The sequence below is a fragment of the Talpa occidentalis genome, unplaced genomic scaffold (genome assembly GCF_014898055.3).
Source record: "Talpa occidentalis isolate TD23 unplaced genomic scaffold, MPIMG_talOcc4v2.1 talOcc4.10, whole genome shotgun sequence".
NCBI classification, from domain to species: Eukaryota; Metazoa; Chordata; class Mammalia; order Eulipotyphla; family Talpidae; genus Talpa; species Talpa occidentalis.
Window position 1 is genome coordinate 36208572 of NW_023600993.1, and position 65011 is coordinate 36273582.

Sequence of the window (65011 nt, forward strand, 5' to 3'; positions counted from 1 at the left end):
CTCCCAAACAGGAGGGTAAACTAAGAATGACAAAAGCAGGGCCTCCCTGGTGGCACAACAGGTTAAGATGCAACCATGAAGCTGTCTGCAGCCACTGCAGCACGAGTTCAATCCCCAGCCAGCCAGGGAACAACCCACATGGCGCAGCAGACCTCTCCTGTCTCGCCCGCTACTCGCCTCAGTGGTGTTCTTCGGTTGATCTGCCTGTTCTGTTCCCCACTCTGTCTCTGGTGAATCCTCTCACCTCCCACACCTCTGGCCTGTACCCCAGCTCTTGTATGCATAAATAAATAAATCTTATAAAAAAAAAAAAAGAAAGAAAAAAAGAATGACAAAAGCATGGGAGATGGGGCAGAGCTCCAATATGGAGGCAAAAAAGGTAGATTGCAGGACAACCACCCCAGATATGAGGAAGCAGCAAATGGATCCAATCCAAGGACTGGAGAGGCAGACATATTGGGACTATCATCACCCATCCTTTACCTGAAGGATGGAGATTCTGGGTGCAGCAGGAACTGGCCTTGGCTTGACCTTTGCAGATGACAGTCCAGCTTTCCCCTCTACAGCCCAATCCTTGGACCAGCTGAGAACATTTACTTCACTCAAGACAAGTTCTACTATGACTTGTTCCTAGGAGCTAGAGTAGGTCACAGGATCTCAGAATCCAGCTCATACATTCCTTCTTCTTCTTTAAGATTTATTTTTAGTTATTTATACATAAAAGAACTGGGGTGTAGGCCAGAGGTGGGGGTGGGGGTGAGAGGATTCACCAGAGATAGAGTGGGGAGCAGAACAGGTGGATCTACTGAAATACATTGCCAAGGGGAGCAGTGGGTGAGACAGGAGAGGTCTGCTGCGCCATGTGGGTTAGCTCCCTGGCCGAGGATCGAATTCATGCTGCAGTGGCTGGTGATCACTTGATAGAGCTAGACTTTAACCCCTGTGTCACCAGGGAGGCCCTCATACATTCCTTCTTGTGACATGCCTGCCTCTCAGGTGTCCCAACTCTCTCCCAGGATTCATTCATGACCTTGCCCACAACTTTCCCAGAAGGGACCTTGAAAATTCTCAAGGAAGCCATGGCCAAACCAACCCCCCAGAGACTACTTGGTACTCAACAAGCCTTTAGCCAAGAGAGTGGTGCTCCCCTTCCCTTACATAGCCAAGCTCCCACTTTCTACTCAGTTTATACAAGCTAATCAATTTATTGTTCAGGGATTCACACACAGGAGACAGAACTCTAAAGAAAATCATGGGAAGTGTACACTGTGTGATTCTACTCATATAACATTCTGGAAAAAGCAAAACCTTAGGGAAAGTGGTTATCAGGAACTGGGGAAAGAGAGAGGAACTGACTACAGAGGAGGAGGGAAGAATTTTGGAGAGTGATAAAAACCTTCTATGAGGTGGTAGCTACACAACTGTTTGCACTGATCAGTATTCACAGAACTGTACACTAAAAAAGATGAGTGCTGCTGTATGTAAACTCTACCTAAATGAAAATATGGGGGAGAAAAGGAAGGAAACCAAAGAAATTACTAACTCAAGTCAAAAGCAGCAGTTGGGACTTCTAAATTTCTGCAAATGGTCTAGTTCTTAACAGAAGAGGTGGGTACACAGAGATTCATCACCTCAGTACTCTCTAGAGTTCAAGTACTTGAACTCTATAGTTCAAGTACTCTTAACAAAGAGCCTGGCTACACACACACACCCAGAGCAGCTTAGGATTAAGAAAAATACATTAAGTCTTTCTACAGGCAGGTTCCGGTCAACACATACTCAATTTCGGAAGCAGAATTCCTAAAACTAACTCTTAAGGAAGACACTAGGAGCTCCTAATATGCAAGTTTCCACTCCATAGGGTAAGGCCTGATACCTTGTTCACCCTCTTTGAAGCCCTGCGACATGCCCCACCTCCTCTGTCACCTCAGAATGAAGAAGGTATTCAGGCCCTCCTTCACAATGTGCCATTCCATCTTTTCCATCTTCTATTCTGGCACATTTACACCCCAGATTTTTCTCTGAATGCCTTCCCTATCTCCATGAGGGACTCTTCCTCATCTCACCAGACACTACTTAAATGTTCCCCCTTCTATTGGGAGAACAGAGTTTTAAGATACCCATCCCACTACAATACATTTCTTCCCTCACCTGCCTGCTCATCTCTATACTCTCCACAGGGAAGCCAGTGCCTGGCATATACTGAGTCAGGTAATGGTGAAAATGTGGAAACACAGAATGAAGAATGAGCAGCATTTCTTGTATCTCTCCACCACCTCCTTGCCAGTGAGTTCAGCCTGTGTTCAGCTACCCACCATGAGTCAGGGAGGTCTCATTATCTCCCACGGGGGGTGAGGTTCTGCTCAGAGACCCTGCACGGGAGAAAGTACTTCTTAGGGTCAGAAACTGGAAAAAGGTGTCATGATTGGGAGCCAAGAGTCCTGGATTATTAGCCCAACTCTGCCCCCACTCAGTCTTCCACACCCCAAAGGCTCCGCGTTCCCTTTCACTAGGTAGAAACGAAGAGCTCACCTCTCAGTCTCAGAGTCGCTGGAGATCTCCTCATTCATCTTGCCGCCTCCTTTGGACTTGCCCCTGTCCCCAGCAGAGTCGGCCTGGGAATTACATGATCTTTTCTTTGGTAAGGTGTCTCCACCACGCCGGCACTGACCAAGAGGCCCTTTCGGTCTCTCGAGAACCCCGGGAAGGGGAGAGGAGTTGGCCCCGGCTCAAAAACAAGGCTTCCCAGGCCTCGGCCCGAGGTGAGAGGGACGAAGCTGACCCCGGCTGCGGACCCGGGAGAAGGCCGGCGTGGGGACGGGCGCCGGAGCCCCGAGGAGGGGATAACGGTGGTCCCGGTAACGCAAATGACCCCTGCCCGCAAAACAGCCATTCTCACCTTTCGCCGCCGCTTACTGGCTCCGGCACCACCACTGGCCCCGGCCCCTGAGTTCATCTTGCCCCGCTTCCGAGCCGCAGGTGCCCCCGACATTCTGCCGGCCGTGTGTGTCACAGCAGCGGCCGAGGAACTCACGTGGCGGCTACAACCGGGCGGTCTGGCAAGACTCGGCGCTCTGATAGGCTCTCAGCGTTCGGCGGGCCCCGCCTCCCGCAGCTGCATTGGGCCGCTCAGTAGTCTCGGTCACGCCCTCGAGCAACCATAGGATAAGCGCCTGTGGCCACGCCCCCTAGAAGTCCTATAGGCTCCCGCGCCAGCCTCCAGGAAGAGTCTCTTCCCCGCGCTTCCGGCCACGACTGAGGCGCGTGCGCTCTGCGGCTAGCGTGCGTCTAGGGAGGAGTCGGGCTAGAAGTACCTTCCCTGTGCGTTTGCACCATGGACACTAGAGGGCGTCAGAGATACGGGGTTGTGTGTTCAGAGCATGACTCCTCCCCGTCAGGGGCGGGGTAGGGTGAACCAGCCTGGCGCTTGATAACGGGGGAGGGGGGCGGGGATCCAGGCATCCCAGAGAGAGGGAGGTAGTGCCCGCGCTCACTCCCAGGGTCATTATGCATCCAGTGGACGCGGACTGTATGCCCAGGCCAGACGAGCAGCACTAGGGACACATCAGTCCCCTCGGCTTTGGCTGTGTCCCAATTAAGTGTCCACCCAACCATGGGACAGGCCACTGGCCTCCGCCTGCCCCAGCCTCTGACTCATCGACTAGAATCCTACACACCCCTCCCTGCACACCCCCCTGTCACTCCCCCCTCCCTCCCCCCAACCCCCCCCCCCCCCCCCCGCGATTGTTGGGAAGTCCCTCCCTAAGTCACTCCTAAGGCTTACTGAGGATTGCTAGAGTGCTAGAGGGGACCCTAGAACTTTGACTGCTTGTAGGAGGTCCTGATACTAGGCCCTGTGACAGCCACGTCTCTCAGGTCACTGTTTCTCTTAGGTGAGTGCCCTAAGGAAGGTTTTTGCCGGCAGCCCTGGGCAGGGATGGGCAGGGCTGGACTGGGCAGGGCTGGGCAGGGTAGGGTGGAACCAGCCCTTGCCCTTTGGTGGTTCTATTACAGGGCAGCCCGGATATAAAACGGGTTGCCTGGCTGTGGGTCCTCACCCGAGCGCTTAAAAGGGACTTGGTAATACTCCATTGTAGGCACACACAAAAGGTTAATAAAAGGTTTATTTACAAGGGAAGGGGAAATGAGGGAATGTACAACTCAGGGAGAAAATAGGGAAATAAAGTCTTAAATGCGTCCTACCCGATCCACCGACCTGGAAACCCAATGGCATTCTGAGAACTGGCCAAGAGCCGAGAGCTGGCGGAGAGCCAAAAGGAGCCACCCCAAGGCCCACGTGTCTGGTTTTATACCAAACCTGGCTGCTTAACCCCACCCTCAGGTCCCAGCAACCTTCCCTTTGGTGGTGATGGGATTTGTCTTTCCCAGCGTCCTGATGGCTTTGGTCTGGAGTGGGGGTGGAGTCCACAAAGCCTGTATGGATTAGCTTAGGACATTCTTTTCCCCCTAACAATTCAAGGCCATGATCTGGGGCCCTAGCTGTCACCCTAGAACTCTTGAGCCCCAGCTGGGAGTTGTGCCCTGGGTTCCAAGTTCTAGACGGGCAAATAGATCTGGCCCTAGGAGACTGCCCCAGGGAGCCGCTGCCCGCTGTCCTCCATAGCTGGGGTGACTCAGCCCTGCAACCATGCCAAGCTGGTGTTAGATGAGAGGGAGGAGCAGTACCCAGAGAGAGCTCTGGAGGGAGGAGGAGCCTGGAAGTGGGAGGGGAGAGATGCTTCTTTCACTTTCCTTAACACCTTTGGGTATAGTGGAGAGCTAGTCAGGATAGGGAATCACCCTTCCTAGACAGAGTGGGCAGATTGGCCTTGCGCCTGACTGTGTGGAGGGGTATATCTAAGGTGCAGAGAGCCAGTTTGGGGGTGGGGACAGTGGAGGCATGGGGAGGCTGCCAAAGTACAAATCCAGGGTGTGGCAAATTTGGTGCTGAGCCAGCTAGGAAGGGCAGAAGCCATGGATACCTGAGCCTGCTCTGTGCTCCAGAACAGCCATGGCTCCAAAGCGCAAGCTTCCGGTATCTCATGAGGTCCCTGAGAAAAAGAAGGGGCGGCAGGGGGCAGAGGAGGAGGACAGCTTCCGCTCAGCAGCCAAGGCCCTGAGGGCTGCACCCACAGAGAAGCGCATCATCCGAGTGGACCCTGCATGCCCACTCAGCAGCAATCCTGAGACCCAGGTAAGCTGCAGCCCTCCTCTGAAAGTGCAAATACTTTGAGACCTGCTTCCTAGCCTCTAGGGTTCAACTCTGTAATTCAAGTCTCCTAAGTAAACAACGTTCTCCCCAAATCCCAAAGGTCAGGCAGGGCTATATCCCATCATAGCAGCAGGTCGTGTCTGCTCTTCCCTGAGCTTCTCAGGTGCCCCCACCTATATCCCCTCAAACCAGATCCCCCTGAGATCCCTCATGGGGCAGGATTGTGTCCCTATCGAATGTCCAAGGAAGAACCATGTCTCCCTCAGATTCCCCCACCCAGGACACAGCCATGTTCTAGATCCTCCCCCACCATGCCCAAGATTAGCCGTGTCCCCTCATACTGCATCCCCCAGAGCTGAGCCCTAACCCTCTCATGCTTTCCAAGACGGCTTCCTCTGAAGGCCCAGTCTGTCAGGCCTTGGTGAGTAGGCTGCCTCCTGCCCTGCCCAGCCCCCGCCAGTGTGCTGCAGCAGTTACCCTGTCCCACACTGGGGCAGCCCAAGCCAGCCCACCCTCCCCACACCCTTCCCGGCCACAGGTACATGAAGACTATGACTGCACCCTAAACCAGACCAATATCGGGAACAACAACAATAAGTTCTATGTCATCCAGCTACTAAAAGAAGGTGATGGCTTTGCCTGCTGGAACCGCTGGGGCCGTGTGGTGAGTGCCACCTCCCTCGTGCCCACCTCCTCCCTACCATTCCTTGCTTGGTACCTGCCCCCGCTCCCTCCAGTCCCCAAGCTTACTCAGCCCAAAAGGCCACAGCTGTCCACTGTGCCCCCTCCCACTCGCCACCTGTCCAGGGGGCTAGATACAGGGTCTGGCACCGCAGAGTCCAGCAAATGCTTATGGTGAGCACGCCCCTGAAGGCTGTCTGTTGCAGGGGGAGGTGGGCCGGTCAAAGCTCAGCCACTTTGCATTACTGGAGGATGCAAAGAAGGACTTTGAGAAGAAATTTCGGGACAAAACCAAGAACAGCTGGGCAGAGCGCAACCACTTTGTGGCCCACCCTGGGAAGTACACACTTATCGAAGTGCAGGCGGAGGATGATGCCCAGGAAGCTGTGGTGAAGGTAAAATGGCCTGGGATAGCAGGTGGGTCCTGGGCCAAGGGAAGGGACTGGAGGAGAGACCCACGGGCTCTGCCGCGGCCCGGCTGTGGAAACTCAGGCACAGATGTCCCTGCTCTGGCCTCAGCCTGGCTTTTCTCTGTCTAGTGCCGGGCCCTGCTCCAGGTGCGGGAGCCCAGTTCAGCTGCTCCTGCACCCATGTTCTCTCTCTGCTAGATGGACGGAGGCCCAGTGAAGACCGTGCGTCAGCGGGTGCGGCCCTGTTCTCTGGATGCAGCTACACAGAAGCTTATCACCAACATCTTCAGCAAGGACATGTTCAAGAACTCCATGGCCCAAATGAACCTGGGTGAGGGGAGAGGGGCCAGGCAGGGTGGCAGGGGCCCAGGAGATGGGACCGTGGGTCTGAGTCTCCCTGCTCGCCCTCTCCCCCTAGATGTGAAGAAGATGCCCCTGGGAAAGCTGAGCAAGCAGCAGATTGCACGGGGCTTTGAGGCCTTGGAGGCCCTGGAGGAAGCCCTGAAAGCCCCCACAGATCATGCCCGCAGCCTGGAGGAACTGTCCTCCCACTTCTACACGGTCATCCCCCACAACTTCGGCCGCAACCGGCCCCCACTCATCAACTCCCCTGAGCTCTTGCAGGCCAAGAAAGACATGCTGCTGGTAAGGGCTGGCAGGTGGGCAGGCAGTGGGAGTACTGGACAGGCAGGGCTAGGGACATGGGGACAGGTGGTCAAGAAGGCACAGAGAGAGAGACTGCAGTGGGCAGACTGAAGGACAGGGGAGTGGAAGGACAGACAGAGAAATGGAAGGAGGACGAGCAGGTGGACGGACATGGGGTGGCCATGTTACCTGCAGTGGGAGGGAGGGGGAGCTGGGATCAGGTGGGCAGTCAAGCAGCTGATGCCCTTTGCCGTAGGTGCTGGCGGACATCGAGCTGGCCCAGGCACTGCAGGCAGCTCCCGAGGAGGAGGAGAAAGTGGAGGAGGTGCCACACCCCCTGGACCGAGATTACCAACTCCTCAAATGCCAGCTCCAGCTGCTGGACTCAAAGGCACCAGAGTACCAGGTGGGCCAGGCTCACAGTAGACACCATATCTCTGCCCACCAGCCTGAGGAAGACTTCTGGGACTAGGAGTCTAGTGGGGGTCATTCACATGCCTCTCAATCTTGCCACCCAACTTCTGCTCTCCCCACAGGTGATACTTACCTACTTAAAACAGACCGGCAACAACCACAGTTGCCCTGCTCTTCAGCATGTTTGGAAAGTGAACCGAGAAGGCGAGGTGAGAGAAGTTTCCCCCAATCTCCTCCCCCATCATCACCGTGTCCCTTAGAGAGACGATCTCAGCCTTTCTGCTCTTAGCGAGTCTGTTTAGGAACGCTGGCCAATTTCTGCCAGGCCTAGGCCTTGTGCATGTATGTGTGAGTGACCAGAGGAACCCTCGGCCTTGGTCACCGCCTCTGCAAAGCAGGGAGAACTGCCTGAGCTTGGATGGTATGACTCTCCCATTTCCAACGTCCTCCCCCCTCAGGAAGACAGGTTCCAGGCCCACTCCAAGCTGGGTAATCGGAGGCTGCTTTGGCATGGCACCAACGTGGCTGTGGTGGCCGCCATTCTCACCAGTGGGCTCCGCATCATGCCACATTCTGGTGGCCGTGTTGGCAAGGGCATCTACTTTGCCTCGGAGAACAGCAAGTCAGCTGGCTATGGTGAGGCACCCCTCAGGGCCAAGTTCTGGGCAGGTATGGGGACCCTAGGAGGCTTGGGCCCTACCCTTGTCCACTGGAAACCCAGTGGATCCTCGAAAGGAGCCATTGATTGGTTTCTGATCAGAGTGCTCAGCAGGGCATCCTGGGGCTTGGGGAGACTCCGAGTGTACCCAGTGGTCAGGGACAACTTCTTAGAGGTGATACAGATAAGACAAGCAAGGCAACCAGGCCAGGAGGGCCTGAAAGAGGAAATTTAGCAGAGGCTGGGAGTTTGTGGAAGGTTAGGCCTCCAAGCAGAGCCTGACAATATACCATAGAGCAAAGGTTTAGCATGGGCAGGGACCTTGGGCGTTCCAGAAGATCAAGGGAGCCATGTGGCATCCAGCTGGTCTTATGTATGGCAGGCCCACAGCTGCAGCCATGACTGAGGCAGAGGTTGAGGGGAGGCCTTACAGTCACACAGGTCATATGTGATGGCACCTAAGGCAGTGTAGGTGGGGGAGTATCAGGACCTGTGGGAGGTGGAATGGGCAGCATATGGGAAAAGGTCCAGGGTGTCTCTGATAACCCTCAAGTTTCAGTCCAAAGGTATCCTCACTGACATGACCTCCCCACACTGACTTCTCAGCCCAGGCTGACCCCATCATTAGTGACTCCACTACCCACCCATCCAAGAGAGCAAGGTCCAAGGATTCATCCAAGGACAGGTGGGGCTGAAGTTCTAGGATGTTCTGAGGTTGCCCAAAGCCAAGGGGTCCACCAGGAGGGCAGAGGAGTCTGAGAAGGAAGGGAGGGTGACCTCAGGAGAGCCAGTACAAGCAGGTCCCAGGTAGGGGGTGAAGGATGCCATTGGAAAAGCAGCAGGCCAGGGAGAAAAGCTCCCACCTCAGATTTGGTCACCGGGAAGCCATTTTTTACCTTGGTGGGGCCAAATGGAGGTACAGAGGCCTGGCTGCAGAGGCCCCAAGAGTGAGGGAGGAAGGTATGAGGGAGCACAGCCAGAACAAGGGGTGCTTTAGGATGGAAGAAGAGAGGGCACTTTTCTGGTATGGGGCAGCAAAACCAGAGGCAATAACTAGAGTAGAGGAGCCCAGGGAGTCAAGCAAGAGGGGCCAGACTGTCCACCTGAACCTCCCTGTGTCCCACAGTTACGGGCATGTCCTGCGGGACCCATTGCATTGGCTACATGTTCCTGGGTGAGGTAGCACTGGGCAGAGAGCACCACATCACCATTGATGAGCCCAGCTTGAAGCAGCCACCCCCTGGCTTTGACAGTGTCATTGCACGAGGCCACACAGAGCCCGGTGAGTCCCAAGAAGCTGGGTGGGCCTGACAATAGAGGTAGGACTGAGATAGGGGACCAGGAGGCTTTCAGGGAGGAGGTGAGCAAGGAAGGGGTTGTTAAGAGGGACAAAACCAAGCAGGCTTTCTCTCTGCAGTAGTTCACTTTGTCATTCAACAAACATTTGCTGATTCAACAAATCACTCCTGGGCACCAGGAGGGCTTCAGAGAAGTGATGTGATGACAAGTAGTGATTTAGACGTTGCCAAGGTGGGAATGAGCAGGCATTCCCTGAAACAGAAGTAGACAGCATAGTGGGGCAGGACTTACTGTTGAGATCAGGCACCATGACCCTTGCTGTGCCCTGCAGATCCGACCGAGGACACAGAACTGGAACTGGATGGCCAGCGAGTAGCAGTGCCCCAGGGCCGACCTGTGCCCTGCGCAGCATTCAGCAGCTCCAGCTTCTCCCAGAGCGAGTACCTCATCTACCAAGAGAGCCAGTGCCGCCTGCGCTACCTGCTGGAGGTTCACCTCTGAGCTACCACCCGGGCCCCCAGGGCCCTGCTGGGAACTAGACCATCACCTCCAATCTTCCTGCCCACCTCTGACGTCCCCGTATACCCCTTCTAGCTTCCAAATCTCCCTTCTGTGTCCCAGACAGTGATCCCCCAATCCTTGTTAGCCTTGGTATGGCTGTGCCCCCCAGGGTCTCACCTCCTTAGATGATGGGCATGCTAGGCTGGCATTATTACTGGGAAATGGAGAAGCAGCCTATTAAAGGCTGTGTGGTTAGAGGGGCACAGGCTAAAAGTGGGCCAGATTCTACATCCACCCAGGCTGTACCCTGGCCCAAACTGTCCACCTGAGAGGTATGATCACCAAGGTAAGCTGAACTTTAAGCATCACAAGCAAGTTCATTAAAGATGTAAATTCACTCCCTCACCCACCCATCCCTGCCCCAGCTTCTCCTTGACTGCACTGCAGCTGCACCAGACCTGGACCTCCTTTCTCCATAGCAACTCATCACGACACTCCAGCCCCACACCAGGGAGCATGCACTCACAAGGGTTGATATGGGACAGACACACGCACACACACACACACACACACACACACACTCCTGCCCTGATCAACCTTACATCCATCACTGCAACAACAAACGTCTTTTGATAATTGAGTCTTCAAAGAGGACCCTGACCCCAAATTAGCCACTTGGCGAACCCCCTGGTGAGTCTGTCCTTTAGGCCCGGTACTGCCAGGTAAATCAAAGTTTTCATATCTCAGCATCCTCATGTGACTTATGTCTGAATATTATAAATGAGTTGAACATACATCAGAGGGGCACAGCTCTGCAGTCATTAAAGGAATGCCCGCTGTCACCCCAGATAACCCCTGTCTACAAACGAAAGATGGAGATGCCGGAGAGCAGGTCAGGATCCAGCCCGCGATCAGACTGCTTTGGGCTGTCATGTCTCTGCAGTCGCCTTTAACCCGACACCGTTGCTCAGCCTTTTTTTCCCTTCATGATTGGCATTCCTGGCACTCCTGAAGAATATACGACAATTGTCTTATAGAATCTCTTTCAATTTGGCTTTGTCCAAGTTTTGGCAAGATTAGATTCAAGTATTGCCTTTTATGCAGGAACATTATATAAATGAGGTGTTCTCAGTACATGTAGCAGAAAGGACATGTCTCATACTTGGTCATATTAACTTTGATTGCTTAATTCCGGTGGCGTCTACCAGGTTTCTCCACTGAGGAGGTACCATTTCTCCTGTTTGTAAATTTCCCAGGAATCTTTGGGAAAATATTTTGCAATTTAAATGCCCCTTTCCTCATTAACCTTCACCCACTGACTTATAATATCCATTGATGATTTTTACCTGAAAGGGATGATCTGAATCGATTTTTGCTAAGGTGGTTGCAAATGGTAGTTATTTGATTTCATCATTTCTTTCATATTTATTAAATAATATTCCCCTTTCTTTACTATCACTATGTATTTCTGGATTCTTATTTTATGCAATGCACTATATAGTCCATTCTATATATTATTCTCATTACTTATTTTGACCTCCAGATTATCCCATATTGACCAATAAAGGTCCTTGAAGCTGATTTCTGTGTCTCCATCATTTCTTGAGCTCATTAAATGCCTTACTTTCTGGCCTCACAAAATGTCCCAGGTTCCTCTTGCACAAACTTGGAATTAGACATTTTTCCAAGGAGCCTTGGTTCCCTCGAGCAGGAAATGGTAATTTAGAATTCAAGCTCTGGCTAATGGCTGTGCTTCTTGGCACTGGGGCCTTTACGTCCTTGTAGCAAGAGTGCTAGGAAAGAGTACCCATAAATAAACAAAAACATATCTGTCTGTATTTCTCCAATTCCAATGAAACACTACAGGCTTCTTCCACTCTTCTCAAATTCCACATTTATACCTTCCTGCTCTAATGGTAAGAACCTTGGTTGCTACCAGTCCCCCACACACACAACAATTTTTTTCTCAGTCCCACATAAAAAGGCATTTAGAAACTGCTATACTATTCATGCCATTGTGAAAAATAAACTTTCTAAGCAGAGCTCAAATTTTAGTGACTCTTATTCAAGATTATCTTTCTGTCTTTAGACTAAAGGTCGATGATCAACATGTTAGTTGGATTAGTTATTTATGTCCCTTTAATGTAGTTATGCTATTAACTTGAAATATAGGTAGGTTCATTTGTTTCTATTTATATTCACTTTTAGGGGCTTTTCCCCATCTTCACTGACCTATTTTTCTTTCAATGTGCAGAACATTAACATAGTCCAAAAGGCCTAATCTATACAAAAATGCATGCTCAGAATTGTCCATCTCCTAGCTCGTCACTCCATTCCCACTTACCTGCTGCACGAAGCCAATGCCATTAGTTTCTGGTTAATCCTGCATTTCGTTTTGCCAATTAAACAACAGATAAACTACAGAGTGCTTTAATTTTTAATTTATTTGAGTAATTTTTAAGGGAACATGTACTCTCCAACCCACCACAATCCCCATCTGTCCCTGTTACCTTCTCCAGCCCACCTTTCTCATTTGCTGCTCCCATCTGGCCCTGCTAAGTCACCTCCAGACCCTGATAGCTCAAGGGCTGCCTCAGGCCTACAGATCTAATTGGGCAGGGAAGAGAGAAAGGTGTTGGCCTTTCCCTTCCTGGAACGAATTTCACCTCCCGGAAGCAAATCCATGTTCAAGTTGTGGCCAAGTATAGGAAGTAGTGTCCATGTGCACAGAGCCTAAGAAACAAAGTATAGCTCAGCTTGTGATCTGGGACATATTCCTTCCCTCTCTGGATGCCAGTTTTCTCATCTGAATTATGGAAAATTATATTGAGGCCCTCTGAATTCCAGCAAGAAACAAGTTGAACTTGGAGTTCTAGGTTGTCTCCACCACCTACTCTGTGTTGATGCTAACTATACCTGTGATGGGCCCTAGGGGCACTGGTATGAGCAAGACACAGGCCAAGTCCCTGCTGTGATGGAGCTTACTGCGCAGTGAAACAGGCTCTGAACAAAGACAGGTACATAGATATGGAATAGCACATCAGGCAGGAGAAGAGCCAAAAATAAGAATAAAGCAGAGTGAAAGGATTAGTGATGGGAAGGTAGAACAATTTTACAAAAGATAGTCACTGAAGGCCTCTCTCAAGCGGCATCCTGAACTGGTGAGGGGGCAAGCTGTGGGAAGGGTATTTTGACAGAGGAAACTGCAAGTGCAAAGGTCCTGAGGTGGACAGTTTGACATGTAGAAGGATCAGCAAGATGATTGCTTTGGCTGGAAGCTTGGTAGGCAAGGTGGAAGGTGAGGTCGGTGAGGTGGGAAGAGGGCCAATCAGCAGAGAGGAAGGCCAATCTGAGCAACAGATATTCTATTCTGATGGAATATTCTACTCTGAGAAATTTCTCAGAGAAATTCTGCTCTAAGGGATGAGAATAGTGTCAGGATCTGATCTGTCTTCAGGTGCTATGTAGAAAATGGATTCTAGGATGCGTCAGTCAAGATGCTGTCAGCAAAACTGAAATCACTGTAGGTTTTCTGAGCAAGAGGAATTTGATACAGGGAAGGAATTGAACTACTAAAGGGGATGATGAGACATTCCAAAGATTAGCAACTAAGCTTAGGCTGGGGGACTGGTGGAAGACAATTGTTATTCTAAGGCTCAGCAGGGCAGCCTGCCTGGAGGGAACCAGGGCCATGGAGAGAGAGGCTGTCTTCTATGGAGGTAGACCCAGAGCCCAGAGCTGAGCATGAGAAAGAGAGTATCCCTATTTTCTCCCTTCACCCTCCAGTCCTGCTGGTTACTCCCATTGATTGAATATATCCAAAATTTGATTGGCAAAGGAAGCTAAAGGGCAGAGCAGCACTGTGGAAAATGGGGGAATGGATCTGAAGCAAATGACTAGCATGAGGTGCAGAGGCAGAGGCCAGGAGATCCGTTAGGAGGACACTGAAACAGTCCAGGTGAGAGATGTGGCTGGGACTAGTGCAGTGGTGGTGGGAGAAATGACTGGATTCAGGTATGTTAATGAAGTTTAGAGGCAGCAATGAGAACTTCAGAGATGGAGTTTACTCTAAGGTGGACTGTGAGGAGCAGGTTGGCTGTTTTGAACAGGAAGTTTGAGATGCCCAGCAGTCAGCATTCTGATGGAGATATTGAAGAGGAAGCTGGACACTCAAATCACAGGTTCAGGGAAGAGGAAGGAGCTTCAGATACAAATGCAAGCCATCAATTTATCGATGGGGTCTTGCCGTGGGTGTGGGTGACTTCACTTGGGGGACATATCCCACTGGAGTCACAGGACTTTCCCTGAGCTGACCATCTGGGCAGGGAGGGGGGTGAGGTTAGGGGTGCCTGGCTGGCTAGGACTGGGACTCCTGCCTAATCAAAGGGACGGTATCTTATTTCCGAGATCTGTAATCCAATTGGGAGTTGGGGAGGGGTGATTTCTTAAAATAAAGTCAGGGTGTTCTTAGTAAACAAGCCTTAGGACTTGTTTGAGCAGCAAAAACAAACAAAACCAGCAATTGTTCCCTATGGACGCCTTTCATTTATTCCACATGCTATCATGAAGCACCTGTTCTGTGCCAAGCTAATAAATACTAGCTGAGTGCCTACTATGTGCCAAGTCCTGTGATTTTTCTCTCATTTTACCTAGCCTCCTCTCTTTTTGAAAGAGCTAGCCCTCCTGGGAGCCAGAGGGTATCTAGGGGTCTCCTTGCTCTAGCTCTTGTCTCACTGGCACCTCAGTACAAGGACTGTATGATCTGATCACTCCCCCTGATGGGGATGGGAGGGGAGGACTGATGGGGAGCTACCTCGGGACAGCAGAACAGGGTCTGGTTGACTCCAAAGTCCACACTAACATCCTAAGCCTAGACTCCAGCCTGTGCCTATTCTGCCCCTCGCAGGCACCCCCAGGCACTTTCACAGCAGGGCCTACAGCCTTCAGCTGGCAGCTGCTAGGACCCAGGGGGCTGGTGTGGTGCCAGGCCCTGCCCCTCCCTTACCAGCTCTGTGTGTCTCCAAAGGCACATCAGAGTGACAGCCAGTACCGTCTCCAGCTGGGGCTGAGTAGCTGGGGCAGAGGAGAAAGCCGGCAGGCCCGGTCTTGCACCCCTGATGGGACCAGCCAAGCCCCACAGAGGATGGCAGCCTGGGCAAGGGAGCCAGTACCTGGGCAGCCTATGAGGTGAGATGCCAGAGGAGCATGGGCCTGGTGATGGGGGGAGGGAGGGGAAGGGAACATTCCTTTTTGCTCTCTGCATCCTAGCGCAGGGTGAAGCCTGAGCACTTGAATGGCCAACACCACAGGGCTGAATGCCACAGAGGTAGCAGGCTCGATGGCCTTGGTCCTGGCGGCAGTCGTGGAGGCGGCAGCACTGCTGGGCAACGGTGCACTGCTGGTCGTGGTGCTGCGCACGCCAGGACTGCGCGACGCGCTCTACCTGATGCACCTGTGCATCGTGGACCTGCTGGCAGCGGCCTCCATTATGCCACTAGGCCTGCTGACCGCGCAGCCACCGGGGCTGGGTCGCATGCACCTGGGCCCCGCACCCTGCCGTGTGGCGCGTTTCCTCTCCGCTGTGCTACTGCCCGCCTGCACTCTTGGCGTGGCAGCGCTCGGCCTAGCACGCTACCGCCTCATAGTGCAACCGCTGCGGCCAAGTGCTTGGCCTCCGCCTACTCTGGTGCTCACCACCCTGTGGGCTGTGGCCGGGCTGCTGGGCGCACTCTCCTTGCTCGGGCCGCCTTCCGTACCGCCCCCTGCCCCGGGTCGCTGCTCGGTGCTAGCGGGGGGCCTTGGCCCTTTCCGGCCGCTCTGGGCTCTGGTGGCCTTCGCGCTGCCCACCTTCCTGCTGCTTGGGGCCTATAGCGGCATTTTCCTTGTGGCGCGCCGCGCTGCCCTGCGGCCCCCACTGCCGGCGCGCGGGCCGCGTCCACGCTCCGACTCTCTGGATAGCCGCCTCTCCATTTTGCCACCCCTCCAGCCTCGCCTGCCGGGGGGCAAAGCAGCCCTAGCCCCATCGCTGGCCGTAGGCCAATTTGCAGCCTGCTGGCTTCCTTATGGCTGTGCATGTCTAGCACCTGCTGCGCAGGCCGCAAGAGTGGAGACTGCAGTCACCTGGGTAGCCTACTCGGCCTTCGCAGTTCACCCCTTCCTGTATGGCCTACTGCAGCGCCCGGTTCGCCGGACCCTGGGCCGCCTGGCTCGCCAAGTCCTGCTGAGGCCACCATGGGCCTGCACTCCGAGGACCTGGCATCCACGGGCACTTTTGCGGCACCTCCAGGGACCTTCAGACGGCCCTGCCCTAGGTCATTCTGAGGCACCAGAACAAGACTCGGATTTGACAAGAGGGGAGAGTCTGCACATACCAGAAGCTACATGAGAGCTCTCTCTCCCAAGCTGAGCCCAGGACTGGAGAACCGAGGGTGGTATCAGAGGGACCCATCCAGCCTCCTGCACAGGTTGTAGCAGGGGTCCTGCCTAGATTTCTGGCTCCAAATGGGAGAAAGTGTACCTGGGCCTGGTGAGGCCCAAAGGCTTCTGGCAGCCAGGAATACTAGGTTCTGGACCCCACTCTACATGGCCTTGCGCACAAAACTACCTGTTCATGGGCCTGTTTTCCCTTCCCTACTCTGGACCATGACTAAAGACTCCTCCAGCTAGCTGTTTTGGGTGGTCCCCAGGCCAAAGAAGCAGTAGAGGTGCCAGGGACACAGATAAGAGGGCCCTAGCATTTACAGCCAAAGGGGTGGGCCAAGCAGGGCAGGGTCTGCATTACAGCCACAGCAGGAGGAGCCAATAGGGAGCCTGCCCTGACCTCTGCACTGAGGAGAAACTGGACAAAGCTACTGTACTCCTCCATCACCTTCTAAAATGCCTGGAAAACAGCTGGATCAGATTGGTGCCAGAGGCAGGAGGCTGGATAACATGATCCTCAAAGGGCCATGAAGTCCCAGACTGGCATGTACAAGGGACCAGGGTCCAACTGGGACTGATGGATTCACCAATTGGGGGTCCTCTGGGACCTCAGCTGCACCCATTTTCAGGGGTTTGCCCTCCCAATACCCACAGTGTTTCACAGCTTCCTGGTCTCTGAGAATATTTATTCAAAAACAGGAATTGAAAAAAACTGTACAGAGTGTCTGCTGCTGAGAGCTCGGCCCCTGCCCCATGCCACTCCCCCAGCTACCTGGCAGTGCTCCCTCTCTGGGTCGCATTCTGCCAAGCCCAACCAGTCCATTCCAGTTAAAAGGGTTTCAGTGGAAGCAGCAGGAATCTGCAGGGAGGTGGGGAGAAGCATGGCCCCCAGCTGGCCCCCAGCTCTCCTCCCTGATCCCCACAGGGGGGTAGTAGGCTGGGAAGCCCTAAGGGGCGGGGAGTGCATGAATGACTCCCCAAAGTAGGGGCACTAAGGATGCTCCCTGCATTCAAGAACAGAGCTAAGGGGTGGAACCCTTACCCTGGGGCCAAGGCTCCCAGAACACTAGGCCAGAAACTCCCCCAATTCTGAGAGAAGAAACTCCCACATACTGGGACAGGGGCAGGGAGGTGCATCCATGCGTCTGGGCATTAGCGGCATTTGGGACCCCAGGGTGGAGTTTCCTTGGGCAGATAGAGTGTGGAGACAGCCCCCGGCCGGTGGTCCTGCCCACCCCCCAAGCCTGTGCCTCAGTTGGCCTCAGTAGGGGGAGAATTTCTGCCGCTCAGATTTCTTGCTCCCATTAGCTGCTGCCATCTTGGCAGTGTAGGCAGCCAAGCCCGGTGGCGGCCCTGGAGAGGCAGGTGGTAGAGCCAAGAAGGGCACAGGCTTGAGGCCGATGAAGTTGGAGAGGGAGATGGCATAGGGTGTGCCCAACAGGCCTGGAGGAGCTGTGGGCAGGGCAGTCAGGGGCGGTGAGAAGGGGGCAGGCAGGTCTGCAGGGGCTGAGCCGGGCGTCCCCCCAGAGGTAGACTTGGCCGTTTCTAGACTGGAAAGAGGGATATTGGGGGGAGATGAAAGGGAAGAGGGGGATGAGAGAGGGGAAAGTGAGGGCAAATATAGGGGTGAGATTAGATGAAAAATAGGAGAGAGAAATTGAGGAGACCGCTGACGTGGGGATGGATGGGTTTGGGGAGAAGACGGGAAAGCAGAAAGGTGAGGCTGGGAAGACAGGACAAGCGGATATAGCATGGGGTGTGGGGATCAAAGGGGAGGCTGAAGACCCAGGGAAAATAGAAAGGGATGGGCAAGGACATGAGGGACAGAGGGGGAAGATGGGGCAACATGGAACGAGTTAGGCAGGATTGGGGTAGCAGAAGACAGACCCAGATGGAGAAAGGAGGTCAGCTCTCCCCATCCCACCTGGCAGTTTCTTGGGTGTGTAAACCCCATGATCTGCAACATGCCTGCTCCCCCATACTCACCAGGCAGTGATGAGGTACTGGGCCAGGGCGATGGAGACTGGCGAACCAGTGATGGTCACGTGCCGCTCACCAGCGCCCTCCGCTTGGTTCCCAATCTTGATATGTGCCCCTGACATCTGCCGGATCTCACTGATCTTGCTGCCCTGGCGCCCGATCACACAGCCAATCAGCTGGGGGGAGGGCGGAATTCAAACCGAGGTGAGGCCCAGACCCCAAGTAGCATCTCCCCACCCACAAACACCCATTCCCTGCTTACGTCATTGGGAACCAGGAACTCCTGTGAGCTGGTCTGTGTGCCAGGATCCAGTCCTGAGTGGGGAGAAGAGGGATCAGGCATGGTGCTGGGCCTTTCCTGCCTCCTTACCATTCTAGGGGGGGCAGCCCAGCCCCTTGAGATCCGCCCCTGCCTCCTTCTGCAGGACTCTCACCTGGCACCATGCTGGGTGAGGCAAAGGGTACGGCGTGGCCTGAGAGCTGCTGAAGCTTGGTGACCTGCGCCAGAGAAGGAGGGTCAGAAGTCAGAGGAGGCGTGGTTCAGGAGGGGCCTTGTTGGGCTGTGGGTCACTCACCTCAGCTGGAGTCACAGCCCCATACTGACCCTGGACAGAGAAGCCCTGTGGGTGAAAAGCAGGTTATTGTGACAGATCCAGGCAGTTTGTCTAGACTCACTCCTACCCACTTTCATGGACCCCCAATTCCTTCTTCCACCCACTCCCCCATCTCAATCTCTTCTCCAGTAATGCTTCCCACCCCGCCCTCTGGTCCCCCTCACCTGGTTGGTGGAGAGAAGGACAGTACCTAAGGAGAGGCTTGGATGATATGGAATAGTGGCTCCTTTGGGTGGGGACTGGAAGGTACAAGTGGGGAGATTCTGTCAGAACCCTCTCAGGCCCTACTGACACCCCCTACAAAGGACATATGTCCTTAAGGCCTTCCCTGTTACGCACAGGTAAATACATCCCAACATGCTGGAGCTCTTAATGCATCCCTGTAGCCCCCGCCTGCCCCCACCTGGCATCATGTGTAGGGCTTAGGGTGTGTCCGAGGCAGGCTCAGGGACCATCGCCTGCGCCCTCCCTCCCTTCCCTAGGGTGGTACCTCCAGGATAACAGCACAGATCTGGCGCACACACAGGATGATGGCATCAGGCACACCAGACACAGTGACAGCACGCTCTGTGGAGTTGGGGAGCAGATCCCCTGCCACCTGCACCTGAGCACCAGTAGTCTGCAAGCAGAGAACAGGGGCCACTTCTGGCTACTCCCATATCCCAGAGAAGGGCTACCCAGGCCCAGAGGTCCCAAAAGGAAAAGAGGCCATAGCCCAGAACCCCATTCAGCAGCGGCGGATTGGGCTGCCTGGGAGGGTGTCCCCTTCTTCTCACCTCTCGGATTTCTTTGATCTTGGTGCCGGCCTTCCCAATCAGTGAGCCACACTGGCTGGCAGGGATAACCAGGCGCAGGGTCACTGGAGGCCTGGAGACATTCCCGCCATTTGCAGGCGCGGCACAAAGGTCCTGGGCAAGAAAACTGTGAGTTGGCTATGCGCATCCCTGCTGCTCCCCCTTTCTGATAAGGGATGAAGGGGGAACCCTGCCCCAAGTCCCACTTCAAAAAGAGAACACTGCCTGGGCTTGGCCTCCCCCCAACCCAGAGGCCTGTTCCTCCCAAGAACCTCCCTTGGTCTCCCCCACCCGGGGCCAGCACAGACCTCGTCCAACTTGAAGGCGATCATGGAGACCGCGTGGAAGACGGCTGCCGTTGACCCAGTGATGGTGGTGATGCGCTCGGGGCAGGAGCCCTCAGAGATGGTGATCCGGGCACTGCTCTGTGAGCACAGGACAAGAGCTGGGCAGCGGGGCTAGGGCTCTGCTTCCTCACCAGGAGCCTGTCTGCCCACCCACTCACCAGACCCGAGCCAAGGCAGGAGAGCACCTCCCTCTGGGGCACTCAGACGGGTTCAGAGAGAAGATGGGGCAGGGATCTCCTCCGCTACCCTGCAAATCAGGTGTCCTGGATTCCTCCCCCAAACTCCATCCTCACCTGCTCCCGGATTCGCTTTACAGTCTCTCCTTTCTGTGGGAGACAAAATAGAATCACTTTTAGCTTGAGCAGCCATTGTCTCCTCTCCTGGCCTCAGGTTAAGGGGACACACAGGACAAAACTGGGCACCTACCTTCCCAATTATGCTGCCCACCTCCTGCAAGCAAGATAAGAGTAAAGTCAGGGGGTGCCAATATTCCATGTGCAGGGATCCCCTCAGCCAAGCTGGAGGCTCCACCTGAGATCAAATTCAAGCTGGCCAGGCCTTACCTCACCTTGCCCTCTGCCCCCTCCCAAGCCACAGGGGAACCCCACCCCCCACCCCACCACGCACCTTCCCATGCATCAGCATCCGCAGCGTGAGGGTGATGCTGAGCTCTGGCTCCTCCTCCAGCCCCGCATCTGAGCCGCTCATCCTGTCAGGCGGGGCTGGGGCCACAGCGGCCTGGGAGTGTGTCCACACTGCAGCCTGGCTGGCCCTGGTGGGGTGGCGGGAAAGGGGTTAGGAAGGAACCCAGCTCTCTTTTGTGTTCCCTGCCCTGATGTGGGGCCCCCAGAGCTGGGCTGGCCAAACCCTCAGAAAAGGCAGACAGAGTGGAGCCCAAGCTTCAAATGCCCTGCTAGCCAGCCTGCTTGTGTGCGGCTCTCGAGCTGCGTGACCCCGGGCAGCTCATTTAACCCAGCTGATGCTCAGCTTCTCCATGTGTGAGAAGGGGACACAAGTTCCAAACCCTATAGAGTTACGAGTATTAAAATGAGAGAAGCGCATATGTGAGGGGGAACCCAATCTCCACGAGTATTCTTCCCTTCCCCCCATATTAGTAGAATTAACTAGGGGAGGTCTGCTGCACCATGTGGGTACTCCCTGGCCAGGGATCGAACTCGTGCTGCAGTGGCCTAAGGAAATCCAAAGAGGAGGAGACCCCTCTCTCACCTCTTAAAAATGGGGGCCTTGAAGGTTTAGTTAAGGTTGAAAGGTTACTTCAAACAAGAGTCACTTGTGTCCAGGGGCCAAAGCCCCACTGACTAGAGAGAAAGATACAGCAGCCCGGGGGTGGGGGGGGGCGGGTGTCGAAAGGAGGAAAGAAGTGAGGATGGTGAGGCTCTAGAAGGGGCCCTCTTGCTCCTGCTTCCCTCTGCCTGGCAAAGGCTTTTGGGGGTGGTCTGGGCACCCCACCTCTAGAGGCACTAAAGGTCACTGGAGTCAAAGCTCCCTGCAGACAGCTCCAAGCAGGAATCACTCGGCATTACAGCGTAGGGAACGGGTGTCAGGGGATCACAGTCTGCATAATGGTGTTCCCAGCCGGCTCCTAAGTGCTGAGGAGGTAAGAAGTGTCCAGACTGGCCACATTCCCAGCCTGGGGCACTTTCTACTGTACCAGAAACAAGTCATTTGGGCTCTGAGTCTCAATTTCTTTACCCATAAAATAGAGAAAATACTTCCCTCTGGGACCGGGTGATGGGTAAGAAAGGAATTTGGGGGGCTGGGGAATGTCAAGGCGTTTAACTGATGAAGGAAGGAGGAGCCAGAGATTAGCTGCTAGGATTAGCCCAGCAGCCAGCCCTCCCCACCCCTCCCCACCCGACCCTATTTCATGCCCCTACTTAATCCTGAACCTTAATCCTGCGTGGAAATCCCTCTCCTCCAAAGGCTGTCAGCCACCAAGGCTCAGCCTTGATGAGGAGCTCACTGGGGGACCAGAAAGCTGGTGCCAAGTCTGAGCCAAGATTGAGTCCTAACCCTGCAAATTCCTCCTGCCCGCAGGGTGTGGGAGTGAAGGATGAGTGTTCTGGGCCCAGAGCACTCTAGAAACCTCTGGGCACCTTCCTCCTCAGCCCCCTGCTGTATCCTCACATAAGGATCAAGGGCATGGAGCTCTATCCAGTGCCCTCTTCTGAAGCCCCTGGCGAATTAGACTTGGGCATGGAGTGGGAAGGGGGTGTGTCGCAGTCTGCTTCTTGCTCAGGAAACCTGAGCAAGCCACTGTGGCATGAGGTTCTGTTTCTTCATCTTATATAATGGAGGTGACAACCCTGTCTCCCTTCCAAGCACCTGAAAATTGTTGCCAACCCAGGCACCTGCTCCTCTATTCAAGTTCTGTCCATAGAACCTCCAGAGGTCAGAGGTTGACGGTGGATGCACTGTGCTCTCTCAACATCCTGGCCAGTCTCACGCTGGCTGCCCTTGCAAATAACATTCCCCCAGCTGCCTGCACTTCCCCCATCAAAGCACTTGTGATGACGTGCTTGGTTTCTGTCTCCCTGGACAGCCAAGCCCAGGAGCCCCTTAGAGCAGGAGCCAAGGCAGCCTCCTTCTCCTTGTGTCCCTGGCGCGCCATCCCAAGCCAAGCCAGAGAAGGTGCTTGGAACACACTGGTTAGCGGAACAGTTCAATTTACTAAAGGGGAACCTGATGCCTTGAGAGGGTCTGTAACCTGCCCAAGGTCACAGAGAGGTGGGGCTCGGTGGCACTAGCTGGGTCCTGCCTGCTAGCTTGGGGCTCTCTGTCATAGCCCCAATCTGCCTCCCCTTTCCTGCTGCTCCTGGGCCTGTCAGTCCTTTTCCTAGAGTGGGGGATCTTCAAAGGTGAGGACCAGGCTTTAGTCATTTCTGAGACCTTTGCCTGGCTAGCAGACAGCTTGTCCAGAGCCATGGTCTTAAGCTCCAGAATTTTGGGGGGCTCACGGACCTTTGTGGTGTTAACTATTGGGAGACCTGATATTGTTCCCATACCATTTCCACATCACTTCTTATAAGTATAAAGCTCCAGGAAAAATAGGGCAGAAGGACTGGAATGTGGCCAGAACTAGGGCTCCTGCCCTGACAAAGATACCTAGGTCTGCAGCAAAGCCCCACTCCCCCAAATTCAGTGGGTCACCTTAGGCACTCACATGACTTGGACCTCAGTTTACCCACCTGTTCTATGACTGTGTGCAGGGGAGGGGGGAGAGATGTCCTTTGTGTCCTTCCTGTTCTGAGGGATCCTCAAGGTCTCTGCTATCTTTAGGTGGAATCAAGGGGTGCTGACACATATCCCAAATTATTCACCTAAGTTGTCCTGAGAATAAGCAGCCTTATTAGCCTTCACTAGGGCTCTGGAGAGTCATTTGCTGCCCCAGCCTGGTGGGTCCTGAGTCCCTGCTGGGCTGCCCACACGGCAGTAATGAGACATACCACACTGACCTCCAGCTCACCTCTGGGGGTGCCCAGCCCCGTCTGGTCAGCAGGGCTCCCTGGCAGAACATACCAAGCTCAGACCAGGCCTCTGACCTCGAACGTTCCCTCCTGCTCCCCAGCTCCCCTCCCCAGATGCAGTGCCCACTCCTTCTGTCCCTGGCTTCTTGCCACTCAGGCTGAAGGGGGCGGAGGGGGGGGTGACAGCTGTGTAAGCGATGGTAGCTGCCCCTTCCTGCCCCTCCCCCCCAGCTGTCTCTCTCTCATGACAGCTGCCCAATCAAAGGGCCGGGGGCTTAGCCAGCTACCCCCCCCCCACCGCCCCACACATGCAGGGATCAAGTGTCCACCCTGGCTTTGTTCTGGAGCAAGAACAATCCGGAGAGGGGAGGGCTCTGGGGCCAGGCAATTCAAGTGAACTAACCCGCCCCTTGGGGGATTCCCTCGGCAGGCCAGAGTGTCTGGACCAGCTAAGGCTTATGACCCACCTGGACAAGGAAGTAGAGTAGCTTCAACCTCCAAAGTTCATCCCCCACCTCACTTCTCTCAACATTCCTCTTAGCATCTCCAATCCCCCATTAAGCAGCCTCCTTCCACTCCTGCTCCACAGCAGCCATGCTGGCCACACCCAGTGATGCTGGGGAATAGCTCAGGGCATCAGGCGAGGCAGGGCGTGGCAGGGAGGTGGACAGTGGGTCTGGGGGGTGGCCAGCATTGAGGGATCCTGACTCCCCTGACCCCTTCTCTGGGCATGCTCACCCTCCCTGATTAACCAGGCCTCCACAAGAACTGCACAGCATTTTCAGATACATGCACCCATACCCCCAGCTTCTCAGCCGTACAGTCTCCTAGAATGGTCATTCATACCCAGTTCTTGGGAGAGTTGGCTGGAGGGGGGAAGGACAGAAGGACGTATAGCCTGGGGTCCTCAAGTTCTAGACCTTGACCAGGATTATCTGTGGACTCGGTGCCTGGTGGCAAAAGGAAGCTCTGGGTGCTAGAAATGCTACATACAGCCTACCCAAGGAGGCTTCAGACCAAGGGAAACTGAAACAGGCTCAGGTGCAAGAGAAAGCGCACAGCCCCACCCACTGGTACCCAGCATCTCACTGTCTCACCCAACTGAGAAAGATCTGTCTAGCTTCCATTCTTCATGCTGGCGACTAGGTCACTCCGCTGCTCAACAGCCATCCTTGGCTCCCCAGTGCCCAAGAAATAAATCCTGATCTCCATAGACAGGCACTCAAGGTCCTTCATGATCTGGCTCTTGCCAACTTCTCTTGTCTCATCTCCACCCCCACCCCCACACACATCAAGCTGCAAAACATGCCTAGCACCTCCAGGCCTCTGGGCCTTTGCCCAGGCTGATCCGAGATTGAAATGCCCATCCTCCCCACTCTCTGTCAAAATCCTTCTCAAATACCACCTCCTGGTGAAACCATCTCCAACCTTTCAATTCAGATGTAGTCACTCAGGCCTATGTGCCTGCAACTTAAAGAAGCCCCCATGGGGAATTTCTGAGCTGCTCTTTTTTTTTTTTAAATTTTTGTACGGAAGAACTGGAGTGTAGGCCAGAGGTGCGGGGAGTGAGACGATTCACCAGAGACAGAGTGGGGAGCAGAACAAGCAGATTTACTGAAATACACTGCTGAGGGGAGCAGTGGGCGAGTCGGGAGAGATCTGCTGCACCAAGTGGGTCAGCTCCCTGGCCTGGGATTGAACTCAGGCTGTGGTGATGATAGTGCTGGGACTAACCCCTAGGCCACCAGGGAGACCCTGAGCCTGTCTTTCTACTATACAGAGAGCTTCAGGTGAACAGGAGACAAGACCAAACTCAGTGTGCAGGAAGAAGACAGGACCCACAGAGCCTGGATGCATTAGGGGCCAGAGCTGAGGCTAAGGGTCCCTGAGGTACAGTGGGGGTGGGGTGAGAGAACCCAGAGCATGGATCTACTTACATGGGATGCTTAGTTTTTTTCTCAGCACTCCATCCCCTGCTCCAGTTGTTTCTCTGGGACTAGGGGCTCCCTGAGCCCATCACTAGGATGGGGGATTTACACTACGTCTTGAGATGTCTGGGGAGCCAGAGTGGGTTTCTCCATGGGGCAGGGGTTCTAGAAGAACTGGAGTATGGCATAGGTTTTGCCAAGTTGGGCTCAACCTGTCACCTCTGGAAGGGACTCACCAATCAAGAGAGGAATCGAAGGCCCAGAGAGGAAGGGAATTGTTTGTAAGGTCCTATGAGAGGCAACTGGAAGAGCTAGGAGGACCCAGGAGTCTACCTGTATGACTCAGAGATCCTTCCTCAAGAGGTCAGTACCACTGGGCAAATGTGATGGAGGCTAGAGGGGAGGCAGCGATGGGCGCAGGGAGGGTGGACACAGCCTATCTGGGGACATAGGGCGGGGCAAACCAGCCTCCCTCTGGCCTGGGCCTGCCAGGGTGTGTGGGCCGCCCGCTCCCAGCCCCCCACCCTGAGCATGCAAGAAGAACAATCCCCTTGTGTTTGGGCAGCCTGAGGCTGCATGCTGATGAAGACTGGGGGTTGGGGGCAGGGATGGGGGTGCCTTGGAGGTTGAGGGGGTTCCAGGGCTAGAAGGGACTAGAGACCTTCAGATAGGAAAAGGGTAGAGTTCCAGGTGTTGGCTCTGAGACAATGAGGGTAACCCCAGGAAACAGTGAGGGCCAGAGCTGAGGTTTAAGCTCCTGAGGGTCTAAGATCTCTTTGTGGAGGAAGGAAGCCCCTGGGACACATGCCCTGTTGGTCCCACCAGGTGATCATCCTGGGCTTGGTGGGAACAAGAGCCTATATTCTGGGAGGAGACAATGCAACTGACCCTGGGTGCATCCCCTTGCAGACCACTCCCAGGATGCTGGGGCCGGGTGGGGCACTGGGTGCCACAGGTCTCAAGATGGCGGGCCTGGGATAGGGGAGTGAAGAGGCGGGCACCTCCCTCTCATGGCCAGGCAGTCTGGAGGGCCAGGCTAAAGTGTGTAGCCTGAGCGCCACCCCCCGCCCCCAACCAGGACCCCAGTACCAGCTAGGAAATTAAGTCAGTGCTGAGGGGCTGAAGAGTCACAGGGCAGGAAGGACCACTTTTGAGCCCCCAACTAGCATCTCCACATACTCCTCCCTGGAGGTCTGGTCTGACCCCCCTCCCTACCCCCAAAGACTGCAGAGAATGGGAAGGGGTGTGTACTGGGCCAGGAACTGCATGAGAATGGCAGATGGAGACAGGGATGGGGCAGACCCAGCACCCAGGTCAGGAGATGGAGAGAAGAGCAGGTCCAATGGACAGAAACAGCAGATGGGATGAGGACCTCAAATCTGGGGTCTCAGGTCTCCTGGAAGCCGCTCTCCAGTACTGGGGGCTCCTCTGACGACCAGCGCCCCCCACCTGTGCAGGCCTAGGCCCATGTGGAGCGCTGAACGTGTTCCTCGCAGTCTCCCAGTCCCGAAAACCCGGGATCCTGGCCTGTGGATTCAGGCGCGGGTTCCCCGCCCCCGGCCGAACCCCCAAACTTCGCGGCGGGGTGCCCCGCCCGGCCCGCGCCCTACCTCTCTGGAGCTGTCCTGCGGCGGCGGCGCGGCGCGGCGGTTGGGCCGCTCAGTCCCACATTGTCCCCGGGAGAGGCGGCCGCTCACAACTGCGAGTGACATCAGCTGCGAACAATGAGGGGTTTGACAGGCGCGGAGCCCGGCCGGCCCGGAGCCCGGCTCCGCACCCCCCCACCCCGGCCAGCCCGGCCCGGCCCCTCCCCGCCCCCTCCCCGGATCCGATTACAGCGCGGCGGGCCCGCCCCAGCGCCCCAGTGCCGCAGCCGCCCGCCCCGCCCCGCGCGCCGCGGAGCGCCCCGAGCGGCGGCCGCTTCCGGGAGGGCCGGGCGACCCTCCCCTGGCAGCTCCCCCAGGTCCTGGGAGTCGGGGGCGAGCGGGGGTTCCGGCCTGAGGCGCGGTCCCAGCCGCGATCCTCCCCGCGTCGCCCGCGCCGCGCCCGGCTCCGAGCCCCTCCGCTCCCCGCCGGCCAGTTCCTCCGGCCGGCCGCCAGCCCCGTGCCTCCGCCGAGTCCCCGCACCCCCACTCCGGCCTCCGCCCGGCCGCCAGCCCCCGCGCTGCCCCGCTGCCCCTCGCTCCTGTGTCGGGACCCTCGGAGCTCGGGCTTCGACCCTTTGCGGGGCCGCATTCCCCGCTCTCCTTGCTTCTGCGCCGTCGGTTCCCCGACCCGGACTCTCCCCCGCCAACGCCCCTTGTTTTCACACCCTCAGCCACCCGCAGCTTTCGCAGGGCCCGGCCCGTGTCCACCTGGGACAGGTTGCGGGGCCAACTGGAGGAGGGGCTGGAGAGCGCTGTGACCCTAGTGCTCCCGCCCCGCGATTCCCCTAAGCTACCCCCGGAATTCTTTGGGGGGCTCGGGTCCCCAGGGCCACGAGTTGAGTACTCTGCTAGGGAACAGGTAAAAAGTAGGGGGAGGAGTTATGCACTTCCCAAGTCTCTCTCTCCCAGCGCACCCCATCACCTCCCACCGGGGAGCAAATCTATCTCCCCCTCTCCCTAATCGGCTCAGCCGGGTCCCACTGACCTCCACCGCCCCCCCTCACCACCCCAACCGAGTCTCTTGGCACCTGGGAGTGTGGGGGTGGGGAAGGGAATCCAATTTCCCTTCCCATCCATCTGGCCTGGTGGACAAAGGGCAGGGGGACCATATGGTCCTGCCAGGGTGGGGGAGGGGCACGCAGTGGCGGTCCCTAGGGGTGGGGGAGGGGCGGCGCTCTAGAGACGCTAGAGCCTGCAGGGTCTAATTGCATCACTTTATTTCACCAACCTCTACTCTGGCTCCCCAACCCCCTCAAACCTCAGAGCTGGAGACAAGCTTGGCTGAGAAGACCCTGGAAAGTTGTAGTGCCCAGGAAGGAGCGGGAATCAGGGAGATCTGCGGGGCCAGGGGTGTACCTCTCCTTTCGGGGGGGGCCAATTCTGCTTTGGGACCAGCTGCAAACTAGATGAAAGGTTCGGCGCGGTAAAGACAAGGAGAGCCAGGCTACATTTCTCAAAGGGAGGGAAACTTTATTGCGCCCCGGGAGGACCTCACAGACCCAAGGCGGGGGTCAGTGGAGTCGCGCACGTTGTTAGGGGGAAGCAGGGTTTTATAGGGTGGGGAGAGGTCAGGTGGGTAGTTGGGCTCGTACGGCGGGAAAAGTTTGTAGGGCAGGTAGAGGTTCTTTTTCTGAGATGAGACTCGTAGGGGGAGGGGGGAGGCTCATTGTCTGAGTCCTCCAGGCAGGTATCCGCATTCCTGCCCCCCAGGTGGGCTTCCGGGTAGGCTTTTGCATTCCGGCCTGCTGCATGGACCTTTCACTACATGTCAATTGAATTCAGGGCTGAGCACACCCACGATCTGGAAGAGGGTGCCCTGCAAGGGATAGTGTATGGGGCCCCCATCTTCCCAGAGAGTGGGGTGCCTCATGGTTGGAAAGGCACATATGCCTGTGTATGTGCTTGACTGGAGGCACAAGCACGCATGTGTATGTGTGCATGAAATGCCGTGTAAGACGAGACTGCATGTCAGTCCAGAGCTGCATACACCTGTGTGGCTGCTCCCTTGTGAAAGGTCATGTTTGGGAACACAGATGGCTTTAAATGTGTAAGCATGAATGTGGGCCTGTATGTATCTGTGGTCTAAGAGGCCAGTGTAGAGGGCGTGACTGCCCTGCAAGGCAGCCAAAGGAAGTGGAAGGTAGGGAGAGGATAGTAGCCCGCAGAGGAAGGTATGCCAGGAATAGGAAAGCTGTAAGAGAAATTTATCTAACAGATTACCCTCCACCATTTACGTCCCTTGATTCCTGAAGTTTTTTGGTCTTGATTTCACCTCCTCAGTTTGTCACTGCAAGAGAAAGAGGAAGAGACAATAGCCCCCCCCCCCCCCAGAACACAGACACACCTGCTGTGTGTGCATGATGAGCAGGAGCCCATGAAGGAGAGAAGGGGAAGAGGAGGGAGGGAGGGGAGCCCTCATGCTAGGCCCTGCAGGAAATCCAGCAGCCCTGTATGCCACTCCTCGGGTTTGTCAAGGTAACACGGGTGACTCGCCCCCTCCATGACCAACACCCTGTGGTTGGGCAGCTGCTTTAGGTGCTCAAAGCTGCTGTGACCCATGGAGTCCTGGTCCCCATACACGATAAGAGCAGAGGTCTGAGAAAGGAAAAGAAGGCAGAGTCAGGGACCTGCCACACCATCCCCAGCCTCCCAGAGGTCAACTCCAGCCTTCCCCATAATCTCTAGTTTCTGTCTGGGGTCACACCAAATGAGGAGTGACAAGTCAGACAAGCTGGTTGGGGGGAGCAGGGCCCCAGCTCCTAAGAGACAGAGACATGGATTAGTGTCTGCCCAGCATGCAGTTTAGCACAGGGATTGGCTGCTAAGTAAACCGAAATGGTGGAATGTAGTACTTCAGCTCCTCCCAGAAACCACCCCTTGGTGACCACACCCTTGGATGAGGAGAGGCCCCAGGAGGGGCCCTTCCTTGCTCCCTGCAGGAGCATCTCAGCGCCCCCCACACAGGTACCTTCACATTTGCGTAGTCGGCAGCACTGATTTTGTCAGTGCAGATGGGGGCCACCGGTACATAGCCCCGTAGCTGGGAGCCAGGAGCAGTGAGGAAGGGCAGGGAGTACATGCCACTCAGTGACGGGCTGATCACCACTGGAGGACCCAGTTTCAAGGCATCCACCACAGCTGCCAGGAAGCTGCTGGGGGCCAGCTCGCCTATAGGGGCAGGTGCTGTTGCTTCCTTAGAGTGCCCCAGACCTGCAGGGGTTCAGGTATTAGAGAGACAAAACAGGTACAAGTGAGTAGGAAAACAGGGGAGAGGGGATTCCTTCCTCCAGGAAGCCCTCCTGGAGGTCCATCTCACTATGTCAGTTTCCTGCAACACACCTAGCGTGTCTGACTTTATTCTTACAACAGCCTAGAGCTGTCATATCTGTGGCAAGCGTGAGGCATTTCTGCATGGCCCATCTCTCCCAGCCATGCAGTGTCCTAACCAGAAGCAGGCTCTGAAGTCCAACATGCTGGGGCCAAGTCCCATTCTCCATTTACTCTCTATTTGACCTTGGTCACATAAGTAGATATTTTGTATGTGCCCCCTCAGCCCACACTCAGCAGCTCAATTTCCCCATCTGCTAAAAGAAGATTACAAAGAACCTGCCAACTAAGACTGTTGTGAAAATTCAGTTAACTGTTTAAGAGGCACCAGGGTTAGTGTGAGGCGGGTGTCTTGAGGACAGTGACTGAGAGACAGGCTCTGCACACATACCTCCCCCTCCAATTAGTCAGTCCCCGCCTTCCCCAGCAAGATTAGCTCAAGATCTTTAGTCCAACCCACTCTCAGAACCAATCCTGGCCTGGCCTGGAGGCCCGCCCTTGGGCACTGAAATCATACCCACCATGGCCAATTAGGGGAGCAGGTGAGTGGTGCTACTCCTTCCATAGTTGGCACCTGCTGGTCCAGGTTCTGACTGGCAGTCTGGGGGCTGCCCCACCTCCAGAACCTAGCTGAGGGCTTTAAATGTGGGATCATGACTGGGAGCTTAGCCGGCCACCGGGCCCTACCCTGCATCCAAAGGTGTCAGGAGATTCAGTCTCACTCCAAGGGGCTTCCAACAGAGCCTGTAGTTGTGGCTCTGTCAATGTAGTTTACTTGCAATTGACAGAGCAATTATTAGATATCAGGTGCTGGTCACATACTCACATGGGTAATCTCATTCCATTCTCACTAGCGTCAACCCCCCAAAATGAATGTGGTTATGTCCCATTACCGATGAGACACTGAGACGCTGCCCCAAGGAACAATTAGAAGCAGCTGGGCAGTGTCCAGCTTGATCCACATCAAGACTAGAGACGCTTAAAGGCCCTTGCAGTATCCACTGGGCCCTGTCAAGCTCAGGGCCCAGCCTTGTTAGGTCCTCCCAGTCGCCCAGCCCCTAGCCCTGGTCCCCAGGGAGGCCCCATGACCCCTGACCAAAAGTCTGCCCTGGAATTACCTGGCAGGTCGATGGCCACAGCCCGGTAGCCAGCCTGGGCAAGCTTCTGCAGTGTGCCCAGGTTTTGCCAGGTCTCAGAGGAAAAGCGGATGCCGTGCAACAGCAACACAGAGAAACGGGCAGCCTGTCCACTGCCTGGCCAAGCCTCTCGGAAGAAGATATTCTGGCCCTGGACCTGGATGGTGCCCTCCTGCTGCTCCACGGCCGCCATACCTGCTGCTGTATGGATGAAGTACCTGTGGTTCAAGGCCAGGCTGATGAGGAGCCACAGAACACCCCGCCCAGGTAGAGCAGAAAGATTGCCAAGGGCGGGAGGGCATAGTAAGGAGGCCTCCAGGACACTCCCAGATCTCTAGAACATGCTTTGGAGTGACGTAGACATAGGTGCTGTTTCTACCTCTGCCTTTCACTTAATTGTGTGACCTTGAACTCTAATATGGTACAGTCAAGCCTATTTCAAAAATTATTAAGTTTAGAAGAAAAAGGAGTTGACAAGTGAGGGTGCCTGCTTTTGTTAAGAATGCAATATGGGGTTCCCCAGTGGTGCAGCGGGTTGAGCGCGGCATTGTGAAGATGTCCGCAGCCTCTGCAGCGCGGGTTCAATTCCCAGCCGTCGATTCCTAACCGTCGAGGGAGATACCCACATGGCACGGTAGACCTCTCCTGCCTCCCCGCTGCTCCCCTCAGCAGTGTCTGGTCCATCTGCCTGTTCTGGTCCCGGCTTTATCTCTGGTGAATCCTCTCACCCTCCCCCGCCCCTGACTGTACCCCAGTTCTTGTATAAATTTTTTTTTTTAAAAAAAGAGAACGCAATACGTGGCGCTCCCTTTATGATTATTGTTCTCATTGTTAACATCCTTTTCAGCAACTGGGCATAATAAAATAGCACTGAACGCACAGGTGGCTGATAGGATTAAATGAAGTCACGCGTGTAAAACACTCGCGCCTGACCGCTCAGTAAACAGTAAATGCTCAATCGACAGTAAGTAGCTATTTTGCTTATCAACCTCGTCCTTTTCAAGGCACTACTGCAGGTCCTGGGACGGCACCTCAGCCCGGAAGGAATCGGAATTGGAGTAAAATGCCCATTTTCCGGAGGCTGAAACCCGAACGCAGAGCGGAGAAAGGCTGTGGAGTTCAGGCCCGCAAAGAATGCACGCGGGGTGCTCGGCTCGGGGTCCGCGGGGGCCCAGACGGCGACAGCCCGCGCGCCACGCCTGGCTCCGACCCTTCGCGGACCTGGGCTCCGGGCCTCGCTGGGCTGAGTAGGGCGCAGAGAGGCCGGGGTGCGGGGGCGGTGCATAGAGCGAGGGAGGGGACCTGGGGAACAGAGTTGGAAAGGGGAGAGACTAGGAGCAGTGGGGGCTGGCTCTAGCTGGAGAGAGGAAGAGGGTCGGGGCGCAGGGCGGGTACCTGGGGAGCTGCGTGGGCCCGCTCAGATAGGACGCAGAGTGCTGACTGTGGAGGGAGCCCGGGGCGGGACGGGGCGCCCGGGACTGTGGCTGGGCGGAGGCCGGGGGCGGGCCCGTGCTCCGGGGCGCCGTCTTGTGGCCACCAGTGGTCGCCGGGTCGCTCTGCTCCCCTAGACCCATCTTTCTTGTCACAGCGTTCTCGGGCTCCCCAAACCCCTCGGGCCCTGGTGCCCCATGCCCCGCACTGGGCTGGGTGCGGCCCGGAGGCGTTCAGCAACCTGCTCTACCTGCGCATGATGCATCTCGAGGAAAAGGGTTCCTCTGGAGTTGCATCCCTGCTGCTCCCTGCACCATCCTCTCCCACCCTCTCATGCCAGGCTAAGACTGCCCGGCAGAGTTGAGCGCCTAGCTTGTAGGTGAGACCCCGCAAGCCTGAATGCAAGGCTCAGACAATGACCAGCCAGTTGGCCTTGATCTTCTCGCTAACATCTCCTGTCTATGGAATGGATGACACGGCTCGCCTCGTGCAGGACGGTAAGAAGCAGCGAGTCTGCCGCACTCCAGGCTGCCTCCCTGTGGCAGGCCTGATGGCCTCGCAGATCTCCGAGCTTAGGGGCAGACCAGACGTTGGTCACACATCGCCCACCAGGACAGGAGCCATAAGGAGAAGGGAAGCCTTGCCAGAGGCCATCCCGAGCTCTGGCCTAACGCTCCACGCCGCGCGCTGCCTGCTAGGGGTCAGGGAACTGTTTGGGCGGAGACCTGGGGCTGCTGTTTAACAAGATCTGTGTTGACACTGCCGGGCCCCCGCGCCAGGCTGTTCTGAGGCTTGGCGAGCCGTCAGTCATGAAGACAACCCCGTGTGATGAGTCCCGTCAACCCCCTCGCACATCCAGAGAACTTGAGACAGGAGGAAGACGGGCGGGTGGGAAGCAGCCAAGTCCGCCTCCCTGCCATTGCCAGGCCGCGAGCAATCCGGGAAACCTGGACGGCGGGGGCAGGCCCGCGTGCTTTAGGGCGCCGCCCCCCCGACCCCCCCGCCCGGGCTCCAAGGCGTTGGGCCTGCGCCTGCGGACTGCGCAAGCGCGCCTGGTGGCGGCGCCCTCGCGTCCCGGCCGGGGCCGCCCGCGGAGCGGCCGAGGCAGCGTCATGGTCGCCGCGCTCTTTGGCTGCTGGTTCCGCTGGGGCCGGGCCCGCCCCGCGGGGGCCGGCGCGGTCATCCCGGTGAGTGTCCCCGCCGGGGGAGGCCGGCCGGGCGTGCAGGGGCGGGCCGCCCTCGCCCCGCCCCGCGCCCCAGCGCCCCGGGCACAGTCCTGTGGGAGGCGCGGGCGCGGGCGCGGCGGGGGTGCTGGTGTGTGTGCGGCGCGCGCAAGTGTTTGCTGGTGTTCTTGGTGTGATCGGCCTGTCGGTGTGATGAGTGTCTCTCTGAGTTCTTATGCCAGGGGGTGTGTCAGTCGGCCTGCCGGCTGGCCTGTCTCTGCTCTGTGTTTCCCTGCGAGGTTCTGAGGGTGTGTGTCGACCTGAGTGTCTCTGTGGGGTGTTCTTGAGGGTTTCTCTGTGTGCCCGTTTGCCTGCCTCTGCGTGTTTCTTGTGTGCGTGTGTAGCTTCAAGGTTGTGAGTATGACTGTATGCTTGAAATTTGAGGTACTGCATTTGATTTTAGGGGCGAGTGTGTGTGTCGGTCTGCCTTCCTAATGTCTGGCTGTGTGCTGATATTCAGGGTGTGTGTTGAAGGGATTGATTGGGCATAGGCCAGTGCGTGTACAAGGAGGCTTGCATGCAGGGAATAACTTAATGCAAAAGGAAAGTGTGAGGGCAAGACTTAATGTTTGTGTGTTCGTCTGTCTCGTGGTCGACCCGTATGCCAAGGACCTCATGCGGGTACAGCTCCCCTCACGCATCCTTGTGGTGTAGACAAGACTGCTGGCTGTCTGCCCTCTACCGTTGTCTTGGACCCCAGCTGCCTGAGTTGCCAGGACAACGGCCGAAGCCCCACCCCTCTCCGCCCCCCTCCCCAACCTCCCGGCTTCGCAGGCCCACAGCAAGCAGAGGCACAGCGAAGAGGTCCTCCTGGATAGGGACTTAGGCAAACGCCAAGCGGTCTGAAGCTGTTCCTGGTCAGAAAGACTGGAGGAGCACGTTCTTCCTCCATTCAGCTTCTGGTGCTGCCACTCACCACCTGACCCCAGAGCATGGGGGAGGGATCTAGGGAAATATCCCCAAAGCTAGCTGGAGAGGTAGGTGGGGCTCCAGATCGGTCCCCAGCTCCTAACTTCTTCCAGGGTGCAGTTGGCACTCAACAGAGATGTGTGCAGTAGAATCTGGGAACAAAGCAGTCAGGCTTACCCTAGAAACAATTAAATGATGACAACAGCCCCAGGTCAAATTCAATGTAAGGCTTGGGAGGACAGCCAGAAGGTTATCCTCCCACATATTATTGACAAACTGAAGCTACACTGCCAGGAAGTGGCAGAGACCATTCTCAAAGGCAGGGATAACTGTTTTGTCTAAACCCTGGGTCCTGAAGTCTGTCCTCTGGGCTGGCAGATGACCCTGACTGGAGGAGTCCATGAAGTGGGCCATTTGGCATAAAGTTTGGGCAGGGGGACGGGGAACGGTGGGAGTGTGCTCCTCTCTGACATCCTCTCATGCCTCAGCATTTCCTCCATCACGGATACTGCCCATGAGCCCTCCTGCTGAGTATCAGTTGGAGTAGAGCATTAAGTATTCCCATCAACTGTAAAACACATGCTGACTTCAGCATTGTTTTATGCAGTGTATAAAAAGAACCATTCCATGCCCCCAGTCGGACATCACGTCACACATGGTCTTTCATCTTTGACGCCCTCACTACGCTGTCCATCAGCAAGGCTCCCATTTACCTGCCACTTCCCAACCCCATGTTTTCCTCTTTGGCAAAAATAAGCCTGGCCTGGTAGTTAGGAACCCAGCCGTGGGTTTAAGTCCATTTCCACACTCATTACTCTGCTCTTTGGACAGGAGGATTCACTTCACTGAATCTCAGTTTTCTCTAGCGTAAAAGACCCATAATCATATCTTCCCATTGTCCTGGTGTGTATTCGTGAGCCCTTGGATGTGAAGGGCCGAGTACATGACTGTCATAGCACTCAAGAAAGGGAAGTGGCATCAGCTGGCATGGGATGATAGTGGCCACTGAGCTGGCCTGGGAACATCTCAGATGCTCCTCCAGCTGTGGGGCATCTGAGCCATTTTCCTGGAGTTGTTGGACTCTTATTCAGAGCAGAGAAAGAGCAAGGGCTAGAGATTTTTCTCCATGGGGGCTTCAGGGAGGGCTTGGGATGGGGTCCAGGAGTCCGTGTGGGACTCAGTGCCAGCCTGTCCTCCCTCTCCTCTCCTTCAGACTATGGTACAGACCTCCATGAGTTGGTTTCAGATAGCCCTCCTGGGTTTGGGCCTGCTGCTCATGCTGCTACTGTACGTAGGACTTCCAGGCCCTCCTGAGCAGACCTCCTGGCCCTGGGGAGACCCCAATGTCACAACCCTGGCTGGTCTAACCCCTGGCAACTCACCGATGTTTTACCGCGAGGTGCTCCCCCTCCACCGTACACGCAGGTAGGTGTTGACTTCAGGTGCAGTGGAAGGATGAAACCCAAGGGGAATCCCTATGTGGGATCCTGGGTCAACTCAGGGGTACTCAAGACCTGGGAAGGCAGTGGGAGAAGCCCAGGGAGAAAGAATGGTGGGCTGCCCCCAGGATCCCCAAGACATATGACTCCCCTCTCTGTCCACAGGGTGGAAGTTGTGCTGCTCCACGGAAAGGCCTTTAACTCCTACACATGGGAGCAGCTGGGCACACTGCAGCTGCTGGCGCAGAGGGGCTACCGGGCTGTGGCCCTTGACCTCCCAGGTGAGAGCCCCCATCCCTGGGTCTGGGAGGCAGCCTCCCAGAGGGAGGAGTTGGAGGGGTAGGAAACACTGAAGTGTGGCTGGGGGGCATCTGGACTCCATTGCTGGACAAGCAGCAGCAGGTCACACACCAGATGGCAATACAAAAAGGTCTGTAGGTTTGTTTTTTTTTTCTACCTTGAAAACCACAGTGTGGATTGTTGCCTGCACAAAACAAAGAGAAACATGACTCACGTCACAAACAATTGCATGCATCTCACTGTACTTTTTATAACAAATTTTGTAGCTTTTTGGTTTTTTACCTACACAAATGATTTATGCTACCATTCTTGTCACTAAAAAAACAAAAACAACAAAACAAAAACAGTGACTCCCTCAGAGACTCAGGCCACATTTCCCTCCTTTTCCCCTCTCTCAGTAGTTTGGGGGAGTCAGGTCCTTTTCTAGCTATTTGTAGCAGAGATACAAGCAATATGCAGGATTGTGGTGAGGGTTATAGACATAACTAGTGTCCTGCCTGCTTAGAGACTTGATCTGCGACTTGGTTTTCTTCCTCTCTACCATGTCTCCTGGATCATGCCAGTTGCATGAACCTCCCTCAGGGTCCTCAACTCTGCAGTGTGTGCCACTGGAGGGATGGGCAGATTTTACCTGGCTATCCTCTACCTGTGGACATGTAGGTTGATTGATAGTTTCAGTATCAGTTGAAATACTTAAGGGATATAGCTGAAGCATCTTTGGATGTACTTATTTGAGCTGTGGGCAATTGTTGGATTAAAGAACACACATTTTAAAAGTGTTGCAAATATTACCTTAGGGTCCAAAAATGCTACATGGTTTTATCCTCCCATCAACCATATATGAAAGTGTTCATTTCCTTGCATCTACCCCAACAATGAGTATTGTCAGGTTTGTTTGTTTGTTTTCCAGTATAATGAATAAAAGATGTTTTTCTTTTTTAAAAAAGATTTATTTATTTATGCATGCAAGAGCTGGGGTGCAGGCCAGAGATGCAGGGGAGTGAGAGGATTCACCATTGAGAGTGGGGAACAGGCAGATTGACTGAAATACCCTGCTGAGGGGAGCAGTGGGTGAGGCAGGAGAGGTCTGCTGCACCATGTGCATAGCTCCCTGGCTGGGGATTGAACTCCTGCAGCAGTGGCTGCAGATAGCTTCATAGTGCTGCGTCTTAATCCCCTGCGCCACCAGGGAGGCCCCAAAGATATTTTTCTAGTAGGCCTATCACATTGAAAAAAAAAATACCTCCTAGGAAGTTTGGGGTAGCGTGTACCATATGCCACTCACAGCTCCCTACCTCTTTTCCCCACTGTGATGGGCAGGAAGTCCTGAGCTGCCCAGCCTTCCTCAATCGGTGCCTTCTCCTGTTCCCAGGTTTTGGGAACTCAGCTCCATCAAAGGAAGCAAGCACAGAGGCAGGAAGGGTGGAGCTCCTGGAAAAAGTGTTACGGGACCTGGAGGTACAGAATGCTGTGCTGGTGAGCCCCTCGCTGAGTGGCCACTATGCCCTGCCTTTCCTGATTCGAGGCCACCACCAGTTGCATGGATTCGTGCCCATTGCACCTGTCTACACCCAGAACTACAGCCAGGAACAATTCTGGGCCATTAAGGTACCAGTAGGAGGGTTCCCGGAAGATCCTGGCTTCCCATCCCTGGCTTGAGTCATGGGGTGAGAGGACTTAGGTCTCCGTTGGATGGAGAGATGGGGTGCTTGGGAAAGATTTCCTAAGGAGGTGACTAGAGGGTCGATCACCGTAGGTCCCAGGATCACAGCTCCTTACCTTGCCCTGCAGACCCCGACTCTCATCCTGTATGGCGAACTGGACCGCATTCCAGCTATGCAGTCCTTGCGGTATCTCCGGCACCTGCCCAACCACTCTGTGGTGAAGCTGCGCGATGCGGGTCACGCCTGCTACCTCCACAAGCCGCATGACTTCCATCTTGTCCTCCTTACCTTCCTTGACCACCTGCCTTGAGCTCACCCACTGCCCAGGTCCCAGTCCTGGCCTGAGTTTGGAGGGTCTCAACCAGTCTTCCCCAGATCCCCACGCCAGGGAGGCAGCCCCTGGGATTGGAAGGCAGAGACGAGAGAGCCAGGCCTTCTCATTTCATCTCACAGGCAAAATAAAAAGCATTTTTGTCATGCCTGGGTGGTGACGGGTCCTGTTTCCTGGTGGTGTTGCAGGTGGGTGAAGGAGTGGGAGGCAAGTCTGTGACTACTGCGAGGCTGCGAGCTGGAAGAAATGCTCCAGTGGCCTGGAAAGACTAAGAACACGGGCTACTTCCTAACCAGCTGCCCTCACAACTCTGTGCCTCAGTTTTCTCATCTATAAAATGAATGTGATGGTAACCCCCACCTCAGAAGGCAGTTTGAGATGGAATGACTCTGGCTATGAGGCGTACTTGGCCACACAAGGCTGGGGGTTGGGTGGGAGGGATAGGGTGTTACCACTGCTGCATGACCGCTGGGATTAATGGGATATCAAGGTCTGAGCTGAGTGAGGAATGTTGGATCCATGGCCAAAGGGAGCTAGACGTATAGCGTGAGGGTAGGGGACCTGATTTAACAATTGACATAGCATGGTTACTGAGCCACCAAGCCTGCTTGCCCCTGGGTACTTCGTGGTTCAGCAGTCCAGACTTAAACCTCAGAGGGCCCAGGTAGATCTCTCCTCTCCCCTCCCAACCACCCTCCTTTGAGCCCAGAGGTTGAACTCTTCAACCCCTGACCCTCCTCAAGCTGACTCAGCTCCTGGAACAGAGGGTAGAACTGGCTAGCAGTACAAAGGGCAGCTGGGCACACAAGTGGTAGCCTGTGGGTGGCCAGTGGGACATCTGTGCCTCTTTATCCCCCCTCTCTGGGGGCCTGGAGTGGGGTTAGCCAAGAGTGTGCCGCATCTATGCCTTCGTGTTGTTTCCCCCCCTCTCACACCGTCATCTAGTGTTCTGACGGCATCCTGTCACAGATGCTGTCACAGCCAACCATCATCTCACACTGGTATTGTATGTGAACTGTCATCCCCACTGCTACACAGATTTGCCCACACGGTGGCACGTAGTCCAGGCATCCGCTCTGCACCTTACCAGGAACAGAATTCTGCAGGTACATGAACCAACCTGGAGCTCACAGTCGGGACAACAGATATTAACCTGGGGGATGGGGCAGTCAAGGAGGACCTTCGTGGGTGCTGAGCCCTGAAAAGGGGAGAAGTAGGAGACTCTGAGGAGGAGGGGGGGGCAGGCCCGGCCTGGCTCGACAGGATTTTGCAGCGGTTTACTCACAAAGCCTGGGGGCGGCCGCGACCTTTCGCGACGAGCCCGCCCTCCTCTTCTCGGGCAATCGCAAGGCTGCGGGAGGCGGAGCCCACAGTGGGCGGGGCCGTCGGAGCTCGCGGCCCCGGCCCGGAGCGGCGCGTTCTGACGGGCAAGGCGGGCCCGGCGGGAGCTCCTGACGGCGCGGGCGGAGCTGGCGGCGGGAGGGGCTACCCAGGGGCGGTGGCTAGATCCGCGCGCTGGGTGATCCTGGCGGAGGCTGGAACCTGGGGCGGGCGGCGGGCGGCTTCTTCGGCCCCGCCCCGCGATCCGGGCCTGGCCACGTGGTGGGCGGATCGGGGCGGTTCCGGGTCTGCGACCTCACGGGACCCTCGGTCCCGCCGCACAGTCCGCGGCTGGCGCTGAGAGGGGAGCGCGTGCCCGAGACCTGTAGAGAGCGAGGTGGGGGATCCAGAGGGGTAGAGGGCCCGGGGTTCCCTGGCATGAAATCCGGACAATTGGTTGAAAATTTTTTTTAAAGATTTTTTTATTTATGCATACAAGAGCTGGGGTGCAGGCCAGAGATGGGGCGGAGATGAGAGGATTCACCAGAGACAGAGTGGGGAACAGAACAGGCAGACTGAAATACACTGCTGAGGGGAGCAGTGGGTGAGTCAGGAGAGGTCTGTTGCGCCATGTGAGTAGTTCCCTGGCCGGGGATCGAACTCGTGCTGCGGTGGCTGCGGGTAGCTTCTTAGTGCTGCGTCTTAACCCCTTGCGCCAGCAGGGAGACCCAGGAGAAATTTTTTGAGGCGTTTGGGCGAATTGGGCAATCAGTGTCTGGGTTCAAACCTGGCTCAAGCTACTCTAGCCGTTCCTGAACCTCAACTTTCTTTCCTGTAAAGTGGGCAGCCAGAGGCACGAATTTTATTGGGTTCTTTGGGGGAAGAAAGAAAGAAAGAAAGCCAGTACAGTAGCAGAAACAGAAGGGGGCTCTCGCTGGGGACGTCCGGGGAACTGCCCTGGGGAGGGGCTGTTTGCAGGTGGAGTCCACTGGTCCCAGCAGCTGGAAGAGATAGGCGAGCCACTCGCTTTGACCCTAGCTCACCAGAGGCAGCCATGGCCAGCAAGGGTCGCGAAGCAGAGCACCCATCCGTGACGCTCTTCCGCCAGTACCTGCGCATCCGCACAGTCCAACCTCAGCCCGACTATGGTGAGCACGCCCGTTCAGGGCCTGTGGTGGGGCTGAAGGGGTGGGGGCTGTGTTCTAAACCAAGCTCTAATCCTGGTCATCTCCATGCTGCTGCGGACTCCTCAATTTCTCTAGCCTCTCCCTAAGTCAGCAGACTGCTCAGCATCCCCTCCAGGCTGTGGAGCAACCTGTTCCTGGGAGGCTTTGCTGTACCTGTCTCCTAGTTAGGGATCAATTTCATCTCACTCGTCAGGGCTTGAGGAGGGGGGAAGGTAGGACGGGAGCCTGGGGCAACCACAAGGAAAGAAGTTTCTATTCTCCTACCGGACTGGACAAAGGCCACAGCCCTTTGGGAATTGTGTACTTGGGTCCAGATCCCTGGTATGTGGTTCATCAGCTGGAACACCTCAGGTCAATCTCCTGTTCTCCCGGCCCTAGTTGTCCCATCTTTACAGAAGATAATGACACCTTCTAAGCCTGAAATTCCCACCTGGCCTTCCACTAAGGGTCACTAACCAAAAATCTTTTTGGAGACAGAAATGCAATTGTCTCTGAGGGGTGTGGAATTGTATTGAGGAGGCAACTGTCCTTTTGGGGGTCTGTTCCCCTCTTTGGACGTACACCCCTCCTTGTTCTGTCTGGGCCAGTGGAAGGCATGGGTAGGCAGAAGCAGCTTCAAGACTCTCTGTCCCCCCAGGGGCAGCTGTGGCCTTCCTTGAGGAGAGAGCCCACCAGCTGGGCCTGGGCTGTCAGAAAGTAGAGGTGAGCCTGAGTAGCAAGGGGAGGTGGGCCCGGGGTACCGCCTCACCCTGTGCTGACTATCCCACTTGCTGACCCTGTCCAGGTGGCATCTGGCCGTGTGGTGACTGTGCTGACCTGGCCAGGCACCAATCCCAGACTCTCTTCCCTTTTGCTCAACTCCCACACAGATGTGGTACCTGTCTTCAAGGTATTTGGGGGGGGGGGTCAGGGAATGGTGCAGTTCTTAGGGACAAAGATAATGCAGACCCCTGTTCAACCTCAGGGAGCCCACGGTGCTGGTCCTGTCAACATCATATGGTATTACTCCACTGGGGCAGCCTTTGCTCAGCAGCTACTTCATGCCCTGAGCTTTGAGGGTAGATCCTAATGCTGATGGGGATTGAGGTGGGAGGCAGAGATGAGGGGTGGCAATCAGTTAACCTCTTCAGCACACTTCTGACCCCTTTAACACCCACCAGTCACCCCTGCCTACAGTGGGCTCCTAGGGATGGGCCACAGTTGACCAGAGTTAGATTAATGATGAAATTTGGGGCTTGGGTTCCTCTTCCCATACCTGTCCACAGGAACATTGGAGTCATGACCCCTTTGAGGCCGTCAAGGATGCTGAGGGCTACATCTATGCCAGGGGTGCCCAGGACATGAAGTGTGTCAGCATCCAGTGAGTGTCCTCTAATTCCAATCCCCCACAACCTGGGTTGTGACTGGAGAATTTTTTTTTTTTTTTCAAGTATTTAAGTACAGAGCTAGCTTTGTTTCTGCCATAAGCTAGGGAACTTGAATGACCTGTTGAAGGAAGTTCACTTAGTCCAATTTAATGAAGCTTATATCCTTCGAGTACGGGCAGAAACACTGGCAGCTCATATTGAAGCCGTATTGTTTCTGGATCAGACTATGCTGGTTTGAACAGCATCACAAGAGCAAAAACCCTGGCCAGATTTTCTCAGATGGCTCTAATAGAGCTGCTGGTGACCCATGTTGCTTTTTCAGATGAAATGAGGCAAAACCCCAAGGAACATTATGACCTCCTCCCCCTCCTTGGGCAGGATTTTCTATTGTGACAATTGCATGGATGAGGAGCCTGAAGTCCAGAGAGAGACAGAGACTTTCTGGAGCCCCTGCCAGATTGTGGCAGGGCAGGGTCCATGGCCCAGGGCTCCATCCTGCCTGCTCTGGCATCTGGTGGCTCCCCCAGCACCTGGCTTACACCCTCTCACTGACCCTCAGATACCTGGAGGCTGTGAGGAGGCTGAAGGCTGAGGGCCACCATTTCCCCAGAACTATCCACATGACTTTTGTGCCAGGTAGGAGTGGCTTGGGAAGGAGCACCTTTAGGGAGGGGCATGTGTGGTCCCCTCATCTCATATCCCTGCTGCTTTTACAGATGAGGAGATTGGGGGTCACCAAGGCATGGAGCTATTTGTGCAGCGACCTGAGTTCCAGGCCCTGAGGGCTGGCTTTGCCTTGGATGAGGGTGAGCAGGGTAGAAAAACACAGAGGAGCAGGCAGGGGTTGGAGACGCTGCTGTTGGGGTCTGGGCCACCCCATTCTCTGAACCCTTTTTCCCTCCTCAGGTCTGGCCAACCCCACTGATGCCTTCACTGTCTTTTACAGCGAGCGGAGCCCCTGGTGTGCGTATGGACATAGAGGGAGGGGCTACCATGCAGGCTGGAGACTAGGCCAGTGGGGCAGGTCCTGCCAAGGGTCACATAACAAGTTGGGACCTGAGTGCATCTTGAACCCAGTCTCTGCCCCCACTGCCTTTCCCATTTGCCTTCCTGAGCTAATGAGGGGAGACCCTAATGCTGAGCAGAAACCAGCTCTGTACTGTGCATTCTGGAAGAACCCTGCCAGAGGAGCTTAGAATGAGGGGAAGACCAGAACCACCCCAGAGTTGATTACATTTCCAACCCCTACCATGCTGAAGACATCCTCTTTCCCCCTACATCTCCCAGGGGTGCGGGTTACCAGCACTGGGAAGCCAGGCCATGGCTCACGCTTCATCGAGGACACTGCAGCAGAGAAGCTGGTGCGTGGCATGCAGGGGAGGAGCTGGGGATTGTAGACGCTCCATCCTGGGCCACTCACATCTAACCTCATACTCTCCTAGCACAAGGTCGTGAGCTTGATCCTGGCATTCCGAGAGAAGGAGAAGCAGAGGTGCGACATCCTGGGAGGGGGCTGGGCTCTGGACACTGGGCAAGAGAAGAGGGAGACTGAACTACTCTTTATCTGTTGTTTTCCCTTGCCGCCCCTTCCTCCAACCACAGGCTGCAGTCAAACCCCCACCTGTCAGAGGGGGCTGTGACCTCCGTGAACCTGACTAAGCTAGAAGGTGGCGTGGCCTATAATGTGGTACCTGCCACTATGAGCGCCAGCTTTGACTTCCGTGTGGCACCAGATGTGGACTTGAAGGTGCCACCTCCCTCTGGGTTTGAGGAGGGAGCCCCGGTTCTCAGTCCTGTTCTGGAGGCTCAGGGAGAGCCTGAGGAGTCAACTCATCTCCCTCCTTGCAGGCTTTTGAGGAGCAGCTGCATAGCTGGTGCCGGGCAGCTGGCGAGGGGGTCACCTTCGAGTTTGCTCAGGTATTGACGGGGAGTCAACTGAGATTGCTGAGGAGACTGGGCTCGCCAAGTGTATGCCACAGGAGATGTGTGCTCGTGTACCTGTCTATGTCTGAGCGTTTCTCAAGCTGAGAGACACATTTCATACACCACCAAGTATTACAGATGTGACCACCGGGTGCTGGGGCATGCTGTAGGGAGCTAGTGTAGTCACGGTTCTTGCTCTCCTAGTCCTTTCATTTCATTGTGAATGGGGAATAGACAATCAAATATTTATACATTACTTTTATGTAAGTATGAACACATGGTCCAGTAAAGGGTGTGACCTCCTCTCTGAGAACCTGTAATTGGAATATTTAACAGTCCCGGACAGCTGGGAGACCTATCTTGAGGAAGGCACACTTGGGCTAGGATCTGAAGGATAGTTAGTAGATGGAAGGCAGGGGAAGGGCCCTGACCTGGGGAACTTTGAAGGACTGAAAGAGAGCCTGTGGCTGGCCTGGCCAGCTGGATATCTGGGTGGAGAGGTGGGTGATGGGAGTGTGCCCTGTGCCCAAACACAGCAAGATGCCCAGGCCTTGTCCTGACCCTGTCATTCTTCCCTTCCCCCCAGAAGTGGACGAAGCCCCAAATGACATCTACTGATGACTCAGACCCCTGGTGGGCAGCATTTAACGGGGTCTGCAAGGACATGTGAGCACACTGGCCAGCCCTCCACTCCCCTTCCCTCTCTCTTCCTTTGTGCTTTCAGTCCCCCCCCCCTCTTCCTTTTCTCCCCACTCATCAGGCTCTTCCTTCTGCAGGAACCTCACTCTAGAGCCGAAGATCTTCCCTGCTGCAACGGACAGCCGTTATATCCGTGCGGTGAGCCAGCCGCTTGCAGGTTGGGGAGTGGGGTGATCCCAGATGCTGGCCCAACTCCTAATGGTTCCTCCTCACTGCCTGCAGATGGGGGTCCCGGCACTGGGCTTCTCACCCATGAACCGCACACCTGTGCTGCTGCATGACCACGACGAGCGGCTGCATGAGGCTGTGTTCCTCCGTGGGGTGGACATATACGCACGGCTGCTGCCTGCCCTGGCCAGCGTTCCAGCCTTGCCCAATGACAAGTGAGCGCCATGCTCCCCACCTCTACCCCTGGAGCTTCCACCCTGACCAGTGCCAATGACCCTTCATTCCCCGTGTCCAACAATAAAGTCTATGTGGACAGGGGATACCTCTGAAGTACTCACGAGGATGTTCATGGAACAGGGATTCTCATTTCTCTAGGGAAATGCCGTTATCATCCCCATTTCACAGATGAGGAAATAGCCCGACTCTGGGCACTTCCCAACACCCCGTGCTACTCTGTGGCACTTGACCCAGCACACCATCCAGTACCAGCTGTGTGTGCCCCCACAAGACACACCCTGGAAACAAGGGGCCAGTTTCTGTTCTCAGTGGCCACCATGCCTGTATTTGACTTGTGAGGCAAGGGATATACTTTGAGCGGAACACTAAGCACACTTAGGCAGGACCTGAACTGAATGAAGGCCAGCTGAGACCTGCCACATGTGGGGCAGGCAGATAGCTAGCAAGGCCTGAATAGCAGGTAATCAAAAACCCCAGGGTTTAAAAGGAAAAGTGTGACCCCCGCTTTGGTGTTGAGAGCCCTGGCCAGGTCAGTTCTTTGGGTCTCCAGCACCTTGGCCAGGGATCACGGGTCAGTGTTTAGAGTGACCTAGTTGGGCTTCAGTCAGGCCTGCTAAGATCCCTGCAGTGCTAAGTCAGGTAGGGACCCTGGGTGCTGAGCCTGCTCCTCTAGGTAATCTGATCTGATTCTGTTCTGACCTCCTGTGGTGCACAGGAAGGCTAGCTTCTAGTTAAGAAGGAAATGCAGAGCCTGGCTCTGTGGCCTGCAGGCTAATCTTGATAGTGTTAATCACCTCTGTTCATGGAGCAGACAAGGGGCCAGGCTTTTGGCCAGCTTCCTCTTCCTTTTGATACAGATTTCACCATGAACCCTTTTAAAAGCTCTGTCAGAATAGCTTGCCCAAGACCGGGTGGTGATGAAGATTGAGGGACTTGTGCTTTTTACACAAGACAGGCTGTGTGGAAGCTAGAGGCATAAGGCAGCAAGCTGGCTGGCTGGCTGGACCTTGAAAGTCTAGCTGAAGCATGACACCTGGGGTACCCTGAAATTGGAGTAGGATGACTAGGGAGTTTTCTTGTCCCCCACAGTTTGGAAGCTGACCTGATGACTTCAGGCTGAGCCAAGCCAATTTCAGGACACAAAACCTGGTTGTGGCCCAGCTGACACCTCAGTGAGGAGTAACTGACAACCCAAAGCATACCTGGATCATACCCAAGAACTAGCAGCCCAGCCCTGGGTGGGCAAGCAAAACTTCCTGAGTCCTATATGGACTACCCGGCTCTATGGCTACTTCGCTCTCTTCCTAGCTTACCTGTGAAACAAAAGAAGTCCTTACTTGACATCTTCGGTAGATGCTTGAAAACTGCAACTTCAAGCTGACATTGAAATGTTACTGAAGCCCTGCTGCACCTGGTCAGATTGGGGGACCATAAAGTATGACCAGGAGGAATGCTCCACAAATGCCTATTACCACTATGCTAGCTACTTGCTTCACTGAGGAAGTAGGGGCAGCAGCTGATCCTGGAGGCACAGTAGCCTGGTCAAATGACTTCAGTTACTGCCTGGTCTTCCAGGGTCCCTAGCACTTAGGGGATCAGCACCACCAAGAGCAGTGGCTGATGGCCAGGTACACTAAGAACAGACTGAGTCTAGAATACCTCATCTCAAAGCACAGAATTTAGCTGGGCCCCCTTCCTTTCCTCAGGAAAGGAAGGACCAAAGACCAAAGGAGGATGTTCTTCCCTCAGCAGCCTACCCAGTCCAGTAAGCTATGTGCCAGATTCTCTATAGTACCCAACCATTTCTCATTCACTAGGTCCCTCTTGCACGTCAAGGCCCACTCTCCTACCCAGACCCTACCTCCCAGGGAAAACTCAATTCTCCCCACACACAAAATGAAGGTATGAACCCCAGCTGAACCCTAGCCCCAGCCCAGGGATCAGACACAGAGCTGATAGGTTCTGCTTCAGATTTATTTGTACAAATAGCACAGGAAGACACCAGTGCCCTGTAGACAGCAGCCTAGGGGTGACACCAGTCCTTCTGTCCTCACACGGGCAGACAGTGTTCTCTATTCTTAAGGCTTTGCGGGGGCCTGGGCACCTTTGGCAGCCTGGGTACCTTTGGCGGCCTGGGTACCTTTGGCAGCCTGTGTTCCTTTGGGGACCTGTGCTGCAGCCGCATCCTTGGCCTGGGTTTGAGCCTTGCCCTTTGGCCGCGAAAGCCTGAGACCCTTGGCGATGCGGGCACGTGCATGTTTCCCAAGCTTGGGGTGAGCGATGTAGGCAAGTCGGCTGAGCTTGCGGCTGCTGCCCTTTGGGATGTTAGCCCTGACCGTCTTGGTCTTTACAAGGGCCTTGATAGCCTCAGCACGTGCACTCATGGCCTTGGCATTGTTGGCCTGCATCTTCTTCAGGCCCTTCTTGTTATGCTTCTTGGCAAAGCGCATGTTCCTTAGGAACTTGGGATCTACCTGAAAGGCAGGAAGATACAGGCGGCTGAAGTGCAGCAGTTTGGAGCCCCCAAGTCACTCCAGGTACCCCCCTCCATAGCGATTTCCCAGGAAACTTGGGCCCCAATCGAAGTCAAATAGGGGCTTAAACACCCTCTGTCAATCTTAAATGCTGAAATAGCTTTAACCCATAGCAACTTATCTGGAGAGAAACGTGTACTATCATCCCGAAGTCAATACCTCACCCTGTTAATGTTATATACGGACTACATTTTCATGGCTACATGCCCAGATCATGGCAGAGATACAAAATAAAGCAAGAACTAAGATGACCCTGTGTGTCAGGGTCACAGGGCTTCAACTTCCTACAGGAAGGCTTCAGTTCATCTCCCCAGTCCTCTCAGGACCATTCCGAACCCCTTCCCCCAAGATGTTAGTTAAGTACCAAGCCTAGTACAACAGATTCACAATAAGTTAAGATAAAGGGATCAAGATGGGGAAACAAAGACTCTGAGATTAAATGATTTACTCCACAGATCAGACCAAAAGCATGGAGGCCAGACATGATAAGAGTTCAGTTCTCCGGCCCTACAGCATCAGCCTCTCTCACCTAGTCCTCAGTACTCCCTGGCACAGGAAAGGAAGCTGGCCTCCACCCAGCACTGGTCAGATCAAAGCTGTATGACTGGTCAGTGCAGAATGGAAGGCTCACAAAGTACCTGTTCTAACTGCCCTCAGGAAGCAGGTTATATCCTGACTAGGGAGTTATACCCCAGACAGGGGAAGGCCAAGTAAAGTTTTATTATAGATCTGGCAAAGATTAATAAAGGGTAGATACAGAAATTGTAGGCTTTGGTAGTCCAGGTAAGAAGTGAGACAGTAAACATCAGTTTTTTGGCTGAAGCCAAAAAATCTATATATGAAAGGCCCTTACTGTGCAACTAGAGCCAAACAGCCACATACTATGTGATTCAGTGCATATACTCACCCCCTTAAGAGATTCGTATCTTTGGGATCGGGGTTTCTTGATGCCATTTCTGTGCCATTTTCGGGCTGCAGGGAAAGTAATTAGATAAAAGAATGAGATGCATTCTAATAAGACCACCCAGCACCATAGCTGACAAACCCAGGACCACCATTACTTCCCAGAGCTGACCTGGGAACCCCACTAACACTGCAAGCAAAACACAGTAGGTATCTCAAGTGGACTCCTTCCTTAAAAATCTATAAACCCAAAAGCTATGCTGGTTGAAACCAAAATCAGTCCCAGACCCCATGGCATAAATGCGCCTTCTCGCTTGCTCCAGTATCCCTAATGCTGGCCAGGATCCGGGGCGAGAGATGGACGACGGGCCTGGGAAACTTACATTGGTTGTGTGTGGTGTGGTTCTTGGACTTGGCCATGTCTGCACCTGGAGAAGAGTGGAGATAAGGGCTGGGGTCTTGCCGAGGACCTAACTGTGCTGCCCTGATCTGGAAGAACGTGACTCCAGAAACAGAGGGAGGCAGTAGCACGGACGCCTTGGTTCTGGGGCCTCCACTCGCGCCACGACTCATTCTGCACAACCCGACATCAATTCCCACCTCCCAAACTGTTAGTGGAGCCTCAAAACGGACCTCCTCACTCAAACACACCCAGCCGCAAGATTGCAATCTCCCCCCGAATTCGAGTTCCCCTCTCATCCATCCCTTGAGAACCCAAGACCACCACCCCAGGCGCGAGGCCTCCGTTCCCCATAGCCACGCAGCCGCTCTCTCCGTTCTCTCTATGGCTAGCGCCCTGCCGCCGTCCGCGAGCAGCGGATGGCTTCGGATGCCGCGCGGCCACCACTCACCGAGGCCCGCGGCTCCCCAGGCGCCTTGAGCCGGAAGAGAAAGAAGGGCCGCGGTGCCGCACGGGAAATTGAGTTGGCGACGCCGGAAGGTACTACTGGAAAAGCTTCCCCTAGTTCCAGAAAAAAAGGTTCCGAAGCCGGGGAGGGCACAAGCCACACCCAGAGGCGGTGCTATGAGCCTGGCCCGTCCCCGTCATGTTTAATTCCGCCTTCTCTCCCCCTGTACAGAGTGAGTAGAGGCGCCGAGTGGAGCCCCTTAACCGAGGCATCCGTTGCTACTGCCTCGCTCTGGTTTCGGAGTCAAGTCCTTCCAGATCAGGGCAGCACAGTTAGGTCCCGTACTCCTCTTGTTCTCCTGGAACAGGCTCTTGGCTTCCTAGTTTCACTAAAAGCCCTGAAGGTAAAGGGAGTCCTTGAACATGCATGTTAGTCAGGAGCTGGCAGGAGATCTATGCTTTTAAAAGTACCCTTGGCTACGGCGTGGAGAATGGACTGTAAGGGGCATAGTGGTGGATGGAGAGCTGTGAGGATACTGTTGCAGAACAACCTGGGAGAGTCATGGTCCCTGGACCGGAGTGGAGGCAGTGCGGGTGGATACTGGCTCCTCCACCTGGATCATTGTCCTGCATTTTGGATGGTGTGCTTTCTTGGCAGAGGACTGCCTTCTAGAACAGAGACCCTCTGCCTCATTTCTCCAGTTACTGGGTGTCCTTTCATTCTGTTGTCTTCTTTCCCAGACTTTCCCCAGATTCTAATTATGCTCTTTATTTACTTGTGTGCGTGTCCTTTGGCACAAACACCATGAGTTCAGAACTGAACTTCATTTTTTGCCATTAATCGACACATTTGATGTAGAGCAGGAGATTTGTAAACACCTGCTGAGTGGACATTTCTTGGGAAGGCAGGTTCATGGAGTGACAAGCATATTGCAAAAAGATGGGGAGTAAAGGGGAAAGGAGGATGTGGAAGCAGGACATGAGATGACTCTACCAAAGTATTCCTGAGAAAGGAGAGTGAAATCTTTTAGCAGGTGTGAGTTAAGAGAATGAACAGCAGATTCAGATGCCAACAGGTAAACTGGTGCCAACAAAGACACATTTGAAGCCAGAGAAGAAGGTGTCTCCATAGGAGAAAAATCCTTGACTGTGCTAACAAGTGGACTGTGCTAATGGGCTGAGGTGGGGACTGCAGGAAGTGGGGGTGGTGGGGTACCTGTCTGTAGTTAGGGCCTCAGCCCAAGGCATGGGAGAGGTAGGGCCAGAGGTTGGGACAAGGAAGTGGTCTGACTGCTGCATCCTTGAGAATGAGAAGCAAGCAAGGTAGAAACCAGCAGAAGGAGACAGTGATAACTTTAAATAGGCTGCCCACCATGTGGCTTCCCAACTGGGCAGTAGCTCCTACAGCTCCTAAAAAGTGAGCAGAGGCACCTGCTCAGGACTCAGTTTCACCAGGCTAACATCACAGAAGCAGAGCAAGCCCTCCCCCCTCCACACACCCCTTTCTTTCTTTGTAAATGGAATTTTACTATACAAGTTCTTCTATGACCTGATTCTACTCATTCAATCATAATTTGTGAACTTATTTCTCTATTCATGAAAATCCTTTGTAATCCTATTTTATTTTACACATTTAAAACATTGTTCTGACAAGAGATCAATAAGCATCGCTAGATGTCAAGACGTTTCGGGCACAGAAACAGTTAAGAAGTTAATCTTTCCTCTAGGGCTGACACTCTGTGTCTTCCACTTCCCCTGTGTCTCTGGAACTTCAGGACTGGGAAGACCTAGTACCCATTAAGACTGTCACTTCCCTCCATCCTGGCCCTCCCTTGGATCCTGTCCTCATTTCAAGCAACCATTTGCCACTGATCTTTCCCTAAACTCTGTCCTGCGTCCACACAGAGGCCTGCATCTGCTGGCTCTCCACTGTGGCACAGTTGGGGCAGAGACACTAGGTACACTCAGCAGAGAACTTTCATCAAGTTCCTTTGCAAATGCCTTGGGCACAAGACAGAGACATGTGAGTCCTGGGTGAGCAGACAAACCTGGGCCTGGGCAGGACTGAATGTGGTCCTCCCAAGCCTTGTGACCTGCTATGGCCTTGTCCTGGTTGTCCTATCCAGGTCTTGTTCAGAGCCACAGTTCAGGTGAGATCCAGGGGCTCCTATTCAGTGAAGTAACATGTTTGGAGACATCTGGGGTTATTTTCACAGTGTCTAGCATAGCCTTGAATGCACGTGAGGTCCAGGAAAATGTTTGAGGAGTTAAATGTTCACATTCCACAAGTCCAGGAGGCTAGTGGTCAGTAGGCCTGGAGGGATTTCACAGAGATGAGAGTCAGCTCTTCTGCTAGGTCCAGGTTGCTACTTTAAAAAAAAAAAAAGATTTATTTATTTATGCATACAAGAACTGGGGTACAGGCTAGAGGTGCAAGGGGTGAGAGGATTCACCAGAGACAGAGTGGGGAGCGGAACAGACGGATTGACTGAAATACACTGCTGAGGGGAGCAGCGGGCGAGACAGGAGAGGTCTGCTGTGCCATGTGGATCACCTCCCTGGGTGGGGATTGAACTTGCAGCAGTAGTTGCAGACAGCTTCATAGTGCTGACGCTTAACCCCTTGCACCACCAGGGAGACCCCCAGGTTGCTGCTTCTAAGCCTGGGTATTGAGTGTCACTTGGAGGTAGAAATAGTGATTGCCTTGCAAGCCATAACTGACTAATTCGAGTAAAGCACTGAACCCAGTGCTGAGTGCAGAGTGGGTCAATCATCACTAGTCCCATCCATACTTTTCTTCCATAAGGCTTCTGGGGAATGGGACAGAGTTTAGGGAAAGAAGACCAGTGGCAAGAGGATGCTAAAGATTAGGACAGGATCCAAGGAAGGGCCAGGATGGAGAGACGTGGTATCCTCTTAGGGGTGCTGAGTCCCCTCAGTCCTGTAGCTCCAGAGAGGCAGGGACCACCGGTGTGCCCAGATATGAAGGACAATGAGTGGGTTATCAAAACCAGGATGTTTTAGCTGTAGGAGAGCAGACTGGGGGTTGCAGTCTGAGCACTGGGTGTGGTTTAGAAATTCCACTGGGGCCACCTGTTTGCCGGGTTAGGGGTGCAGGCAGGAATGTGAGCCTGTTGTCCACACGGGGGCAGCGTGGGACCACAGATGGACTCCTGCTCCAGTAAGTGGCTTGGAGCGCCCCTCCTGCAGGGAACATTTTGCTCTTCCCACGCCTTCCAGCTTCTCCCCTCTCCCACTCTCACCACCTACACCTCCCCTCTCCTCCACCTACAGAGCAAACCCTTGTTTGCCCATTCTTGGCAGGTTCTCTGGGGTATGCTGGGTCTCCCCTGGCTCCAGTCTCTGGTGGGGCGGGGGTGGGGGGAGAGGTTCTTCCCCTAGAGAGGGTACAGGGCAGAGAAAGCAGAGCCCATGGGGGCCACTGGGTACAGCCCCTCTTAGTCTACCAGAGTTTCCAGAAGTCCTGTCCGTTGGTGTGAAAGGAACAGGTAGCGTCGTTAGACCTGTGCACTGACACTGCTCACTAGCTCAGTGACTTGTCTCCCTGAGCTTAGTCACCTCTGGGTAAAGTGGCACCCAGTGCTGAGTGCACAGGAGCCCCAGAGCCTGACTATGCATTATAGTGACCTGTGGGTTTGCTCTTGAGACAACATAGCAGCCTTGGGGAGACACAGTCATTGGGTGTGACTTGCTGGAGGTCCCACAGCCAAATGGAGGGCTACTGTGGTCCAGGTGTCCACCGTGACCTGGAGGAGCATGGGATGATGCCTACCTGGTGAGGTTATAGAGGGAGTCCTGTGGCACTGACCACCCGGTGACCCCAGAGAAGCCTCTGGCCTCTATGGCCAGCAGATGCCCAGGGTTGGGGGGGTTTTCTATGCTGGCCCCACTTTCTGCTCAGACCCACTCCCCCCACCCAGAATGAGCCCAGGGAGGAGGAGGTGCGGCAGTACTGATGACAGCGTCCCTGGGAGAAGGGCAGGACTGGGCTGGGGTTGACTGGCCCCAGGCAGCAGCGTGTGCCTGGAGATGCACAGAGAACTAACTGGCTAGGGAGGGAGCAGTGGAGTAGTGGGTTCCCAAGGATACTGGATAGGGCAGGACAGCACCCCTGAGTCGGTATGCCCCAACCCCGAACTTTTGCAGTCCCCCACTCTCCTAGAAAGCTGGCAGAAGTGAGAAAACCTGCAGTGGGGCAGGATCTTGTGGAGCACACTGGGTCCCCTCTCTAACCTATGAGTGAGGAAGCCAAGGACTCGAGAGCAAAGGGACTCCCAGGGCACAAGGGAGTACTGGCCATCAGGGAGGGGGCATCCTTACTGTTAATTGGGCTGAAGGACACTTAGTTAGGCATAAGGGCCACAGGGAGCTCTGGGAGGGCTCTTGGCCTACCCACGCCCACTCCCCATTTAGTGCTTCAGGACCCATAGGCTCTCACCAGGGACCGAGCAAGAGACAAGATCAAGTTCTGTTTAGGGAGACACAATAGGCACCAGAAAGAGAAGAAAGGAGCTGGGGATCTGAGGAGGGCCACAATCATGAGGGCTGGGGACCCCAACGGGCCCATCAGTGTCTCTTTAGAAAGAGTGGCCTGCACTTTCCCTGTTGCGTCCCAGGGGCTGCCCCTCACAACCCCTCACGTACCATGTAAAATGGGGCAGTCACACCAGTTGGGGGAGATTCTCATGATGCAGCAAACAGAAAAGAGGGATCCCAACTCCATCCAGGATGTTTGTGCATGGGTCCTGAGCTCTGTGTCCCTGGAGGAGCTACTATGTGCAGACCCTGGGGGCTGGGAGGGAAGGAAGCTGCAGCCAAAGCACCCCAAGACACAGAACAGGGAGGAATCCTTCCAGGTCAGGAGCCTCTGGGAGCTGGAAGAGAGACCTGCAGGCTGGGGCTTGAAGCAGGCAGAGGTAAGGAAGGGTAGCCTGGAGGGGGCAAAAGCTGACATTTGCTCCCTATGGCTCTCTAGCACCATATCCCAACTGATCCAGTCTTCCCTGAGATGTCACCATACACCCCCAAACCCAGTGTGTGTCCTCATCTTTCTAATGCTAGCGCTAAGCCCAGGGGTCAGGCAGGGAAAGGGGCCTCCTGCTAGGGCCAGGAGATTTGGGTCACCACAGCTTAGAGTGGCCTTGCCTGTGGGTCCCATATTGCAGGTGAGGCAATAGGCTCAGAAAGGTGAACTGACTTGCCTAGGGTCAGCCAGCTTCTTCTCTAGCCACTCCTAGAAAGCATTCGTGGGCCATCCACTGGTGAAGGCTGGAGCGCATGCCCAGGCCGTGCCTTGCCACTCAGAGGCTGGGTGACCTTGAGCAAATACGCAACTCCTCTGGGGCTCATGTCTTCATCTGTAAGATGGGGGTGAAGGCACACCGCACAGGTGTGGCGAGGCTCTTGTGTTCATGCCAAGCACTTATCAGGGCCTGGCCCTCTCAGCAACCCTCCTGGGACAAGGCTGGAACTGGGCAGAAGGCCAGGAAGGCAATATGGGGGGTCCTTCCCCACCCTCCAATTCTTCTCTGGAAACAAGGAGGCTGCCCACCCCCAAGGCGTCCTGCCAGAGGGGGATGGAAGGGTGGGGATGGCTTGGGCAGCCCTCCCGACTGTGGGCATACAGCAGGGCTGGGGCCAGCAGGGGGAGGCTGAGAAGTAGCTGCTGAGTGGGAGCAGTGAGCAGCATATGGGGACCCCAGTGTCCAGAGCCACCGAATGAGGGGCTGTGGTCCCAGCTTGGCCTGGCTCGGTACAGGCTGCCACCGGGCTCCAGGCCCTCTGCGCTGGTAGTTTTAATCGATCGTTTTCCGCAAGCAGCTCCTGGGGGGAGCGGGGGCGGCTTCCCCTTGACTTACTGCTTCTGGAGGATGCAGCTTGGCTAAAAATAACTTGAATTACTGTGCTCCCGCCCTGGCGGCAGGAGGAGCCTGGGGGGCTGCGGGGGTGGGAGCCTACAGGGAAGTTGCAGCAGCCAGGAGGGGGGTTCCCTGAGAGAAGATAGGAAACAGCAAGTGTTGGCAGGTGGGAAGGGGTGCAGGATGGTGAAGGGAACATGGCTCCTTCTCACCCGTTTCTCTCCAGGTCTGCTTCCTGAGGACAGTGCTTCTGGAGCTGAGCTGGGGGTGAAGGCTGGTCCTGAGCCCTAAGCTTGCATTTTGGGGGTGACTAGCATGGCTGAGATGGTGGCAGTGGGTTCCTTACAGCATAAAATTTGTGTTTGGAGGATACCCCCCACATAAACTCAGGGCAGGGACCCTGTCACGTCCCCTGCTCAGCTCACATCTGGGCTCATGTTCCACCACCTCTCCCTTCCCTGCCATGTGACACTGACCCCCAACTCCTGTCTGGAAACAGGGAGCAGTTGCAAAATTAAGTACCTGGCGCTGGAGCCACCTCTCCCAACCCCACCTGCTCCTTTTGTCTGGAGAGGCGGCATCATCCTGCCCATACTGCCCACGCTGCAAGACTGAGCAGGCCCATCCTGTGACCACCCCTCAGAGTAGGTACAGGCTCTATCACGGCCCTGGAGGCCCTAGCCAGGCGTCACCTGGGGTCCTCGGGACAAAGGGGAGCTGGTCAGAGAGGGTGGTGGCCCTACTTATTTATGAAAGACCCTTCCAGCCTAGGCAGAAGGCGGGGTCATGTTGCATGGTAGGCTGCTGGCCCTGTTTTAGGCATGGTGACCTTGCCAGTGCTGCCCTCTCTGCCACCCCAGCTTCCTACCACAGTGCTGCAGCAGAGTGAGAAGGAGCAGAGGCTCAAGGGCAGGTCCAGGGCCACGTGGCAGAGAGGGAACAGCGTGGACGTCACTTGACACACAGAGAGCCCACAGAGGCAGTGGGAGATGTACTGGTGGGGGATAAATAGGCCCTGGAACAGGGACGGGGATGGAGCTCCCAGGTAGGCACATTCTATGCTCCGTGCCTCAGTTTCCTTATCTATAGAAAGGTGGGTTAGAAAGCCGCCATAGCCTTTGGGGCAAGATGGAGAAGATGCTGCTGCAGGTGCAGGGAAAACAGCAATGGCGATGACAGTGTCCTCAGCCCTCTGCCGAGTGCTCTTGGGGCCTCTGTCATGGTTTCTGAGAGCAGTCCTAAGGGTACTCCCACTTTATGTGAGGAAGCTGAGACTCAGAAATAAAAGTGACTCAGCCAAGGTCATACAACTTCCAGCACTTGATCCTGTTCGGATCCCAGGTCTGGGTAAGTAGATGCACTCACCAGAGTGACCCAAGGCGAGACACGTGGGTATGGATTTAGGTGAGAGGGGTGTGGATTCAGGCGGCTGGGCCCCACACAGACCCCCCCAGAGTGGCTGGGCTGCAGGGAGCCTCGTTCTGGGACACCTGTGTGCCAGGAAGTGCCTGTGTGTGCAGGGGGTAGAGGACAAAGGAGCATGTGTGTTCTGCCTGCTTAGAACAAGACAAGGGATAACAATAATGATAACAATAAATTTAAAAAACCTCCCCCTGGGGATGTTTTTAGCAGCACTGTTCCTGAGGAGAAACTAAGAACAACACAAATATCCAGTGATAGGAGAGCTGAGAAATCAGCTTCCACTCCCCCAGCGATATGAGTGGGCCCTGAACAGAATGTGGAGTGAAGGAAGCAAATGCGGGAGACGACATTTAATTCAAAGCCATTTTCGTAAAGCCCCCCAACAATATTGTTTGAGAGGTTCATATATACATGACAGAATTATGTATAGAAGGTCTAGAAGTGATGGACCAAGATTCTTGCTATAGTGAGGAAGGCCTTAGGAGTCCACTTGTGGGCATTTCTTGAGGCCCACAGGGCATTATGCTCTCATCACAGTGCTGGGGGTACAACCAGAGCAAGACACACATGAACCCCAGGTCTCACAAGGGCAGATTCATTCCTGTTCTTGTGTTGTGTGGTAGGTCACCAGTATCCATTAGAATGTATTATCTGTAGCAGAGTGAGGCTACTTACTGGTATTCTTCTATATTAATCAAATGCTGTATTTTAAAAGGTTTGACTAGAAATAAACACAATGTTAACTGACTTTCCCCTCAAAAAAAAAAGTCACCCAGTGGGTGAGCCCTGAGGCTGAGCTCCTCTCCCTGCATCCTCTTATGAAGATTCTATTACTTTTGGGCCTCCCCGGGTGGCACAGGCGGTTGAGCACCGCGCTATGAAGCTGTCCGCAGCCTCTGCAGCACCAGTTCGATCCCGGCCGGCCGGCGAGGGTCCCACATGGCGCGCAGACCTCTCCTGTCATGCCCGCTGCTCCCCTCAGCAGTGTATTTCGTCAGTCTGCCTGTTCTGTTCCCCGCTCTGGCTCTGGTGAATCCTCTCACCCTCCCGTGAATCTAGCCTGTACCCTGATTCTTGTATAAATAAATAAATAAATCTTAAAAAAAAAAAAAAGAAAAAGATTCCATTACTTTTTGTCCGGAAGGAGACCCAACACCTGGGCCCCCGCCCCCTCCAATCTCCAACTATGAAGCCCAGTTGAATGTCTCACACTAACCAACAGGCAAGGCTTGGGGTACCCAGCTAGTCGAAGGGGCAGGGCAAGCCTGAGCCAGTCAGGGAGATAAAAAGCAATGAGCCTGGGCCTCCCCTGGTGGCGCAGCGGTTGAGCGCTGGGCTGTGAGGCTGCCCGCAGCCTCTGCAGCGCCGGTTTGTTCCCCAGCCGCCAGCAAAATAAATAAATAAATAAATAAAAGCAATGGGCCAGGCTGAGCCTAGCTCGAAGCCTGGTACTCTCCTCAGGGATGTGTGTCTCAGGGGTGACTACCTATTTCTGAATCTTCTCACCCTCATCAGTAGGATGGAATAATGACAATCCTTCCCCCCAGAGTTGCAGTCAAGATGGGGCGAACTAACCCTGAAGACCAGCCTGCACAGGCGAAGGCATAGAAGAGGCCACTGCTGTCACCACCCAGGGGGTACTAGGTGGTTATACTTTGCAGACTGTAAGGTGAGGTGCCGTGGTTGCCGTGATTCTTGGAGCTGGAAGGTAGGCTTGTTGGCATTTAGCCCTTCCCTGCAAGAGAAGACCAATCTCTAGTCCTGTGCCTGGGGTGAGGTCTTAATATATCGTGCTGTGGTCCCTGCTCACGGGAGAGCCTGCAGCCTGCTGGTGGAGACCTGCCTGGCTCCTGAAGGCCATGGGCACAGTCCCCATAGGTCTAGCTCATATTGCTGTCTCCAGGAATAGCCTGTCCTTGGTGTGCCTCTGAGTGAGCCAAGAAGGCGTTGCCTACCCCACCTAACCTCCTCACAGACAGGACGTGTGTTTGGCCATGTCCAGCAGATGTTTCAGGCCAAGAGCGTGGCTTGGGATAGCTTTCTGGGCAGCTGTCCCCAGGTTGGGGTGTAGAGGAGGCGGGCAGTGCTCCACATTAACAAGGGACATCGAAAAGGGCAATTTTAGACCCGAAAGCACCTAGAGCAGTCTGGGTCATCATCTCCCCCAGTTCCTTGCAGCGCCAGCTCCCACAGGTCGCCAAGCTCTCCTGCTGAGAGGCCAGCCTAGCCGAGCTGACTGGATGTGAATGGCTGCCCTCCTCACACTGTGGCGACCACGGATGCCTGGACCTGCTGATCTGGCCTGTTCCACACCAGGGGGCAGAGTGGCCAGGACACTGCACTATGTGCCTGAGGGCCTGGCTCGACTGTTGCCCTGGGATATATCACTTTACCTCTCCTGACTTCCTTTTCCCTTCAGGAAAAGGGGAATGCACAGCAGCCACTATTTGTGTGACACCTCCGATGCCTAGGACTATGCCCTGTGATCTTTTCCTCTTAAACTGCTTGTTTGTCACATTCTGGATGAGGACATTGAGATTTCAAGAGAAAGCAGGCTGCCCGCGCACACAGAGCTCGGTCTGGGCTGGCGGCAATGGCACAGGGAGGTGGTAGGAGCTAAGCTGGGGACAGGCTACCCAAGACCCTGAGACCACTGTGCCTGTCATGTCCCTGCCTCCCATGGGCCAAAACTGGCCGCCGGGGACCTCTCACCCCAACATCCTGATGCTTATTTTCCCCTCCCTGGGTCTTGGGGTAGGGGGTGAGATGTAAGAGACCCTGCCTTTTCATCTGCTTCTCCACTCCTCTCTTCCTAGCAGTGTTCTCTGCCCAGCTCTGGATCCTGGACATGAAATATGTTCTCCCCCTGATACCAAGAGCATCCTAGGTTTGGCCATGCTGCAGGGGTAGAGACATCAGCCTACCTGGGCGCCTGTGGCCCAGACCACCCAGCAGAAGCCAGAGGAACACAGATGGGGTGTTCACTATACAGATGCCCTTACATCTTGAAGGGGAGCCTGGCTGAGAGATCAGGCTGCACAGGATAAAATGCAGAAGCCCAGGACCCAGGTTCAAGTCCTACATCTGCTTCCAACTGGCTAAGGGACCTTGGACAAACCACTCATATATCTGTCCGTCTGACCATCCATTCTTCCCCTATCCATCCAACACACACCTCAGGGCGCCCTCTCTGTGACAGGCACTGGGTCAGTTACCACAGGGGGAGTACAGTGAGCGAGGCCTGGCCCACCTTAAAGATCAGAAAGGGGTAAATATGTGACTAATTTAATAACGTAAAAATGGGGAGTAGGGCTGCTGCAAGGACTTGGGAGCTTATGTCTGTGAGAACAGCAGCGCCTGGCCCAGCACAGGGCCCAGCCGCTCTCCTGGAGGCTCTGAGCAGTGACCATGCACCGCAGCTGGAACCAAGGCAGCTGGGCAGTCCGGGCTACGGGCTTGGGGACATATGCCCCGAGTGAGCGTGTGTGTGCGGGGAGGGGGCTTCTGACTCTGGGGAACAGTTGGTAGATTGGAGGCCCCACAACTCCCCAGTAATCACCACACAACAAACGAAAATGTTTAGCAAGAAGTACCTGGGTAGCAGGGGCAATTAGAGTTAGGAGCTCAGGACAGTTACGCGGTGATTGCCGGCAAGCCCAGAGCAACAGAGCAGGAGAGGAGAGGGCGTCAGCTGCTGACCTCCAGCCACACTGGGTCTCAGAGTCCAGTGCCCACAGGAAAAGATGCTCACCAAGCCTTCCTGGCCATTTCTCTTTGGCTCCCAATACAACCTTATGGGGAATGGGCTGCAGGGAGGGCTGCCCAGGGCACCCCCAGGCCCTAACCCTATATGTCTTCAGTGTACCCCTATTTCCCTCGTGGGAAGATGGCTTCCCACAAGACTCAGAATGGGGTGCATGAGAAAGAGCTATGTTCAGGGACTCCGAAGGCTTGGATTGGAGGCTGAGGCGAAGGTGCAGGCAAAGCCCAGTCCTACAGACTCCCGTCCTGGATTCCAGGCCTGGCTCATCTAGGAGCAGACTGCTGACCTGGGAGCTCCCTGCAGACTGTCTTCATGTTCTCTGTCTTCCCGGGTCCAGCTCACAGCACAGCGCCTGCTGATGAACACATTATTCTTTGAGTCCCCAGCTCTGCTGCTCCCCAAGGCTGAGGCTAGTGACCAGCTGGCCCAGCCTCAGTGACTGACGCATCTGTGAAGTGGGGCAATGGCACAGGCTCTGGGGAGGACTCAGCAAGTGTGGGCAGCACTCGCCCAGTGGCACACTGTCAGTGCTGCTGTCGTCGTGATCATACACAATTTTCTTTTCCCCCACCACCTCCACCGTGCCCCTGTCTACCCTCTTCTCAGATCTCCAGCCCACCTTTTCCACCACAGCCAGATGTTCCTACCACTACACCATCGTTAGCTTCACTCCTGCCTTCCTGACTGCTCTCAGGGTTTCTTCCCAGGAAAGCCTTTCCCCAGCTCTGGCCCTCAGCTGCTGCAAGTCCCACTTGGACTCCTGCTGGGGCTCCCTCCCACAGCCTCCTCTCCTGCCTGCCACTGACCTTAAACCCAACCCTCACTCTGACCCAGAGTTACACACCTGTGTGAACACACACCTGTGTGAACACACACTCACGCACACATGCAGCAACGTGTCCCTCCCACCCTGCTCCACCTGACCTCCCTTGCTGCCCCACAACAGACTACCTGAACCACAAATCTAGCCCCAGAGTCCTTTGCTGCGTTTCTGGAGGCCATGCTCCCTGAGGCCCCATTCAGGAACCCAGTCTGGCACTCATCCTTGATGCCAAAGTCAGAGAGACAGAAGACTGGCAGTCAGCATTGTCGCAGACTCCTGGGCCATGGGGCCCATTTCACAGACGGGGAGAAGGAAGTGTTCGAGAGCAGCTACTCACGGCCCACTTCCAATGACTCAGGCTTTGTCTCATTGTATTCCCACAGAAATGTGCCAGGTGGGGGGCCTCCCCGATGGCGCAAGGGTTAAAGACAGAGCTATCATGCTATCGCCAGCCACTGTAGTATGAGTTCAATCCTCGGCCAGCCAGGGAGCCACCCACATGGCTCAGCAGACCTCTCCTGATTCGCCCGCTGCTCCCCTCAGCAGCGTATTTCAGTAGATCCGCCTGTTCTGTTCCCCACTCTCTCTGGTGAATCCTCTCAACCCCCACACCTCTGGCTTACACCCCACTTCTTGTATGCATAAATAAATACATCTTTAAAAAAAATGCCTTATGGGCTCTCTTCCTCTCCTCATCTCATGGGTGAGGGAGCAGAGGGTCTGAGAGGTGACGTGCACATGGGTGAAAAGGGGCAGGGTCAATGAAAAAACACCCAGTGATCCGCCACAAGCAACATCAGCAACAGCAGGAGCTCTGGAGGATCTCTGTCTACAGGGGGACACTCTGGTTCTCAGCTTCATGCTGTCTACCTTTTTCCCTTCCCAAGGGTCTCTCCAAGGCCCCCGCTGACATCTCACAGGAGGAAGGCCCCTGAGCCCTGGCCCACTTTCCCAGAAATGCTCAGGGTCAGGGTCTCTTTGGGAGTTTCGTCTCATTTACCCTCTTTCATTTTCTTCTCAGGGATGGTTTTGGGGAAGGAGTGGGCTGCAGGCAGGGCCTCCAGGGGGCCATCCTGGAGTTAGGCTGCGGTGGTGGGGAGGGGAGTGGGGGCAGGTTTGGCAGGATTTTTGACAGCAAAGAGATGGGCCCCTACCTGCTAGGGTCCAGCCTCCTACTGCAGTCCCAGCTCCTTCCTGTGTCTCTCCTCCCTTGCTGCTGTGGCTCTGCCTCTGGCTGGGCCAAGTCTCTGCTGGAAGTCCAGGGTAGATACTTCTCTGAGGCCCTGGGTGCACCTCAGCTTAGCCTGTGATCTCTCTGGACTGGGAGTATCCCTCCCCTCTGCACTGTGGGCAACTCTGGCCCTCTAAACCTCCCACGCCTGGGGATATGGAAGATGATTTCAATCCCTATCCAGAAATCAGGAAGGAAAATAGGCTGTGGGTGGGGGGTGCCTGGGTATTCGTGCCAACTGACTTAGTGCTACTGAGGAGTTTATGAGACAGGCCCCACAACCCCAGATCAGTCTTTTTCCTTTAGGTTCTGCCTATGGGGACAGCAACTTCTAGAACATTCAAGCAGAAGGTCAATTCATCTGCCACCCCCCAACCCTGTGTCCATCCCAGTTCCCCTGCTAAGCCCTCCTGGGCAGGGCCAGTCTGGTTATCTCTCCTGATTGCCTGCCTTCTGTCTCTGCTTTTCAGCAGAGGATCACCGTTCTGCTGTTCCCTCTATCTGGAAGTGCACCCCCAACCAGGCTCAGCCCAAAGGTGATGGACTCCAACAGGCCTTCCAGGACCGCCACAGCCAGGTCAGGGTCCTCTCTCCACCCTTCTCCAAACACCACAGGCTGCACCCTGGCTGTGCTTTGTCCCTGTCCTTCTCCCCTTCTGAGTGGGGGAGGACTCCCCAAGAGCAGTGCTGGGCTCCCCTGGGCTGGGCTAGACTGTCAACTTCTTCATCTCTGCCATTCCTACTCCTGAACAGAGTCTAGTATCTTTTCCCTGGAGGAGCCAGGTAGAAGGGGGAGGTTAGCCTTTCACCATCGCACACCTCTTGGAACCCCCTTTCTGAGTTGTCCCTCCCCCAGCAGCTTGCCCATCTTCCCCAGGGGCTGCCCAGGCTTCTGGCATCTGCCTCTTCTCTTCTCATGCAGAGACATGGTCCGGTCCAGGCCTGGGGAGGGAGGCCCACAGGAGTATCCCTAGAGATGCGCCCCACCCCAGCTCTCTGTGTCACAGCCTGTGATGGATGTAGCATGGGGGAGGAGGGAGATGGCAGTGGCTGGTCCTCAGTCCTAATCCAGGTCACTCCCAGCCTGCTCAGCAGCCGTCAGTAATTAGGGGCCAGCAGGATGTGGGCAGGCGGGTGGCGGGAGGCCTAATTGTCTGATTTTTCAGGTAATTAACGGGAGGCTGTCTGGCTTGTCCCCAAGAGGCCCAGCATCCGCCACCCCATCCCCCTGGGCAGCCCCAGCCGCCTAATGAGGCCAATTACTGAGTGGTGCCCTGACCCTCATTAGCCACCTGGGAAGTTTGTGTGGGAATGGTACCTGGGTGGGACTCAGCTCTGGTAAAGGCAGGACCACCCCCCAGAAATGGAGGCGCTGACCCTGGGTCTCTGCTGCTCCCTATTGAGGGGTCTCACATCCGGGACCTCCCCTCCTGCCAATCCTCCAGGACAGCAGCTTTGTTTCAAATCCTCCCCTACCATTTCCCTGTGTGGCCTTGGGCCCGTCACTCTCCTCTGACCTTCTGTTTCCTGAGTTGGGGATGACAGACATAAAAAACACCTGGGGCGCAGTAGGTGCCCAGCACGCGTGCTTCCAAGACTACCAGTTCTGTTACTTTACTGGTATGGAAAGGGAGGCCAAGAGGAGGTAGGACCTGAGGTCAAAAGTGTGTCCAGAGCTCAGTCAGAAGGATCCCTGAAGGCTGACAGGAGGGGTGGCCCCCTGGGACTCACCCCCAGGGACTTCAACACCTAGGCAGGGTCCTGGAAGGGCTCCATGGTCAGGTCAGCTGCGGGGAGAGGGCTCTGGTAGCACTGGACCTTTCAGAAACCAGAGTCGGATGGAAGTAGGGAAGCAGGAAATCCCCAAGAAATGGGGTGCTTTGGAGATGGTGGTGGAGCTGGAGGACCCTT

At 55.2% G+C, this 65011-nt stretch overlaps 8 protein-coding genes and 1 pseudogene across 17 annotated transcripts in view; 4 read left to right on the forward strand and 5 right to left on the reverse strand.

Moving 5' to 3' along the window:
• Positions 1-3040, reverse strand: part of RRP9 (ribosomal RNA processing 9, U3 small nucleolar RNA binding protein) — a 7876-nt gene extending 4836 nt beyond the window's left edge. The window contains exons 1-2 of the mRNA XM_037529998.2: positions 2900-3040; positions 2533-2615 (exon numbers count right to left, since the gene is read on the reverse strand). Of these exons, the coding sequence (XP_037385895.1) occupies positions 2533-2615; positions 2900-2992 (176 nt within the window). The 5' untranslated portion in view covers positions 2993-3040. The remainder of the gene's footprint in view (positions 1-2532; positions 2616-2899) is intronic.
• A 703-nt stretch (positions 3041-3743) lies between these two features.
• On the forward strand, positions 3744-11395 carry PARP3 (poly(ADP-ribose) polymerase family member 3). Of its 2 annotated transcripts, none has more exons than XM_037530009.2 (11): positions 3744-3893; positions 5005-5194; positions 5751-5876; positions 6100-6288; positions 6502-6634; positions 6722-6948; positions 7205-7354; positions 7485-7571; positions 7821-7998; positions 9147-9302; positions 9651-11395. In XM_037530009.2, the coding sequence occupies exons 2-11, from the start codon at positions 5012-5014 to the stop codon at positions 9818-9820; spliced, it is 1599 nt and encodes a 532-aa protein (XP_037385906.1). In that variant the 5' UTR covers positions 3744-3893; positions 5005-5011; the 3' UTR covers positions 9821-11395. The 2 variants fall into 2 exon arrangements, with proteins under 2 accessions (XP_037385906.1, XP_037385914.1); XM_037530017.2 differs by having other exon boundaries at positions 5010-5194.
• Positions 10735-27156, reverse strand: PCBP4 (poly(rC) binding protein 4). 4 transcript variants are annotated; one of them, XM_054694316.1, is made up of 13 exons: positions 27002-27156; positions 20603-20747; positions 20402-20425; positions 20269-20301; positions 19937-20053; positions 19611-19742; positions 19325-19453; positions 18999-19073; positions 18796-18840; positions 18655-18718; positions 18483-18535; positions 18227-18396; positions 10735-10828 (listed from the first exon to the last, which is right to left on the reverse strand). In XM_054694316.1, exons 2-13 carry the CDS (start codon positions 20681-20683, stop codon positions 10750-10752), a joined length of 1002 nt encoding a protein of 333 aa, XP_054550291.1. In that variant the 5' UTR covers positions 20684-20747; positions 27002-27156; the 3' UTR covers positions 10735-10749. The 4 variants fall into 4 exon arrangements, with proteins under 4 accessions (XP_054550291.1, XP_037385933.1, XP_037385925.1 ...); XM_037530036.2 differs by lacking the exon at positions 10735-10828 and adding an exon at positions 12259-12553; XM_037530028.2 differs by lacking the exon at positions 10735-10828 and adding an exon at positions 16914-17790.
• Positions 15114-16205, forward strand: GPR62 (G protein-coupled receptor 62). Its single transcript, XM_037501525.1, has one exon. The coding sequence runs from the start codon at positions 15114-15116 to the stop codon at positions 16203-16205; it is 1092 nt and encodes a 363-aa protein (XP_037357422.1).
• A 1334-nt stretch (positions 27157-28490) lies between the features above and the next one.
• ABHD14B (abhydrolase domain containing 14B) lies at positions 28491-32953 on the reverse strand. Of its 3 annotated transcripts, none has more exons than XM_037520531.2 (4): positions 32896-32953; positions 31483-31698; positions 30006-30247; positions 28491-29632 (listed from the first exon to the last, which is right to left on the reverse strand). In XM_037520531.2, the coding sequence occupies exons 2-4, from the start codon at positions 31691-31693 to the stop codon at positions 29453-29455; spliced, it is 633 nt and encodes a 210-aa protein (XP_037376428.1). In that variant the 5' UTR covers positions 31694-31698; positions 32896-32953; the 3' UTR covers positions 28491-29452. The 3 variants fall into 3 exon arrangements, with proteins under 3 accessions (XP_037376428.1, XP_037376421.1, XP_037376415.1); XM_037520524.2 differs by having other exon boundaries at positions 31483-31701; XM_037520518.2 differs by having other exon boundaries at positions 31483-31718.
• A 162-nt stretch (positions 32954-33115) lies between these two features.
• ABHD14A (abhydrolase domain containing 14A) lies at positions 33116-39149 on the forward strand. Of its 2 annotated transcripts, none has more exons than XM_037530081.2 (5): positions 33116-33428; positions 36277-36488; positions 36668-36783; positions 38175-38410; positions 38594-39145. In XM_037530081.2, the coding sequence occupies exons 1-5, from the start codon at positions 33393-33395 to the stop codon at positions 38774-38776; spliced, it is 783 nt and encodes a 260-aa protein (XP_037385978.1). In that variant the 5' UTR covers positions 33116-33392; the 3' UTR covers positions 38777-39145. The 2 variants fall into 2 exon arrangements, with proteins under 2 accessions (XP_037385978.1, XP_037385970.1); XM_037530073.2 differs by lacking the exon at positions 33116-33428 and adding an exon at positions 34034-34118 and having other exon boundaries at positions 38594-39149.
• Positions 39150-39254: 105 nt separating this feature from the next.
• ACY1 (aminoacylase 1) lies at positions 39255-45799 on the forward strand. Of its 3 annotated transcripts, none has more exons than XM_037530065.2 (15): positions 39255-39903; positions 41156-41265; positions 41942-42006; positions 42089-42193; positions 42570-42664; positions 43231-43307; positions 43388-43477; positions 43578-43634; positions 43959-44032; positions 44114-44163; positions 44274-44418; positions 44520-44588; positions 45181-45260; positions 45371-45431; positions 45516-45799. In XM_037530065.2, the coding sequence occupies exons 2-15, from the start codon at positions 41172-41174 to the stop codon at positions 45678-45680; spliced, it is 1227 nt and encodes a 408-aa protein (XP_037385962.1). In that variant the 5' UTR covers positions 39255-39903; positions 41156-41171; the 3' UTR covers positions 45681-45799. The 3 variants fall into 3 exon arrangements, with proteins under 3 accessions (XP_037385962.1, XP_037385955.1, XP_037385947.1); XM_037530058.1 differs by lacking the exon at positions 39255-39903 and adding an exon at positions 40423-40514 and having other exon boundaries at positions 41096-41265; XM_037530050.1 differs by lacking the exon at positions 39255-39903 and adding an exon at positions 40423-40514.
• LOC129145628 (40S ribosomal protein S29-like) lies at positions 40612-47589 on the reverse strand (annotated as a pseudogene).
• A 42-nt stretch (positions 47590-47631) lies between these two features.
• On the reverse strand, positions 47632-49717 carry RPL29 (ribosomal protein L29). Its single transcript, XM_037530091.2, has 3 exons — positions 49519-49717; positions 49140-49204; positions 47632-48172 (listed from the first exon to the last, which is right to left on the reverse strand). The coding sequence occupies exons 1-3, from the start codon at positions 49706-49708 to the stop codon at positions 47777-47779; spliced, it is 651 nt and encodes a 216-aa protein (XP_037385988.2). The 5' UTR covers positions 49709-49717; the 3' UTR covers positions 47632-47776.
• Between the last annotated feature and the right edge of the window lie 15294 nt (positions 49718-65011).

Excerpts from the sequence above, each read along its gene's own strand:
- PCBP4 (XM_037530028.2), bottom strand. The coding sequence starts at position 20,683 with ATGAGCGGCTCAGATGCGGGGCTGGAGGAGGAGCCAGAGCTCAGCATC. Across the intron at positions 19,454-19,610 it reads AGATCAAAGAAATCCGAGAG|ACTACTGGTGCTCAGGTGCA; the intron begins GTGAGAAGAAGG and ends CTCTGCTTGCAG. Across the intron at positions 19,074-19,324 it reads TCTGTGCTGTTATCCTGGAG|TCCCCACCCAAAGGAGCCAC; the intron begins GTACCACCCTAG and ends TGTACCTTCCAG.
- ACY1 (XM_037530065.2), top strand. The coding sequence starts at position 41,172 with ATGGCCAGCAAGGGTCGCGAAGCAGAGCACCCATCCGTGACGCTCTTC. Across the intron at positions 43,635-43,958 it reads CAGCGAGCGGAGCCCCTGGT|GGGTGCGGGTTACCAGCACT; the intron begins GTGCGTATGGAC and ends TACATCTCCCAG. Across the intron at positions 44,589-45,180 it reads TCACCTTCGAGTTTGCTCAG|AAGTGGACGAAGCCCCAAAT; the intron begins GTATTGACGGGG and ends CCTTCCCCCCAG.
- ABHD14A (XM_037530073.2), top strand. The coding sequence starts at position 34,044 with ATGGTCGCCGCGCTCTTTGGCTGCTGGTTCCGCTGGGGCCGGGCCCGC. Across the intron at positions 36,489-36,667 it reads CCCCTCCACCGTACACGCAG|GGTGGAAGTTGTGCTGCTCC; the intron begins GTAGGTGTTGAC and ends CTCTGTCCACAG. Across the intron at positions 36,784-38,174 it reads TGTGGCCCTTGACCTCCCAG|GTTTTGGGAACTCAGCTCCA; the intron begins GTGAGAGCCCCC and ends TCCTGTTCCCAG.
- RPL29 (XM_037530091.2), bottom strand. The coding sequence starts at position 49,708 with ATGAGTCGTGGCGCGAGTGGAGGCCCCAGAACCAAGGCGTCCGTGCTA. Across the intron at positions 49,205-49,518 it reads CCACACCACACACAACCAAT|CCCGAAAATGGCACAGAAAT; the intron begins GTAAGTTTCCCA and ends CTTTCCCTGCAG. Across the intron at positions 48,173-49,139 it reads GATACGAATCTCTTAAGGGG|GTAGATCCCAAGTTCCTAAG; the intron begins GTGAGTATATGC and ends CCTGCCTTTCAG.
- GPR62 (XM_037501525.1), top strand. The coding sequence starts at position 15,114 with ATGGCCAACACCACAGGGCTGAATGCCACAGAGGTAGCAGGCTCGATG.
- ABHD14B (XM_037520531.2), bottom strand. The coding sequence starts at position 31,693 with ATGGCGGCCGTGGAGCAGCAGGAGGGCACCATCCAGGTCCAGGGCCAG. Across the intron at positions 30,248-31,482 it reads TGTGGCCATCGACCTGCCAG|GTCTGGGGCACTCTAAGGAA; the intron begins GTAATTCCAGGG and ends GAACCCCTGCAG. Across the intron at positions 29,633-30,005 it reads CCGACTACGCAAATGTGAAG|ACCTCTGCTCTTATCGTGTA; the intron begins GTACCTGTGTGG and ends TTCCTTTCTCAG.
- PARP3 (XM_037530009.2), top strand. The coding sequence starts at position 5,012 with ATGGCTCCAAAGCGCAAGCTTCCGGTATCTCATGAGGTCCCTGAGAAA. Across the intron at positions 5,195-5,750 it reads GCAGCAATCCTGAGACCCAG|GTACATGAAGACTATGACTG; the intron begins GTAAGCTGCAGC and ends TCCCGGCCACAG. Across the intron at positions 6,289-6,501 it reads CCCAGGAAGCTGTGGTGAAG|ATGGACGGAGGCCCAGTGAA; the intron begins GTAAAATGGCCT and ends TCTCTCTGCTAG.